General features: G+C 38.1%; 3 protein-coding genes across 3 annotated transcripts in view; all 3 read left to right on the forward strand.

Annotated features, from left to right (window-relative positions):
- The window catches only part of ltb4r (leukotriene B4 receptor), a 12,722-nt gene extending 9,622 nt beyond the window's left edge, over positions 1-3,100 (forward strand). The window contains exon 4 of the mRNA XM_055156202.1: positions 114-3,100. Within this exon, the coding sequence (XP_055012177.1) occupies positions 114-506 (393 nt within the window). The 3' untranslated portion in view covers positions 507-3,100. The remainder of the gene's footprint in view (positions 1-113) is intronic.
- Positions 3,101-17,239: 14,139 nt separating this feature from the next.
- Positions 17,240-54,620, forward strand: slc12a10.1 (solute carrier family 12 member 10, tandem duplicate 1). The gene is made up of 28 exons (XM_020917809.2): positions 17,240-17,256; positions 19,089-19,258; positions 25,731-25,890; positions 27,131-27,265; positions 28,445-28,520; positions 28,923-29,018; positions 30,354-30,493; positions 31,842-31,952; positions 33,657-33,768; positions 34,114-34,244; positions 35,209-35,293; positions 36,259-36,416; positions 37,841-37,948; positions 38,030-38,153; positions 39,503-39,604; positions 40,467-40,622; positions 43,552-43,651; positions 43,842-43,953; positions 44,109-44,243; positions 45,586-45,692; positions 45,764-45,846; positions 46,665-46,733; positions 47,072-47,176; positions 48,941-49,052; positions 51,277-51,363; positions 51,453-51,588; positions 51,740-51,807; positions 53,217-54,620. The coding sequence occupies exons 2-28, from the start codon at positions 19,098-19,100 to the stop codon at positions 53,353-53,355; spliced, it is 3,108 nt and encodes a 1,035-aa protein (XP_020773468.1). The 5' UTR covers positions 17,240-17,256; positions 19,089-19,097; the 3' UTR covers positions 53,356-54,620.
- Positions 54,621-66,651: 12,031 nt separating this feature from the next.
- LOC129409699 (macrophage mannose receptor 1-like) lies at positions 66,652-69,836 on the forward strand. Its single transcript, XM_055156203.1, has 3 exons — positions 66,652-66,787; positions 68,648-68,995; positions 69,487-69,836. Exons 1-3 carry the CDS (start codon positions 66,652-66,654, stop codon positions 69,834-69,836), a joined length of 834 nt encoding a protein of 277 aa, XP_055012178.1.
- The last annotated feature ends 2,253 nt before the right edge of the window (positions 69,837-72,089 follow it).

Here is a 72,089-nt window from a genome sequence, read left to right on the forward strand (position 1 = left end):
TCATCTGTATTAAATAATGTTGGCCTATAAAATGTAATGATGTCATCTGAAAAATGGGGATTGGATGTGTTTAGTGCAAGATTTCTGACACTGTCTCTTCTCTCTTTGTGCAGGTGGCGGGCGTGTTACAGGGCAGCCAGACCGTGATCAAAGCTGCCCTGACGGCTCGCCCGAACGTCACCGCCTTCGCCTTTTTCAGCAGCGCCGTGAACCCCATCCTGTACGTGTTCGCCGGGGGCTCCCACATCCGCCGGGCCGGACTCAGCTTCATGGGAAAACTATTCGAGGCCACAAACTCCGAGAGCCGCACCCACTCCACCTTCACTCGCAGCGGGCGGAGCAGCCGGAGCTCCACCCCCGACGAGAGCACCGTCTTGCAATCGCTGTCAATGAAACTGGGGCGGCCGTTCAAGGGGAAGAGCAAAGACAGGAGCGAGAGTGTGAGGGAGGACAGACAGAACCACGAGTCAGAGGTCAAAACACTGGCAACAGAACAGATGGACTGAAGGTTTTAAGACCCAGTTTATTCATTTGTGCTTTTTGTTTTTTAATTTTTTTTAAAGGACCCATCTTACTTCATTTTCTGATCTTTGTTTTAATGTAGTTTCCTCATCACAAACAGACCTGGACTTGTGTTTTGTTTCATTTACAGATGGTTTAACACACAAACCCTGCATATTTAGGCTGTTATTTTCTGAAACAAAAAACAACTCTGTTCCGCCAAGTTACAAGTCAGATTTGTGGAGAGGCGGCCCTGCTCACAGTCAGAATGTTTTTCTAGGTATTCTTGAGCTATAAAACCTTTACTATTTGGATCATTTCTAACCTGGAATTACCAATTTCTACAGAACTAAAGGTAAAAAGTAGCTGTTAACTTGAAAACTACCACTACATGACATCACAATGTAGAACTATTATGGAGCATTATGAGTAGGGGTGTAATGATATCTAAGTCTCACAAAACAGTATGAACCTCACGATACGATATTTATTTCGATATTGTCAAAAAACTCACGATATGGTGGGGAGGCTCACGATTAGGGATGTAACAATATCCAAATCTCATGGTACGATATTTTCACCATATACATCTCACGGTACGATATTTATTGCGATATTTTGTGGAGGCAAACAGCTAAAACTGTTAATATGATAGTTTTTTTCTCTTAAAATGCCTTAACAAGACTTAATCCAAAGAACTAAGACTTAAAAGTGCTTAGAAGTGTTATTTCTTCATGTAGTCTACAACGAAATGGAGCAAAGGGTCATGGTCTATGTAGTTCCCACTGTCTTTTTTTTAGCTACTGCTGCACCATATCTCTTAATTTAAGCAAAGAGATTTGTAATTTAATATATTGTGAGGGTCTTGAGAATTTTGAGAAACGATATCACGATATTTCGGTTATTGTTACATCCCTAATTATGAGCTTTCGAGATGTACAAGTAGGTAGACTAAGGTTACTCAAACATGTGTGAATGAAACAAAACACAACTCCAGGTCTGTTTTTGATGAGGTACCAATACAACAGCATAATTTAACGCTCACAAGAGTCAATTTTGCGCACTATAGGACATGTAAACTACTTTGGATATCTTGATATTGCTTTCTGTAGCATGAATATATTTAAACAATAGTACTTCAAAGACACCTATAAATAGATATTTTGGTAATAAGCAAAATACAACATCTATGTGTGCTAATGTGGTTAAATCAGACCTGGGAATTTCACAGCGTTTTGGTAATCATTACTATAGTGTAGTGGTTACAGTAGCCTATGTTTAACAGAAACAGATGTTTATAAGCATGTAATTTAACTCTATTTTTATATTTTATCACAAAGAAAAGTTCACGGAGACTTGAAGTTTACTTAAAACTTACTTAAAGGGACAGTTCAAAATGTTCAGGTTTCAAAGGTTTCATTTCCTAGTGAGCCAGAGTACTGTAGATATGTGGAGACACTTTTTGAAATAATCCATCCAGTCCTTGTATATGGAGAGGTTGTTGGTGCTAGGCTAGCGCAAGTCAATGGCCATAGTTAGCCTGCCACTCCACAGTGTACCCGAGCCAAATCTGTTATTACACCAGACTGTCCATGTAAATGTCTGTGTCAATAGAATAATTTTAGAAGTAAAGCCAACCTTGTATCACATGAATCATTGCACGTTGAGGGACTATTTTTTCAGCAGCAGCGGAATTTTACTCTGCTCTAGTTAGTTGTGACGATATGAATGTGGCCATAACTGGACATTTACATCGACAGTCTGGTGTAATAGCAGATTTGCTTCAGGTGTTTTGTGGAGTGGGTAAGAGTGGGTTTTTAGTGGCAGGCTAACTATGGCCATTGACATGCGCTAGCCTAGCATCAGCAACCTCTCCAAATACAAGGACTGGATGGATTATTTCAAAAGGTGTCTTCACACATCTACAGTACTCTGACTCACTAGGAAATGAGGCCCTATGTCCAAAATTCCAAACTGTCTCTTTAAAACTTTAAGGTGTGTTTCTTTCTTATATGTAAATAAGTTGTAGTATAATTTCAGTTTATACAATCAGCCACATTTTTTCATTTATGTTTCTTCTTTATTTCCATGATTATTTCCATTGTAGATTTGCACTAAAACATCAAAACTATTGTGAAAGAATTTCTGTGTTATTTTAAATATTATGAATCATTTAAAATCATAATCATTTGTGTGTGTGATTAAAGTCATCAACAATTGCGTTTTTGGGTTTTTCCATATGTATATCATATGTCCTAGTACAAGAACTCTTGACTCATTAAGCCAATCTACTGAGTCACCCATGAGAAGACAGCTAAGGGTTTTTCCCCTCATGTGGTTAGCATACGTTTTTGGGAGAAAACTGGCCAAATTGTTTATCACCTGGAGCCTGTAATCAAGTGTGAAATGGGAGGGCAGTTTAGACTAAAAGATTGTTAGTATGTGATCATGTAAACACTGTGTGATATGATGTCATGTATTGTACCTTATCTGTGTCATGATTTTGAATAAATGGGTGTTCGGAGAGTTGTGGGGCAGAGTAGGTCAGGGAGCTGACAGACAGTGTTCACGACTCTCCTTGCGCAAGTATAAATTGTAACCGTCTCATTCTGGTGTGTCTTTATTTAATGTATTTTTGATGTCTTTTGGGTAGAATTCCCTGACAACTATAAACGGACATATATGGAATGTAGCAAACAAAAAATAATCTCAAAATAATTCAAAACTTAAAAAATGGATCCTCATGAAAAAGCTATTCAGGAGAGAAGATATGAAAATAAAAATAAAAGGCTTTTCAATATTTTCTGTCCACGTGATTCTTCTTTTTCTCTCCATAACTAAAAATTTGTTAAAAGGTGCACTGTGTAACTTTTTGGTTGGGCATCCATCACCTGCTTGTTTCCATGGAGATGTCATTGCTCTGCCTGGAATGTTCCACAGTATGACATTAAACAGCTGTACATTACATTTATTCAGTTACAGGTGGTTTTATAGTTCAAAAATACCTAGAAAACAGGCGTTCTGACTGTGAGCGGGGTCGCCTCTCCACAGATCTGACCTGTAACTTGGTCTGGTTTGGTTTCCCTGAAGATAGAAAGGTTTAATGCCATACTCTGGAACATTCTAGATGATATTCTAGCAATATCATCTCCATAGAGAAAAGCGTTTGATGGATCTTCCACCGGAAAAGTTACACTGTGCATCTTTAAAAAAAATTATAAATAAAAAAATAAATAAAAGTAAATGAAAAAAGAATGAAGATTTGAATATAAAATTTAAAAAAAATTTTTTTTTTTACAGAGATTGAGAAACTTTATTGACCCAGATTTATTGATTCAAGGTTTTTTGGGGGGGTTTTTCAGTCTCAAGTCAAAAATCTCAGTTATTTCACATTTTTCCTTTGTTATATACATCCAGTTTCCATCTTACTTCATATATGTGATCTCTTCTGTGGGTATCTAAAATGTAAAATGTGGTAAATATGAAGAAAAAAAGCATTGCATTTGAGAGGGTGTGTCCAAAGTTTCGCTCGCGTACACAGAGAAACATTTTTGTAAACCCACTGAACTATTACAGTAATAAACGTGTACAAAAGACCTCCCCGTGTCGTCAGGTCGATCCGTTCCAGGACTCTTCGTACAGTTTTGCAGTTAAACATTGCATCAGTCTCATTTCTCAACCGTCCTTCCTCTCACAACGCTCAAGTTTGTGCAAAAACAACTGCATTTTTGAGGTCAACATTAAAGATTCAGGTAAAAGTAGGTCGCATAAAACGTCATTACTCACAGTGGGCTAGAACAGGATTTCACATGACATCATAGTGTTATTTTGAATGAGTTTTGAAAAATTAGGGACTCTCCATGGGATGTTTAGGAGTTATTATGGTAACACAATGCGCACAAAAGTTTTAAGATAGTCTGAAAACTCAAGAAAAAACTGCTAGGGATTTAAATAGCACATTTTCAGGAGTCTGTGATCAATATGAGTGTACATGGTCCTGTTTAGGTGTTTTATTTTCAACAAACATTTTAATTTGTATTTATTTACTCAATATTCTATCAGGTAAGTCAGTTGAGAACACCTTCTCATTTGCAACCCGGCCAAGAGGCAGAAAAAAAGAGCACGAGCAGAAACATGAAACAGTGAATAGAGACGTGAGACAGTGAAACATTTGCAGATTAAAGACATAAAAGTGTTAAAAGCATGTGCAATGATCTTATAAAATACTCTGGATGGAGTTTTTAAAAATCAACAGAGGTAAAAATGAACTACAGTATTTTTCGGACTATAAGGTGCACGTAAAATCCTTTAATTTTCTCAAAAATCGACAGTGCGCTTTATAATCCGGTGCGCCTTATGTATTAATTCTGGTTGTGCTTACTGACCTCGAACCGATTTTATGTGGTACATGATGCTCAAAAATCTGTCAAAATGGTTTAGTACGACTTTGGTAAGTTACGAAGCCGCACCGCTTGATGGATTGTCGGAGTGTTACAGCTACTGTAGTCAGGAGCCTCAAGGATTAGTGTCCGTTTAGTCCGACAGAAGCTGACGGTATCGGGGCACAAGGAGCGAGCTGTTTTTTTTTTGTTTTTTTTCAGAGCTTATAGTTTATGCAAATGAGCCATGTGATTTTAAGTTTTGTTTCTGTTAAACGTAAACAAATGTGCACAGAGCTGCATTAAACACATTATTACTCTTTTTATATTTTTGAGTCCTCCTCACTGGAAATAAAAAAAACAAACTTAAATGATCCACCCACATTCACATTCATAATACACGTTCACCAAAACAGGGAGGCAATGCCGGGCGAATTATGCCACGATCTGCCAATGGATCGTGGACGCCTGGGATAAGGATCAGTCTCAAGCGTCATCTGTTTGTTTCACTTAATGGGCCTTATAATCCGGTGCAATTTATGAATGAAAATAGACAAGAGAATTCAGCATTATTGATATTTCGCCTATTGCGGTGTGCAGAAAAAATATGGTCAAGTTTTAAAGTCTGCTGAAGTTTGTTCCAGTCATTTGCTGCAGAACTGAACTGAGAAGCAGCCCAAAGCTTCTTTAGGAGCGACCAGGGTCATGTCTCTGTGCGTCTGGAGCTGTGGATGTGCAGGAGTGAGCTGAGGTAGGACGGAGTTTTACCAGTGAAACATTTGTAAATGAACAATAACCAGTGGGTTTGTCTGCGGGTGTGGAGAGAGGGACACTTCACCAGAGAGTATGGTGTGCAATCATGGTCAACAGTGCACTTGTGACAGAGCGGATGGCTGCGTGATAAACCACATCGAGCTTATGGAGCAGTGTTTTTGATGCAGATCTGTAAACTAAGTCTCCATAGTCAATGATTGGCTATGGGAAATCACAAATGTGAGTAACTGAGAAACTGTTGGTTAATGCTCGATAGCTTCTGATTATAATTTTTAACTTGAGAGACGTGCTTAATCAGCTCATCTGTTGCAGTTCCAGCTAAGTCAGTTCTTTGTCAGATTGTGTTCAAATAAAGCTCAAACAAAAGTCTAATAAAACCTCAGACAAAGCATGCCTACACTTCAGATCGCATCACAGCTTTTCTTCTTTTTTTTTTGTGATTATTACCAGAGTCAATAACAATAATGGCCTAATAAGTAAAAAAAGAAAAAAGAAAACATATAAAATTCTATTCTCAATGATATGACCTACAACTTAACGTGACTATCTCCATGGTAGATGAGGTTAGATCTGTGGAGAGACAATCCAGCTCACGGCATGTTTTTTTTTTTTTTTTTTATGTCATTTTGAGCAATAAAGCCACAACAAACCAACAATATCTGCAGACCCATCAGAAACCGTTCCATAATGAAGCTTTCATGTAGGTGCTCATGCGGTTTAATTGACTTTGTGACACCGTAGATGGAAAATAACAACCAAACAGAATGTACTGTTTGGCTGACTGAGGCTGTGACAGATCTGATAAAAAAACCACAAAGCTGTTTAATGTGGGCTTTTGTTCTCAACTGAGTCATATTTGGGCCAGTGGTATTTTTGTGTGCAGAAGCTACAACTTTTCTAGTTAATATATAAAGCCTGGAATTGTTTAAATGTATTTGTTTTCACTTTAGTTGCATTTGGAAGAAGAAACCAAATTTGAAAGAATATTATAGGCAGGCTCAAACTGGTAATCTGTACTACTGGGCAAATACCCGGTGGGTCGGTTCACCTCAGACCACATTTGGGCCGGAACAACTGGACAATAAATATGAAAGGTAGTTACACAGATGTTGTTAGTGGGAGTTTTTTCACAAAGTTTGTTTCAAAGTTTGTTTCTGTGTGGAGTTTGCATGTTCTTATGTCTGGGCACTCTGGTTTCCCCCATCAACCCAAAACATGCACCATAGGTTAAATCCTCGAGCTTACCAAGACTAACAACAACACCAAGACCTGACCAAGACTAACGACAAGATCATGGAGGCGCCTCATGTGCTGCCCACTGCTCCTGAAGAATGGGTGAAATGCAGAGAATTTCCCTACAGAGCTAAAATAAATAAATAAATAAAGTTATGTGGTCAAACACTGATTTTACAGTGAAATGTATCAGAAAAAGTTTATTTTGACATAAAATATATATATATTTTTATATAAGAACTTAAATTTAAAGCGGGAAAGTGCTGGCATAAGGTTTACCCAGTGTTGAAGTGTTTTACTCTTTTTATGACTTAATTATTTGATGGTCTACAGGGTCCGGTCAAGCAGAAGTAAACAGCAAGGCCAAAAATTCAAGTTAATGCATCTGATATAAAAATGTATTCACCAGATACATATGTACTCTAGTTTATGAAACTGTTCAACTTTTTTCTGTACCATTTTTGGTTCTAAAGTTCCATACGTTTTAAACAGACCATGTATGAAACATGGAACAAAAATTATTTCCCAAATTGCAAATCATGTCATTTCATCATATCTTGTGTTATTCAACTGTTGATGTACATGATTTTTTTTTTTTTTATGTATTTAAAATGATAAAAATTTGCTTGGAAGGACTGACATATTTCATAGAAATAGTTTCCTTTCATTTTGAAGTAATATTAAAGTATTCGGAAGAAAAAAGCAACAAATGATGTAAAATCCATGCACCTTCTACTTGTTGCACAATTTTCCCTCCGTTACTTTTCCCTTTTACCATGACCTTTCTTAATAAAAAAAAATCTCATGAGTCAAAAAGTAAGAGGTTTGTCAACCTAATCTTGTACCATAAGGTAGAAAACTATATGAAGCAAATATTCAAACCAGTTTGTTAAGGATATGTAAGTGAGAACCAAGAGTTATCACTGTTTGGATTTATTGCTCAAAAAGTGCTGCATATTTCATTCCCTCCGTTACCGACATGAGTTTTTACATTTTTTGTCAACAACTTGAAAGAATATCACAGGTTTAACTTGACCCTGTTGGAGTGTAACTCTTTCCTACATTCTGATACTTTACTTATTTCAATAGTCCCTCTAGTTTCTGAATAAGAGACATTTGAATGTCAAAAATCTGCCTCTGTTTCCCTCCGTTACCACTTGACCGGACCCTATACTGTTTATTTGTAGATGTCAGTTTGTGTTTTTCATAATTTTCAAGAATATACGTTATTTTAAATGTAATTACATTTTAACAGTGTGTTAAATCAGAAGACAGTGTAGGCTTCCGGTTTCCTCCATCAACCCAAAACATGCACAAAAGGTCAAATTCATGGTGTAAGTGTAATAAGATCTGAAACCAAAGAGCCAATGAACCAAAGATGGTGTCGTGTTTTGACCTATGCTCATTTGGCACGAAATGCAAATTCTGCATTATTTCCTCACTACAGCAGATCCTCTTACCTGTGTGATATCAGACACACGCACCATGTGATCACTTCTGACCAATCAGAGCGCGGGCACAGCTTCATCTTACAAATCTAACTGTTCGACGCTTTGATGATTTAAAATGTTTTTAAAAGTTCATATTGTGAAAACACAGAATACAAATGCAGTATCTGGAGCGGCCACTAGTGTTTTGAGTGTTTTACCCACTTCTTATTACAGATCCATGTTAAAATCCTCCAGCTAAGACAGTCCTGACCAAGACTTGCTCAAGATGAGTCATTCAAACATGCTCATTCTTCACCGCTAAGAGTTTGTAAGAGTTTTTTTACAAGATTCTCTGGACAATAAAATGCTTAATAATAGATATAATCAGATGTGGACAGTACACAGCTGACATTTTGACTGTTTATACGATATATCTGTACTGGAACAAAACACAGTTTACTGAAATACATGGAAAATATCAGATACATGCCTGTTAGAATCTGTCCATATGTCACTATAATGTCACTAAATGTCAGGTTAAGGACTACCAGCAGAGACGCTATCTCCATTTCCTGGTCGAGTTTATTCCAGGAAATATAGTGCGGAGGAGGTTGTCTTTTTATGCTCCATGTGAAATCGCCCTTGGAACAGTAGAAAGTGTCAACAAATCAGGCTGCTGGCTGCAACAAGAGGGTAGAGAATTTAAAAGTGAAATTTTAAAGAGCCCATATTACACTACGTTCTGATCTACTTTATGGTTTAATGTTGGTTCTTCATCACAAAACAGCCCTGGGGTTGTGTTTTGTTTCATTCACACATGTTTAAACACACAAATCCTGCATATTTCGAGAACATTCTGTTCCACCAAACTTCATATACTTTTACTATACATTCTTGATCAGTTCAGCCCTGGAATTGGCAATTTGTAAGTTATAAAAGGTGAGAAGGAGTAGTACATGAAAACTTCGCTTCATGACATCACAAGTTGGAACAGAGCATTTTGAGCTTTGGAGATGTAGACAGACTAATAATAAAGGATTATTCAAACACGTGTGAATGAAACAAAGCACAACTCCACGTCTGTTTTTGAAAAGATAACAACATTATGACATGACTTAAAGCGCACCAGATTCTATTTTGTGTAATATGGGACCTTTAAAAGAGGCATATTGTGTAAACCTTTAAGAGTTTTTGACCATGTTAGACAGTGTTCTCTCATCGTTAGTTTCATTGCATTTTGATTCATGCATGTTTGAGTTATACTGTATAACCCTGTATTCAGTGTTGGGGAGTAACAGATTACATGTACAGGAGTTACATAATCAGAGTACAAATTATGAGTAACTGTATTCAGTTACAGTTACTATTTCAGTGAGTGGTAATTGGATTACAGTTACTTTGTTGAAATAAATGGGTGACACGGCAGGATTTTCCTGTGTTCACATTTTGGGCTATAATAATAATATATATATATTTTTTTTAATAATTCCACTTATTGCAAACTAAACCAGGTCTAAACCAGGACTAAACCAGGTCTAAACTCGATCTAAACCAGGACTAAACCAGGTCTAAACCAGGACTAAAACCAGGACTAAACCAGGTCTAAACTCGATCTAAAACCAGGACTAAACCAGGTCTAAACCAGGACTAAACCAGGTCTAAACTCGATCTAAACCAGGAATAAACCAGGTCTAAACCAGGACTAAAACCAGGACTAAACCAGGTCTAAACCAGGACTAAAACCAGAACTAAACCAGGTCTAAACTCGATCTAAACCAGGACTAAAACCAGGACTAAACCAGGTCTAAACCAGGACTAAAACCAGGACTAAACCAGGTCTAAACTTGATCTAAACCAGGACTAAAACCAGGACTAAACCAGGTCTAAACTCGATCTAAACCAGGACTAAACCAGGTCTAAATCAGGACTAAAACCAGGACTAAACCAGGTCTAAACTCGATCTAAACTAAACCAGGATCTAAACCAGGACTAAACCAGGTCTAAAACAGGCCTAAACTAGATCTAAACCAGGACCAAACCAGGGCTCATCCAGGTCTAAAACCAGGTCTAAACTAGATCTAAACCAGGTCTAAACTAGATCTAAACCAGGTCTAAACTAGATCTAAACCAGGACTAAACTAGATCTAAACCAGGTCTAAACTAGATCTAAACCAGGACTAAACTAGATCTAAACCAGGTCTAAACTAGATCTAAACCAGGACTAAACTAGATCTAAACCAGGTCTAAACTAGATCTAAAACAGGCCTAAACTAGGTCTAAACCAGGACCAAACCAGGTCTAAACCAGGGCTAAACCATGTCTAAAACCAGGTCTAAACTAGATCTAAACCAGGTCTAAACCAGGGCTAAATCAGATCTAAAACAGGATTTAACAGGACTAAATCATGCTGCGTGGACATGTCTCGTGTTCTATCAATAATATTTTAAATTTGGTTCAGTAAAGTCTGGATTTTTTATTTTCTTTTAGCAGATAAAACATCTTATGTTACAATATCCTTGTCTTTGTTACTCTACAGAAAATCAAGTAATCTAAAGTATTCAGATTACGTTACTCACTTTAAGTAATTTAATGGATTACGTTACAAACTACATTCTGGGTTATGTAATCTGTAATCTGTAGGGAAATACATTTTAAAATTAACCTTCCCAACACTTCCTGTGTTTGAGGCTTGAGTACTTAGGAAATGTCAGTTTTCACCCCCATGTTCAAAAATGTCACATAAACAATAGAATAAATAAACAATAGAAGCTCTTGAGTACCCTGAAGTTGGAAAAGTGCTATATAAAAAAAATGTGACTATTTACCATATGAAACACATTATTAAATTCTAAACTAAAATAAATCTAATTTTGCTAGTGAAATGGCGCCATGAAGTAATGTTATCACTGTACTAAGATTTCAAACTGGATCTCAGGACTGTAGAACATTGTTTCCCAAAGACTGGATCACAACCCTCAGGTGGGTCGCAAGAGATTTTTTTTTTTTTTTTTGGGTCGCGTTGTCACGATCTGCTATATACAGTTCTGACACATGAGAGAGCAAGTGAATATCCTGTCTTCAGTAGGGCCAGTATTTCTATGCTTATAAAATAAATTTTAAAAAATGCTCACAAAAATGCAGACAAAGCACAGAAACAGACTGAATGCAGCTCCTGATAAACATGTTGTCCTCTCCTCCTGCACTTGGACTGGAAAGTGCTACAAAAACACAGACAGACCCACCTATCTCATGAGAAAAATTGAAATGTTAAGACTTATTTTGTTCTCTTTTTGTAATTATTTTATTGACTATTTTGTTCCAAAATTGCTGGTTCAATTGGATGTTGAAAAGCAAAAGAAATGGGCTACATTTAATATCCAAATGACGACTTTTGGACTCTTTTATTGCTGCTTCATTTACCGTTTGTCATTGTTTAAAATCTGAGTAATACTAATTGTGTTAAGAAATGCTGGTTGGACCCAAATATGCAGAAAAAGGTATTTATTAACAAAAATAGACTTGGGGGGGATAAGTTCCAGGGGAGGCAGGCTGCAGACGGGAGGTACGTAGTGACGGAGACTGACCAGAGGCTTACGGAACAGGCGACAAACGATGAGGCTGGCTCCAAACACAAGAACTGGGGAATAGGCAAAAAGAAAATGGTACAATAGTACAGAAATCTTCAGTATTCACAAAAACACTCAAAAGGCTGCGTTAATGTCACCGCTTAGATGACGGAACGATCTGGCACTGGAGAGAAGGTCAGCAGGTCTTTTAGGGCAGGAGATGATTGAGGGATGAGGATCAGGAGTGGAGCTCAACAACAGCGTGATTGGGATCCGCCCAGGAAACGCCAAACAAGGTAAGGAGAGAAGGAGAGAGGGAGTAGGGAAAGGAGGGGTAGGAGGAGCAGGATGAAACCCTCACAAACTGTTCAGAGAGACACGTTCAATAATGGTCAATCCACCTTTATTTTGTGATTTATGAATCATGTCTATTGGCTTGGCTCGAGAAGGTTTGTGACTTTTAAAATATTGGTCTCCAGAAAAAAAAGTTTGGGAAACACTGGTGTAGAATAAACTCCAAACTCAATAGGCGAGTTTCAGCTGACGTCATTGTTATTAAAAGCATGCTGGGAAATATTTTGGTCGGAGGCAAGAAACACGGTAGCGTCAAACACAGTGCATAACCTCGCGTATTTATCCCCGATAATGGTAAATTCCTGCTGTATTATCGGATGCACAAATAGAAGCACGGAAGAAGGAAAATGTCTTTTTCATATTCTGAGTGAAAAGAACCGCTAACGGTGAATTAAACGGCTTTCAAACATCCGCAGAGCAAACGTAGAAGATCCTAACAAACCGTGGACTCCAACAAGTTCAACAACACATCGAGACTCTTAGAGGATTTCATCTTTTCTGCTGTAGTGAATATTTGTCCAGGTAGTTGGCGATTCTGACCAGAAGTTTGGTTTGGTCCACCTTTTGTCGGGGTTGAAAAGGGTGATTTGTCGTCCATCGATGCTTATGACCAATTTCTGGTCAAATGGTCTTGGGTCCTCTGCCGTTAGAGTGGATAAATAACCGGGATCAATACCCTTTACGTGCTTTCTCACTCCGTCCGTCATGTTGAATTAGTGTTTATTGCCGCCGACCAAAATAATTCCCAGCATGCAACGCGCTCTTTTGTCAACAGTGAAACTCACCTATACTGAATTTGATACCAGAATGATCATGAACAAATGAAACTGAATTAAATATGCTTTATTTAAATGCACTGATCGTAATTCAGTCTCCATGGATATTGATTAGTAATAATGCCATACTGTGGAACATTCCAGACAAGTTACGTAGTGCTGCTTTAATACCTGAATAGACTCTAGCGTTCAGTATTGCTTTAAGTTCTTTGCTATTGTTCAATTTGGTTGAAGCTTAAAGTGAGTGTGGGAGGAACAAAAGGGCCACACTGAGGATGGGAGCAGGTTAATTATAGCAGCCATTAAGTCAAACACAGAGAAGAGACTCAGAAGATGTAAGAAAGAAGGGATGGGTTAGATAAAACGGTTTAGTGAAAGAAAATATTCAGATTTTTTTGTCTATTTTTGTTCATTTGTTCATACTGTGCACCTTTGGAGGGTACGCCAGCTGTGGAGGTGTTAATACTTGTTAATACTTTGGAATGCTCCACAGGATTAAACCAGTTTTCATTTTGGACAAAAGCAAGCCGAGTTCAGGTCACTCCCAGCGGTGGTAAGGTTCTGTCACCTTTGTGTTGGTGGACAAGTGCTCTAACCACTGAGCCACTGTCCCCACTTTCTGTGCTCAGGGGTGCAGTACCTATGGTGTGTATCTTAAAGCTCTGTGTGCGACACCTAGAGCTGGGGTGGGCAATTCTTTTTTCCATGGAGTCACATGAAAAAAAAAAAAAAAAAAAAAGCAGTAAATATCATTGTTTTGATTGTTTTGGTCGGACTGGTAAGAGTTTATGTTATGACTCAGCAATGAAAAAGTGAGATTGTGTTAAAAAAAAAAACACCTCTAAAATAAAAGCAATGCAGCTTTAGTCCAGGCATGTAAAATTATAAAATATGTTTATTTTATAATTCCAAATGAGCTTAAACTGGCCGCTCAGAGTCAACCAAAGCACTGTATGTGGCAAGGGAGCTGGACAATTCCCAGTTCTATCCAAGCCTAAGAAGCAGGTTTGACTGACAGTTGGTAGAGCGTTTGTCCACTAATCCGAAAGCTGATGGTTCAAATCCCACTCTTGACATTAACATCACTGGTTGAGTGGTCAGATCCACTGACACATAGGTTGGTGGTGCAATCCCTGCTTCTACAGACGAATGCTGTCAATGTGTCATTGGGTAAGACATTTAAACCACCTTGCCCCTAGTGTCACACTTGTACACGAATGTGTGTGTGAACGGGTGATTGGCTGATTGGCTCTTTGGTTGCTATTATACCTGTGTTTGGAATTCCATATATGCAACTCTGCTCAATGCAGCCTCAATGAGCTTCATTTGACTGGAGCCAAACGCACACTCACATAGGCTACGTTCTGACTGCAGGGCTTAATGCTCAATTCCGATTTTTTTGTGAAATACAATGTTTTTGCGAGGTCGTTCACATTTCCAATTAAATGCGACTTGTCTGTGACTCCAGTGTGAAGGTAAACGGCCCGAAAGTGTCTCGCATGTGCACTGGAGACACGATGACGTCAACCCCATTCGTCAACCTCAGCGAGCGTGCTCTGTGTTTACGGAAGTTGTCCAAACATGGACGCGAGCATTGAGCACCTGGCGATTTTACAGTTCTGGTTTCTGCCTGCTTCAGAGCAAAATAGTGATGTTTGTGGCTTGTTGATGACGTGTAGGTCGAATGAATGCGCTTTGGCCGTTCAGACTGAAGTCGCATGTCAAAAGATCAGATATGTATCGGTTTCAGGAGCACATATCCAAGTGGCCTGGGTCGCATTTGAAAAAATCGGATCTGTGCCATTCAGACTGTCATTAAAAGATCGGATACAGGTCACATAGAAGCCAAAAAATCGGATTTGGGTCACTTCAGGCTGCAGTCTGAACGCAGCCTTAGTCCACTTCTTTATACAGTCCATGTGTGTTACCTGTGGAGCGGTGTCATTATCCCCTCTGTGTTCATCTTCAGGTTATATTCTAGTGGACCTGTGCTAACTGTTGATGCTAACTCTAAACACAAGACACTTCCTGGTCAGACGAGGTGATGATTATTTTATATCAAGATCTCAAGGTCCTACATTACACTAAATGGACTCTTGTGAGCTTTAAGTCATGTTATAATGTTGTTAGCTGCTCAAAAACACACCTGGAGTTGTGTTTTATTTCATTCACACATGTTTGAATAATCCTTTATTATTAGTCTGTCTACATCTCCAAAGCTTAAAATGCTCTGTTCCAACTTGTGATGTCATGAAGTGGTAGTTTTCAAGTTAACATTACATTTTACCTTTAGTTTAGTAGAGATTGTGAATTCCAGATCTGAAATTATCCACATAACTCTCATGAAGGCGTATGGAGTTTAAAAAGATTCAGTTTGAGAGAAGAACTCAGCCTGAATATGAAGGATTTGTGCGTTAAACATGTGTGAATGAAACAAAACACAACTCCAAGTCTATTTGTGATGAGGAAACAACATTAGAACAGAAGAATCAGATCAGAAAATAGTGTAATATGGGCCCTTTGAGAGATATTTAACCAGATCAAATCCCAAAAAAGATCTTCTCAGTCATATGACAACAAAACCAGAAACTGCACTTAAACACAAATATTGTCTTCTGAGAAATATTAATTAACTTTGCTGCGGTCAATGGGTCCTGCGCTTTGAACCTTGTACCTGAACCTCCTCCGCTCTTTATAATATTGTCTATAGTAAAAACACTACAAACCCTGTACAATACTGGGCCCCTATGAAGTCAAAAGTGAATCTGCAAACAGCGCAAATAGAACAAGGTTGCAACGGGAAACAGTACGGAGAAAAGGCCCATTCACAACAATTTTTATAATCGTCGTGACAACAAGCTCTTGTGTAAACGTGTGAAAGACATGACAAAGCATATACTGTCAGTGAATATTGCGCGTGCGAAACTTGAAAATGCAAAAATTACAAAATGAAAAATAATAATGCGTGAAATTAAATTGAAAAAAAAAAAAAAGAAAATTGTAAGAAAACAGAGGAACAAATAGAATTCAAGTCTGACTGCTTAAACTGGAAACTTTTGGAGGTTTTGTGTTTGGTATCTTAAAGGTACAGTATGGAACTTTCTGGACTTTACGCCTCACCTGCTTGATTCCACGGAAATACAGTTAAGTTAAAGCCATACTTCGGAGCATTTCCCGTGGAGATAGATTTATAATGCCATACTGCGGGAGATTATGGCCAAAGGAACAGCATTTCCGTGGAAACGAGCAGGAAGAGGCGCTCCTCCGGGCCGAGTACGAGGCAGGTTTGTGGAGACGCGAGCCTGCTCACAGTAAAAACAGAGGTCTAAAGATGCACTGCTTTTTCCGATGCCGATACCGATACTTTGGCTTTGGGATACCGAGGCAAAGATGAAAATATATAGAGATCTAGAGATTTCTTTTTAAACATAAACAGCAGAAGGTAAAAAATAAAATAAAATAAAAAATCAAGCCGTGTTTTGTAACTTTTTTTTTTTTTTTTTTTTTTAAAAATGCGCATTTAATATTATGAGCCGTTTTGGGCCAACATTAGTCAGTAAATCGTCTCATTACACCAGTTTATAGAACAAAATGGGATATCGTCTGGACCGATATCTTAGAAGTCGATGTCCCATTTTGCAATTCTATAAATCGCTGTAATAATTATGGTTTTAAGTTAATTGTATTCCATGGAATCTTGAGGCGTCAGTTCCAGAAAGTTCCATACTGTGTCTTTAAGATATCAAACACAAACTCAAATTTGAACTTTAATTTCAAACATTTTTTCCTCTTCTTTCTTAGAATTTTATTTATATTTATTTAATTTCACATTTTTGTCCAGTTGTTTTTCTATTTTCAAATTGCACTGCCTTTTATTTCTAATCAAAACAACACAAGCAAAATAGTTTATAGACCAAAACTGGGTGAACCGATACGTTAGAAACCAATATTAATCTGACAAAATTTCCAATATCGAGACCAGTATCGTATCATGTGTCCGTGTTTACATACAGAGGCTTTACAAAAATGGAAACGGAACCAAGATTTTTTTTTTATTTACATGATCTCCCAAAACGTCACATGATTTCAGTTATGAAAAAGCCACGGACAGTTCTTTTAAGTTCACGTTGGGAGTGTGGGGGAGTGAGCACAGGCTCTGGGAGGGAGGGGGTTAAACGAAGTATAAAAGTCCAAACAGAGTTCATGTGGGAGCATTTCCACCTGATCCCGAAGCACAGCTAAGGTAAGGACGCACTCACTATACAGCGCTTTAAAGATGCATTATGGAACTTTTTTTACGGAGCTGCTTTTGTCTGGAATATTCCACAGTATGGCATTAAGCGTATCAGTCTTGCATTTATTCAGTTACAGGCATTTTGACTGCTTAAAAGTGCACATATATGGATCATCTATCACCATCACCATCAAGATTAAGGAGTTTAAAGTCATATTTTGGAACATCTTTGCACAGACAAAGCAAAAATGTCTATATTTTAAGTTGATCTAAAACTACAACCAAATATTGTCTTTAATGCAACAAAATGGAAACAAATTAATAGTATTGACTTGATTTTAGACACTGGAAAAAAGCAATGTATTACAGTTAATTGAGTTGTAAAAAAAATTTTAAATTTAGAAAAAAATTTGTGTTCGCAAAGCTTAAATTTATTTAAATTTATTTTTATTTATTTTTGTTTTAAAAGAATAAAAATAATATCGAGATTGATCAATACGGAAAAAAAATTTTTCTTTTTTTTTTTTTTTTGCCGTATCGTTCAACCAGTGTTATTTACAACTTGAATTAAAAAAAAAAAACAACGTACACTCCTAATTTGGACTAGTTTGGACACACACTTTCATTTATGTTTTGTCTTTCTGATTATTTACACTATAGATTTTCACTGAAAGTATGGCACATGTGGAATGTAGTAAACAAAAAATAAACTCAAAATAACTCAGAACTGGATTTAGGACTCCCGATTTGAACTTTTCTCATGAGGCACAGCTGTGAAGTGAAAACTATTTCAGGAGACTTCACCAAGAAGCTCACTGAAAGAAGAAGAAGGAGGGTTTACAGAGCTGTTACAAAGCAAGCGGTGGATACTTTAAGGATCTGAATTCCACATATACATTAAAAATATTTAGTGGAGTTGTGTAACTTTCTTTTTGCAAACATATATCTTGCTTCATATATTTGATGTCGTCTGTGTGTATATAAAATGTAGAAAGTCAACATAAAGGAAAAGACACATTGAATGAGAGGGTGTGTCCAAACTTTTAACTGCTCATGTATCGTATAATAATATCATAGGGGTCCATTGGAGTGGGTTCAAAATAAGTCTTACTACCGTATTTTCCGCATCATAGGGCGCGCTCTAAAGCCTCCAACCCCTTAAAAAAAACGACTGCCCACAATCCAGAGCGCCCTGTACACGACTCCACTCAGGTGTCCCAGCACGACTTCAGTAAACTACAAAGCCGCACCACCCGCAGCGCACGCAAACACGCACGGAGCAGACAGCGACCGCACAGCGAAAAACACCCGCAGCCACACTCATCACTCCACCCCGACGAGGAACGGAACGGAGGAACGAACCGAAAAAGCGAGTGCAATGTGCCACTTCTAGACGCAACTGTACAACTGAGTCACTGCGAACACGCCGACAATCCGTTGGTCCCAGACAGCACCCTCCCTACACGCCACAACTGAACAAAGCCCAGAGTCACTGTGAACGCCACAAACAAAGTCCCACTGACCCATCTAACTGTTATGTTTCGTTTAAAGTGCGGTTTATTTGTGAAAAAAGTTCAAAAATAGACCGTTCTATGACAGTGCGCCTTATAATCCAGAGCACATAATAGTGTGGAAAATACGATACTTCTTACTCCATTTCGAGCATCAGTCTCCATTTATACGAGTCAATCTTACTGTAATAATGCTGATTGAATTCATCTCTGTACCGCTTTCAATTTATTCTCTTGTGACACACAGTAGCTCAAAATAAAAAAAAAAGATCTAGATAAAGTATTACAATGACAATACCTCTGAACATAAATGTCCTTGTTTTGGAGCAGAACTTCACGATGGGCCAGGTGACCTCCAGGTTGCGTCGCCCAGCCGGTGTCCCGCGGGTGCACTTCTCCACAGACGAGGGGCCGCCGCGTTACTCCTCCCACCACTTCGACGGGAGGAGCCCCAGACACGGAGACCCGCCCACCATCACCGTGTCTGAGATCGACGCGAGGTAAGTTACACAAACATGCCGCCATCTTGGAGCTCAGTTGCAAATGTAAACAACACATTTTTCTTTTTACGATATGGGAAAAAAACATCTAATTGCAAATTTTCTGACAAGCGAGAACTGACAAAAAGACAATGTCAACTGAATCTAATTTTAAAGAAGACGTTATGCTTATGTCTGTTATACAGTCATAATCTATAGCCCGCATGAGACATCTGGTAATTTGCAAATTACTGTCCCACCTCTGTGTTACTTGCAGCACATTCGTACGAGATAAGCAAAGTCTGTAAATGACTCTATTTTCGATTTATCTGTGTCAATGTCAGATTGACACAGAGACTGAAGCAGAAAAGGTGATACAAAAGGCAACACAACTACAACAACAAACACTGAGAAATTCACATGGAACTACAGTAGTATTATCACTGGACATCTGTGTTTGGCATAATATAGTAGGTCATTTGTGGTGGAATTTTTATTTTACAAATTACAGACATGGCACATTTGCACGGGATTAAGATCTCAGGCTTCCTCCGCAATTATTACAAATCACCAAAGGTCCACAATAAAACTTATCCACTGCAAAAAGGGCAGTGTTTCCCAATTTATTTTATTTTTTTTCTGGGGACCCATATTTTAAAAGTCACAAACCTTCGTGACACAAGTCAATAGACATTATACGTAACTCACAAAATAAAGTTGGGTTTGACCATTATTGAACACATATTTATGTTGTATTGAGTGATCAAGTTTTAAACAGTAAAACAGTAATTGAAACAGCAATAAAATAAGTCGCCTATTTGGACATTAAATATAAAACATTTCTTTTTCTTTTCAACATTCAATTGAGCCAGCAATAGTGGAACAAAATAGTCAATAAAAGGCATTACCTTGATCAAAATGTCCTTCATACATTCTACTGTTTATTAGTTCTCCCTTATTTCACACACTGTGTTGAAGTGTGGGGGAAAACTTACCATTGTACACTTCATCCACTGATTATATTACAGAAACGAGCTCTGCGAATTATCCATAAAGTTGTTTTTTTTTAGAACACACCCATAATCTTCTTATTAAGTCCAAGCTCCTAAAGATTCCTGATCTTGTCAAATATTATACACTGTTAATTTTATTCAGAGCATGCAACAATTTACTACCACGTAATACTCAAAGTTTGTTCAAAATGAGAGAGAGAACTTATCATTTAAGAGGGTATGGACATTTCAAATTGCCTAATGTACGAACTACCCGTAAATGTTTCTGTGTGTCTGTATGTGGTGTAAAACTCTGGAACAGTCTGGATACACGTCTTAAGCAACACATAAAATATCCATAAATTCAAGTTGTTATATAAACATAAAGTCTGGTCACAGTATATAGAGAGTGGGTCATAATATTAGAACAGTACTTCCTCCTGTAGCGCTGGTTTATGTTTGGTGTTTTCTTTGTTGTGCTGTCCTTTACATGACTTATATTTGTTGTTTCTTACCATTGTCTGTATCATTAACTTTACTATTGTTGGTATGATTATGTTACACTTCCAAACTATAACAATGACTCTTTGTCTGCACTTTTAAATAATTCATATAGTTTAATTCAAATGTCTGAAAAATGCAAAAGATAGCTCATTGTGTTAGATTATGAAGAGTGGGGGTGGGATTAAATAAGTTTTCTTCTTCCTACTCCTTTTTGCACAAAAACATTCTTTTTGTTGTGTTTATTTTCCTTTCTATTATGATTTCTCTTATGTTATATGTTCCGTTGTATAAGAATGTAAATCTTTATTTGCCCAAAATAAATACATAAAGAAAGAAGAATAAAATAATTACAAAAAGATTAGAAAAAATATAAAACAAGTCTTAACATTTCAATATTTCTAATGAGATAGGTGAGCCTGTCTGTATGTTATGTTATTAGGTTCTTTTTTCAGACCTAGAGTTTTGTTTCATACCTGACAGTTTGGACTGCTGACAGCTGACCAGACAAGTCACAGCAACATCACATGACCACTCTGAGGAAGACGCTAGTGAGCAGTCCAAACTGTCAGGTGTGAAACAAAACTCTGGGTCTGAAAAAAGAACCTAGTAACATAAAATATCGGAAGATCAAATGAATCTCATTGGACTATTGAGTCTGTGTTTTTGTAGCGTGCTCCAGTTCAAATGCAGGAGGACAGCACAACACACATCAGTGCCAGAAGTGTATATCACAGATCCACATGCAGATCATGACAAGGAGACCTCAAAAAAATCTCTTGTGACCCACCTAAGGGTCATGACCCAGTTTTGGGAAACAATGATATAGGGCATATGACACCCGTGGATCATTATGTTGTAATTTGCACATTTTAAATCAAAATATTGACAAAATGATATAATAAAAGAAACAAGTCCACTTATTCCTATGTTAGAAAATTGTGGTGCCCAGTGGGAGATGACGTAGCCGTAAATGTCATCACAACAAAGAGCCGGAACCTCCTAGGGATAGATGCACATCATGCTGCGATTTCCGATTTTTTTTACATTTGTACCAAAATCACTACACTGTAAATCCTACGTGTGTCACTGATTTTAAAAATGTAACTGGAGAATGAAGTAAGTACGTCACAGTAGGAATGTGCTGGTGGAAGTAAAAACAAGAGTTGGTCTGCAAAAGTATTGAAAATAAGGTATTAAAGATTGCACAAACAGTCATAAATCACTCCAGATGAAATTTTGTGTGAGTAAATGTGAGAGAAAACAACTAGAACGTGGTTAAAAGCTTTGAAAAGTCAATTTTGCAGGATAGATCAAAAAGACGTGCTTCTCTATAAAAAAACTTCCCCTCGACAGAACCTTTGAAGCAGATGTGAATGATGACGTGACTTCGGAGGTGGATCAAACAAAAGTATCACAAACACATCAGCAATATTTGTAAGATATTTGTCAAATCTGATCTGATGTGTTTCCATTGTATTATAGCAGGGCCTTACCACACCTCACTGCTGTATTGTAAGTGCAATGACTCTCTTATATCTCTCGTTGCATCAGAGCATGACCACAAACCACAAACGACAGTTCCTACACAGAGGCCAGTTATTCTTCTGTGTAAACAGGATATTAAAACCCAAGACAGGAAACAAATGAGATGGTATCATAGTTAAATTACTGAAAAATGCAAACCTTTCTCTTTTGAATGCATTGCAAATTTTAGCATTCTGAATAAAGAGACAAAAATATAAATATAAATGGTGATAATAAATTCAAAATAAGCAAAAACGACTGTAGTAAATAGACCTCACAGTAGAGCTTCTATCAGTGCAGGGGACTGTGGAGTGCAAAGTTTAAAGGTCCGTATTATGCTGTTTTATGATTTCTATTCTAATGTTGTCAGTGTTGGGGAGTAACAGATTACATGTACAGGAGTTACGTAATCAGAGTACAAATTATGAGTAACTGTATTCAGTTACAGTTACTGTTTTAATGAGTGGTAATTGGATTACAGTTACTTTGTTGGATTACACGGCAGTATTGTTTTCACATTTCGGGCTATATCCTGTTTTTTTTTTTTTTGTTTTTTTTTTTTGGTTTGTTTTGTTTTTTCCAGTAATTCCACTCATTGCTGGATATTAAACCAGGTCCAAACCAGATCTAAAACCAGATCTAAAACCAGGACTAAAACCAGGTCTAAACCAGGTCTAAACTAGGTCTAAACCAGGTCTAAAACCAGGTCTAAACTAGGTCTAAACCAGGTCCAAACCAGATCTAAACCAGGTCTAAACCAGGTCTAAACCAGGTCCAAACCAGGTCTAAAACCAGGTCTAAACTAGGTCTAATCCAGGTCCAAACCAGGTCCAAACCAGGTCCAAACCAGGTCTAAACTAGGTCTTAACCAGGTCTAAAACCAGGTCTAAACTAGGTCTAAACCAGGTCCAAACCAGATCTAAACCAGGTCTAAACCAGGTCTAAACCAGGTCCAAACCAGGTCTAAAACCAGGTCTAAACTAGGTCTAATCCAGGTCCAAACCAGGTCCAAACCAGGTCCAAACCAGGTCTAAACCAGGTCTAAACCAGGTCTAAAACCAGGTCTAAAACCAGGTCTAAACTAGGTCTAAACCAAGACTAAACCAGGACTAAACCAGGACTAAAACCAGGGCTAAACCAGGTCTAAACCAGGTCTAAACCAGGTCCAAACCAGATCTAAACCAGGTCTAAACCAGGTCCAAACCAGGTCTAAAACCAGGTCTAAACTAGGTCTAATCCAGGTCCAAACCAGGTCTAAAACCAGTTCTAAACTAGGTCTAAAACCAGGTCTAAAACCAGGTCTAAACTAGGTCTAAAACCAGGTCTAAAACCAGGTCTAAACTAGGTCTAAAACCAGGTCTAAACTAGGTCTAAACCAAGACTAAACCAGGACTAAACCAGGACTAAAACCAGGGCTAAACCAGGTCTAATCCAGGTCCAAATCAGGTCCAAACCAGGTCTAAACCAGGTCAAAACCAGGTCTAAACCAGGTCTAAACCAAGACTAAACCAGGACTAAAACCAGGGCTAAACCACATCTAATCCAGGTCCAAATCCAGGTCCAAACCAGGTCCAAACCAGGTCTAAACCAGGTCTAAACCAGGTCTAAACCAGGTCCAAACCAGGTCTAAACCAGGTCCAAACCAGGTCTAAATCAGGACTAAACCAGGACTAAACCAGAACTAAACCGGGACTGAACCAGGACTAAACCAGGTCTAAAACCAGGATTTAACAGGACTAAATCATGCTGCATGGACCGTGTCTCCTCCTCTTCTATCAATAATATTTTTAATACAGTTAAGTAAAGACTGGACTTTTCATTGTCTTTAAGCAGACAAAACATGTTACGTTAAGATATCGTAGTCTTTGCTTCTCTACAGCAAATCAAGTAATCCAAAGTATTCAGATTACGTTACTCACTTTAAGTAATTTAATGGATTACATTACAAACTACATTTTGGGGTATGTAATCTGTAATCTGTAGGGGAATATATTTTAAAAGTAACCTTCCCAACACTTAATGTTTTTCCTCATCACAAACATGTCTAGAGTTCTATTTTGTTTCATTCACACATACTCACAAATGAAACCGAAAACACACCCCAAAGTTCTTGTAGAGGTGCAGATGCAAGGAGCAAAAAGTGAAAAAAATAAAAAATAAAAATCTGAATTTGCGATACATTTTTTTTAACAAGACAAACAAAACACAAACTCTGCTTATTTCGGCTATATCCTGACACCAAATGACATCACAAGGTGGAACAGAATGTTTTCTGTTTGAGTGAAGAATTCAGCCTAAATATGCAGGATTTGTGTGTGTTTGAATCAAAAAATAGAGTAATATAGGCCCTTTAAAGTTGCATAGTGTAACTTTTCTGGTGGAGGGTCTGTCAAATGCTTTTCTTCGTGAAGATGTTGTTGCTTTGTCTGGAATGTTCCACAGTATGGTATTAAACCTTTCTATCTTCAGGGAGAACAAACCAGGCCAAGTTACAGGTCAGATCTGCGGAAAGGCGACCCCGCTCATAGTCACAATGCCCCTCTTGCCTTTCTCTGTGGAACATTCCAGACAGAGCAATGACATATCCATAGAAACAAGCAGGTGACAGAAAACCAGTGCATCTTTAAAATACCTATGACCTAAGATCATTATTTTTAAGATTTTGCATAAAAAATATACAATTCTTTTTCCGAATTTAGTCTTTTTTTTTTTTTTTAGGTTTAAATTTTACATCGTGGTTATAAAACATGAAATCGCACTAGGGAATTTGATAACTGTTACCTAGCAACCATCTAGTACTCTGGACAAAAACTCTTCAAACATACACAAAAATTATAATTTGACAAATAAAAATGTCAGAAAACACCATAGTTTTGTTGAAATAATGTTTCAACTATTAGAAAAAAATGGGTTTCTTGTGTGTTAAATTATGCCAAACCTTTGGATAGAATTCTTGCTCAATACAAGGAAACATTGTTTTTGTTTACATCTGTTTTTTCCGCACGTGCACAGTGGGGCTGCTCGTTTGTGTTGACAGTTGCATTGCGTATGTCTGTCATGAGATAACTCCTCTTATTTTGAAATAAGTTTTGCATTCAATTGTTTCAACATGAGTTCATCATCTTACTCTAGTCACTGAATGTTGAGGATCAAAAATGTTACTTTGAAAAGTTCAAATCTGCCAATAACTGTTGACGATGTTGTTGTTGTACTGTTGATGTTGACTTGTTGATACGGACGCTTTTTGCTTACCAAAATGGACGTGACATCATTGTGTTTTCTCATACTTGGGGCAATCTAAAATAAAACTCTCCACATATTTTTCAACTTTTCTTCAAAAACTGCTTCTTGATTTGTGTAAAACTATCATTTTACAATATTATCCCACCAAATGAAGTCAAAATTTACATTTTGACTTCATCAAAACCTGTCATACGCACTTCAGATGACTGACTCTTGTTGTTGTTTTGCAGTAGTCTGTCTGAGAGGAGAGGCTCGAGGATGGAGTTGAGGAGAGCTTCGTTCTACAGCACCATGGACCTGGCTCCTCAGCTGGAGCACTACGCCAGCTCCCTGCCCCGACAGCAGACACGCAGCCGGCCCAGTCTGGAGGCCCTGCGCAAGGCCTATGAGGTAATACACCAGCAGGGTTCAGCAAAGGTCCTATACTACCCCAAACGGACTATTGTGACATTTAAAGGGACAGTCCGGAATTTTGGACATAGGACCTCATTTCCTAGTGAGCCAGAGTGTTGGAAATGTGTGAAGACACTTTTTTAAATATTTGATCCAGTCCTTGTATTTGTAGAGGTCATTGGTGCTAGGCTAGTGCATGTCAATGGCCATAGTTAGCCTGCCACTAAAAACAGTCTTACCCACTCCACAAAAACCCAAAGTAAATCTATTATTACACCAGACTGTCCATGTAAATGTCTGCGTTGCATTTGAAGGATTTATGTCTGAGCAGCAGCAGTGAGTTGTACTTCCACAGCGGCGGACTGATATATGAAAAAATAGTCCCTCAACATGCGACGATTCATGAGATGCAAGGATAGTTTTATTTCAAACATTATTCTATCGATGCAGACATTTACATCGACAGTCTGGCGTAATAATAGATTTGCTTCGAGTGTTTTGTGGAGTGGGTAAGACTGTTTTTAGTGGCAGGCTAACTATGGCCATTGACATGCACTAGCCTAGCCCCACTGACCTCTGCAAATACAAGGACTGGATGAAACACTTCAAAAAGCATCTCCACAAGTCTCCAACACTCTGGCTCTGGGTTTGTTGTCTGTCATCTGCTTGTTTCTATGGATATGTCAGTGCTCTGCCTGGAATGTTCCACAGTATGACATTAGACAGTTGTACTTTACATCTAATCTAACAATTAGGTGGTTTTATAGCTCAAAACATCTATTTTGATGGATTCCACCAGAAAAGTTACACAATGCACTTTAAAGCCATGTTATAATGTTACTACTTCCTAAAAAAACATACCTGGAGCATTTTGTTTCATTCACACATGTTTGAGTAACTCTTTTTTATTAATCTGTTTACATCTCCAAAGCTCCAAATGCTCGGTTCCACCTTGTGATGTCATGAAGTGTTTTTCATGTCCTTTTAACTTTAGTTCAGTAGAAATTGGCGTTTCCAGAGCTGAAATTATCCAAATGATTCTAGTGAAAGTGTGTGAAAATTAAAAACACAGTAGAGCACTTCCTGTATTAACAAATGACATCACAACACAACTCCAGGTATGTTTTTGAGGAGGTAATAAGCGATTTACAAATAACAAAACTAGGAAAAAGGCGATCTACTTATGGCATAGTTTCAAAATAAATAACCAAAAAGCTGATTATTGTGTGTATTTCAGGATGGAGAGCTGGGCATAGAGGCTGCAGGGGCCCAGGCGGACGTGGACAGTTTACCCCCTCCTCCAGACGAAGAGGCAGCTGACGGCAGCAAAGAGAACGCCCCAGTGAGATTTGGGTGGATCATTGGAGTCATGGTGAGCAGATATATTTCACTGTTGTGAGTTTGCAGTAACATCTCGCTACATGTATTTATCTAGCAGGATGTTTAGCAGTTTCTACGGAGACACAGTGCACACATCAGCAAACTCCAACAAAAAGTCTTAAGATCATCTGAAAACTCAAGACAAAATACAAAAAGTAGATTTAAACAGCGCATTTTCAGGAGACAGTGATCAATACGAGAGGTCATAGTGCAGTTTAGGAGTTTGATTTTCTATTAGTGACTAGACCCAAGAACTCACTGTATTACAACACAAATCTGCATTTTATAAATATTAATTTTAAATATGAATATATGATGCAAGATAATTGGAATTTCAATCCAATTCCTAAAGTTTATTGTCAAATTTCCATATGAAAAATTGAAATTATGTTCTCACTCTCAATCGACTAAATTAAATAATAATAAAATAAAAGGAAAAGTCTAAAGTTCTTCTTTAGGGAGACACAGATTCCTAGCCTCCTGGCAGCCTGGTGGTTAGAGAGGGGAGAGTGTTCAGCATCCTAACAGCCTGGTGGTGATTATATGAATGAGTCTTGTGGTGCGGGAACAGAGGCAGGAGGCTGAACAGATTGTGCAGGTGGTGGCTGTGTTCACTATGTGCTGCAGGGCTCTGTGGAACTGGAAAGGATGCTCTCAATGGTTCCTCTGTAGAATGTGGTCATGATGGTGGTGAAGCACTTGCCTGCTTGAGTTTCCGCAGGAAGTAGAGGCACTGCTGGGCTTTTTTCACAACTGAATTATAGCAAAATAAAAAAAAGTTGAAATAACTAACAGAATATTATTGTATATTTTATATTCAAATCTTCAAAGTAGCCGCCCTTTGCTTTGTGGACAGTGCTGCAAACTTTTCTCTTAATGATCTTCAGGATGAATTCTCCAAAAATGGATTTCATTTAACAGCTGTGCCTCAAGGTCAAGAAATGCCTCAAGAGCAAAGCAGGGATCAAAGCAAAGGGTGGCTTTTTAAATATATATAGGCCTATCTTTTATCTAAAACAAGTCTTGGTGTATTTTGAGTTTATTTTTTGTCCGCTACATTCCATATATGTCCATTCATTGTGACAATCTACAATGTAAATGGTCATGAAAATAAAGAAAAAACATGAGAACGTGTGTCCAAACCTCTGACTGCTCGTGTCTCTTGGCTCAGGTCCGGTGCATGCTGAACATTTGGGGAGTGATCCTGTTTCTCCGCTTGTCTTGGATCACCTCTCAGGCAGGAATCGGTGAGGACCACACATTTAGGCTTTCATATTCTCATGAATGGACCCCGTTGTAATGCAGTTTACAGTCAAACCATGCCTCAAGTTGTATGAAGTTTAATTTACCGATACCTTCAGTCAGTGTGTGCGATTAAATCAGGAGCTTCACTTACAGACAGAGCGGCTGCAGTGGGGACGCATCACTTCCATCCATAAAACAATATAAAAGGACACGTTCATTAACACATATCCATAGTACAGGACATCTAGTGGTAAAACATAAAGCTCCTCCTTCATTTACTCCATAGTGTTCCATCTGCATAATTATAGAGAGTGTGATTTGACTGTGCCCGTGACCTTTCTGTGACTTATTCTGCAGTAAAGTCGTGTTCAGCATTTGTTAGACATAGTTCCTTGTTTTTCTAGTGTTGGTGTGGGTGATCATCCTGATGTCTTCTGCTGTAACCACGGTAACGGCGCTGTCTGTCTCTGCTATCGCCACCAACGGGCGGGTCATCTCCGGTGAGTTTTTTTAGATCATTTTAGATACATTTGGGCTAACGGTCAAAAAGTGTGTATTCTGACTGATGTGCTGAATGTGCATCGCTCTAAACCCGTCCGAAATGATAATGTTGCTCTTTCTTTAATTGAAAATAAATTGACTTAAAAAATTTTACGTTATATTACTGCTCTTAAAGATCCTATATTATGCCTAATCCTGTGAACTTTAAGCCATGTTAGAATGTTGTTACCTGAAGTTGTATTTTGTTTCATTCACACGTGAAAATTTGTTGAAAATCAAACTCGTAAACAGAACCATGAACGCTTGTATTGGTCACAGGTCCCAGAAAATGTGTTGTTTAAAGATACACAGTGTAACTTTCAGGTTGGGGGTCCACTACCATGGAGATGCTATTGCCTGTAATGTTCCACAATATGATATTAAACATGTAACGTGTTTTTCGGACTATAAGCCGCGCTTAAAATCCTTTAATTTTCTCAGAAATCAACAGTGTGCCTTATAATCCGGTTATGTTTACTGACCTCAAACCGATTTTATGTGGTACAGGGCGCTCAAAAATCTGACAAAATGTTTTAGTACGACCTTGGTGAGCTACAAAGCCGCACTGCTGGCTGGTTTGTCGGAGCATTACGGTTACTGTAGTCAGGAGCCTCAAGGAGTAAATTAGTGTGACAAAAGCTGACTGCATCAGGGCACAAGGAGTGAGCTGTTTTCTCAGTGCTTAGAGTTTATGCAAATTAGCCATGTGGTTTTAAGTTTCTGTAAAATGTAAACAAATCTGTGCAAAGCTGCGTCAAACGCATTATTACTCAATGTATATTTGAGTCCTCCTATTAGGAAATAAAAACCCAAACTTTTACATTATATATATATATATATATATTATGTATGAAAATAGACGAAAGAATTCAAAATTATTGATATTGCGCCTTATAGTCCGAAAAATACAGTATTACATGCATTTATTCAATTATGGGTGTTTTTATTGTTCAAATACCTTTAAAACATGCATTCTTACTGTGAGTGGGGTTGCCTTGATCTCAGCTTTAAATTGGCCAGGTGCCGTGTTCTGCTTGTTTCTGTGGAGATTGAAAAGTTTAATGACCTGGCGAACCGAACTGGCGGGCCCTCTACCAGAAAAGTTACACAGTTCACTTTAAATCCGTTTTGTTATCTTAAAACTTTTTTGTCAGTGTTTGCTAAAGAGTGCATTGTGTCACCATAGTAGCTACTGACAATCCACTATAGAACATACATGTAGAACACCCCCAGTGTGATGCTACTACAAAGTATCAAGTCTGATGATTATGATTCATATTTTTGTTTTGTTTTAGGCGGGGCGTACTTCATGATCTCGCGCTCCTTGGGCCCTGAGATCGGAGGACCCATCGGGATGGTCTTCTCCTTTGCCAACGCTTTGGCCTGTGCCCTCAACACTGTGGGGTTTGCAGAGGTAGTCCGAGATCTGCTCAAGGTAACACCACCCTACTGTATTGTACTACTACTGTCACAGAAGGATCTGCAGTTACCATGCCAACATAATGCACACATTAGTAAACACTGTCAAAAAACTTTTAAGATTGTCTGAAAACTCAAGAAAGGATTCCAAATGGATTTAAAGAACACATTTTCACGATCCTGTGATCAGTGTGAGTGCTCATGGTCCGTCCTGTTCAGAAGACATAAGGAACAGTGTGATTGATATTTAGTTTCACTTTAAAGGCCATGTAATACACAAAATTGACTCTTGTCAGCTTTAAGCCACATTATAATCTTGTAACCTTCTCAAGAACAGACCTGCAATTGTGTTTTGTTTCATTCACACATGTTTCAGTAATCCCTAGTCTGTCTACATCTCCAAACCTTGAGATGGTCTGTCCCACCTTGTGTCATGAAGCTGTAGTTTTCAAGTTAACAGCTCCCTTTACCTTTAGTCCTTTCTTCTTCTTCTTCTTTTTCTTCTTCTTCTTCTTCTTCTTCTTTTTATTGAGTAACAATAATAAAGCATAAGAAAATAACATAAGATTAGGCACAGGGCTGGGTATCATTCAGAAGTTGCCAATACGATACATACCTCGATACACAAGCCACGATACGATACATCTCAATACAGTGAGCTTTCGATTCGATTCGATTCAATACAATTTATTTCAAATCGATTCGATAACGGTTCAATAAAAAATAAAGGCTAAGTCATGGCTGTGATACTAAAAGTCTTTATTAAACCACTTCCTGTGCAAAGTTAATGCAAACACACCCATTTTAATCATCAAACTGTGAAATGTGAAATGTGTCAAATGTGTTGCATAAATGAGTTTCCTTCCTCTTAACAAGCAACAAAACTGTAGCTCTGTCAAAATCAGCAGTCTATGATAATAATACTGTATTATCACATTAAATGACACGATATATCGATATTTCAATATTTTTGCACACCTCTAATTAGGCAATTCCATCATTCCATTAAAAAAGGCTAAAACAACCAACAAAACAGAAACGTTTCCTCCTCATTGCATTCTGTATTTCTGGGCTATCTAAAGTTTTGGTTGATTTTTTTGTTTGATATGTTTTCTAGAATGCTAAAGTATCTGTTTATTTCAATTGCATGTCCAGTATCACCACATGACATCACAAGGTGGAACAGAGTATTTTCCATTTAGGAGAAGAGCTCAGCCTAAATATGCAGGATTTGTGTGTTAAACATGTGTGAATGAAACAAAACACAACTGCAGGTCTGTTTGTGATGAGGAAAGTACATTATAACAGAGTAATTTAGGCCCTTTAAAAGCCCTTGATGACTTTGTGTTTTTGTGTTTGTGCAGGACTTTGACGCACAGATGGTGGACGATGTGAATGACGTGCGCATCATTGGAGTCATCACAGTGACGGTTCTTCTGCTCATCTCTCTGGCAGGAATGGAGTGGGAGTCTAAGGCAAGTCCCCCATGTTCACTTTCAAATACTCAACTACCACTGAAAGGTTTGGACACACCTTTATATTTATTTTTCTTCCTTATAACTCAAATTATTTACACTGTAGACTCTCAGTTAAGGCATCAAAACTATGAATGACACATATGGATCGTCGTAAACAAAATAAATAAACTCATAATAACCCTTTGCTTTGAAACCTGTGCACTTCTGTAATTTCTTAACCCTGACATGGCACAGCTGTGAAGTCAAAACCATTTCAGGAGACTTCATTAAAAAAGTTAATTTCGAAAAGGCGAAGGATTTGCAGCTCTGGATACTGTGATGATTTGAATTTAAAATATAAAAAATATTTAGTTGGGCTATTACTTTTTTTCTTTACTACTTAAAATATCTTGCTTCATATATTTGACGTTTTCGGTGTGTATGTAAAATTAAAAAGTAGTAAGCATAAAGAAGAAAAAACGTTGAATGAGAGGGTGTGTCCAAATGTTTGACTACACTGCAAAAAGTAATATCTAGGTAAATTTAAATTACTCAAATTAAGAATATTTATCTCAATTTGAGTAGACTTAAGTTAAATGAGCTGCCAATGGGATAAGTATTTCTGTCTTGATTCAAATGACATAAGATTTACTTCCTTATTTTAAGTGCAAAGAGTTGTTGTTTGTCTCATCTTTAATGTAACAAGATTTGTTTTTGTGGTTTAAGTACAAAAAGGCATCGTTAACACTTGATTTAATCCATTATAACCTGGAAAGATTTTGCTTTTTGCAGAGTGGTAGTACACATATAACCCTTAAAGTGTGTATGGGTTTGATGATTCTTAAATTTTTACTTACTATAATTTGGTGGGATAATACTGGCCTGATTCATCAGCCGGTTTTACTTTTTTCATTTAACCAATCGCTTCTATTTGGTCGTGACGTATGTAATGCGCCAAATCCTGTAGGAAGAAGGGCAATAACATCTTTCCCCTTGATAAACTTCACCAAACATTCTCCTGTTCCAACTTTAAATCCTCGGGAATCGTTGCCAACACAGAATTTGTCTACATCCATCTAGACCACTTTGTTTACTGTTGTGCTGTTCCACAAAAACGACCCAGACAGGAGCTTGAGTTTGACGTCATGGCTTCACAGCTTTTCACTGATTGATCGGTGCGCAGTCTACAACTTCTGGGGTTCTTGTAAACCGTCTAGTGTATTCTGATTCCTGACCTAGTCGCTGGAGAGAAATGAAATTGAGCAGAGGCACTAGGTGGTGCCAGCCGGGCTAGGATAATACCTGTGTTGTGAAGAATTTGTGAGGAAATGTTGAAAAGTATATTTAAAATTACAAGAAATATAGAGTTCTATTTTAGACATCACGGTAGGAAGAATTCTGTCCAAAAGATCAGAATAATTTACTCACAAGAAACATTTTTTTTTTCTGATACCTTAAAAATGATGCTGTTTTCTTACATTTTTATTTGTCAAATCATAATTTCTGTGTACGCTAGAGAGTGATTTGGCCCAAAGTACAAGATGGTGGTCAGGTTATGGAATTCCTTAGCATGATGTCATGATTTACAACCAAGAAGTCAAATTTAAAAATAAAAAATGGCCAAATTCAGAAAAAGAAATTTATTTTTATTTTTGTAAAATCTTAAATATAATGAAGTAAAATGAATAGTCCAACCTGTTCTCTTTCTCTTTTTTATCACAGGCCCAGATTTTGTTCTTCATTGTTTTGTTAGTGTCTTTTGCAAACTACTTCGTGGGCACATTCATCCCTGCGCCCAAAGAGAAACAAGCTGTGGGAATCTTCAGTTATCAAGGTTTGTAATTAACATGTACTTATGTTAGGGATGCACCATTCTGATACTGGTATCGGATATTGGCGCCGATACTGAAAAATTGCAGAGTTTGAGTTCAGCCGATATTCTGATTGAACATATAATTTGATGTAATGTAATATACAAAGTTGTTCTGTAGTTACTTGAGAGATAAATCAGTTTTGTTTGATTTTAGTTTAGTTTAAAGGAAATAAATGCTGTTTTCAGTCTCTGCACTGGTATTGGTTAAAATCGGCAGAAGCCATAGTGTTCGAATCGGTATTGGAACTGTAAAAGCTGGATAGGTGCATCCATCACTAACACAGAGTTCTTTTCTTTTTATTACAGCGGACATCTTTGTGACAAACCTAATGCCAGATTGGAGAGGACCAGACGGCAACTTCTTCCAAATGTTTGCCATTTTTTTCCCATCAGCCACTGGGATTCTGTCTGGAGTCAACATCTGTGGAGATCTTAAGGTAAAACTTATCTAGGTCCAGAAACCCCTATTCTAGTATTGACACTTTATTTAAAGGTGTAACTTTTTGGTTGGGAGTCCATCACCTGCTTGGTGCTGGCAAAAAATGTATGTCTGTAGGAGGAGCTCTGTCGCTGAAAGTTACTTAGTTTTGCTTTAATCTTAGGCTGTATTTAGACCAGAAAAGTGCTAAAGTCCGCTTATTTGAGAAGTATGTTTGTTTTTTTTTTAAATTCATATAGCACCAGCTATAGCTGCCAATCTGCGCCATGGGTCCCTCTGACCACCACTGACACTCACGCACACTCCACTTTCATACTAGGCAATGTGGGTGAAGTGCCTTGCCTAACGACACAAGGACAGTTTTTTTTTTGTTTTTTTTTTTGTGACTGGTGCCCCACTGTTGCACCTGATTTTCCCAGTGGTCTCCCATCCCCGTACTAACCAGGCCCGGCCCTGTTTAGCTGCTGAGATATGACGGGATCAGGCTTTAACAAGCTGGTATGGCTTGTCAGCAGCATCACACCCAGTGCATCTCTGTGTCCTTACTGTGGCTCATCAAGCCCCAAAAGGTGCATGTTTTCTGTGTTTGTTTCAGATCAAGGCCATTTGTATTCAAACCGTAACACCAGAGTCCCTTTGATAGTGGACTGAGACCCACGTCTTCAGACGGGTCTCAGTCTGCTTGTTTGGTCCACATCAGAGTTCACTTGTCTTTTTTCATACCTGAAATAAAGTTCAGATTTCCAGGGGAACCGAACTCTTGTTCATTTTAATCAGACTAATACAGACCCTTAGGAATGAATACAGCCTTAATAAAGTAAGGTTTGACTATTGGTGCAATAGATATGGTTTTTTCAGGATATTTTAGAAACATATTGTTGTATTTATGTAAATTATATATAATGTTTATTTAAAGAACTCATACTACGGCATTTTCTGATATGTTTTCCTTTCATGTGTAGGATCCTATGTCTGCTATTCCCAAAGGCACTCTGATGGCCATCTTCTGGACTACGTTGAGCTATCTGGCCATTGCACTGACTTCAGGTAAGAAACAATTACTTCAGCCATATTTACATAAATTATTGATATTATTATCAATTATTATATCAAATATGTTGGGGCAAACATGTATAGGTTTAAAAAAAAAAAAAAAAACTTTTAATGAACATCTGAGAATCCATTTTATTGGACCCAATTTTATTTTTAAGACAATTGTTTTATGATCAATGAACAATATGCAAAATAATAACTTATGTAGTATATTACAGTACATTACAATGTACCAGACAAAAAGTATATTATATCATACAGAATGTCTCACAGTATGGCATTAACTGTATCTATTTCCATGGAGACAAGCCCACAATACCACCAGACCAAGTTACAGGTCAGATCTGTGGAGATGTAAACTCACTCACTGTAGGAATCCATATTTTTCAATGTATTTTGAGCACTAAAACACTTGGCAGACCCTCTCCCAGGAAGGTTACATAGTGCAGTTTAAAAAAAATAACGCTAAGGGGAAGGTGGAAAGCTCCAGAAAGCCACAAGTGCTTTTGCCAGAGGCTGAGTGGGATAATCACAGGTTGTACATTAAAACCCAAAGACATGTGTTATAAGAGCGCCTCATTGAATAAAACAGGACTAAAGGAGGGGCCACGAGGCTGTACTCGTAACACAGGGTTGAACAGTCTCCCAAAAATATTACTTAAAGAGCCCATATTAAACGACTTTCTGATCTATGTTTCTAACAATGTTGTTTTCTCATCACAAACAGACCTGGACTTGTGTTTTGTTTCATTCACACATGTTGAACACACAAACCCTGCAGATTTATCTTTGGAGATGTAGACAGACTAATAAAGTGTTACTCAAACATGTGTGAATGAAACAAAACACAATTTTGGGTATGTTTTTGAGGAGGTAACAACATTATATATATAGAGAGAGAGAGTCAATTTTGCATAATATAACACCTTTAAACCAAAGTTGTTTTTCATCTCTTGCAGCTGCCACCACAGTGCGCGATGCCTCTGGGAACTTGACTGATTTCATGACTGGAAACAGCACAGAGGGGTGTGTGGGTCTGGCCTGTAAATACGGCTGGAACTTCACTGAGTGCATAGTGTCCCAGACCTGTGAATACGGACTGGCCAACAGCGTCAAGGTACAGTACACGTTAGGGGAGGAAGTCAAAATCGATGCAGTAATATATTGCGATACTTCACTGAGCGATTCTTGTGTACATTCAACATGTGTCTGAATAGATTTTTAAAAAGTCATTCATTTTCTATGCTCACGATTCTTTCATCCAATTTTGTTCTTCTAAGGTGTACTCGACCATAATATTATACATAATTACAGATGAATCACAATATATTGTCCTTCAATAAATGAATTTCGGACTTCCAGTCATTGCACAATGCATACTGGGAAGGATTTTCTGAAAAAGTGAGCATCAAACCACCATGTTGCTTTTCTCAGTGGGATGTGTCTATTGACAAAGCCATATCACTTTTGTTTCTGGTTCTGATATTGTCATATTTTAGTTTTGGGATTCAGACATCGTAATTGTGTGGTTGTTGGATGTTCTAACACCGGAAAACGTCTCAAGAAATTTGTTTGCGAACTCCATAAATGCAAAAGGGAATCAGATGTGTGTGACTGCAAACCTCTGTTCAAACTGTTTCCCTTCTCAACAGAATTGTAAAATAGTGAAAGGTGAAGGCGATGAGCAGTATTGATACTCAGGAAGGACCAAAAAGGAAACCTTTGACTGCCTAAATCATCCTGAGTTTGCAGCGAACATTTTGTATGTGGAGCACCATCAAAGTCATCAAAATCTCAATCCCTCGCTCCACCTTGGTTAGGAATTTAAAAAGTCAACGCCAAAGCGAAAGGCACCAACTGTTCACCAAGAAACACCTTCCACTGTAGAGTGACCAAGACGTGATGTTGCTGTAAAACCACAAGAACAAGAAAGTACAAGCTCAGTCTGTTTGTCTTCTGCACCTCTCACTTAACAAACGGGATCCCGCTTTGATGACGCTCCACATACACAATGTTCTCCCAGTCCTTCCCAGTATGCATTGCGCAATGACCGGAAGTCTGAGATTCTTGATGCATCTATTAGTTAACTAGTAAGTTAATATAAACCACACATTTTAATCATCAAAATAGTAAAAAACAAAACTGTAGCTGTAACAAAATAATTTAGTAAGATATACCAAAAAATACTCTTGGTGATATATCGATACAGCAGCCCTTGATATCGATACTATATCATCACATTAAATGATACAATATATCGATACTTCAATATTTCTGCACACCCCTACAACTCACCCATATCCCTTTTTTTTTTTTTACCACAAACCTGTAAGAGATCTGAGTAGTAGCAGTTATCTTTTCGCACTAAAGCGTTAAAATAAAGCTTTGTGTGTGCGTTGTAGGCAGCAAACCTACCAAATCAAAAGATCTGCCTGTACTGGACATTTATGGAAGATAACCGATATGTTAAAAAGTCCAAATATCGTCTTTAGATGGGTCACAAGATATGTTTGAACTGTGTATTTGTGTTTTTCATTATAGTTACTGGGGCAGCTTTCCGGATTCTATTACCTGATCACCGCTGGAGTCTTTGCCGCCAGTCTCTCCTCTGCTCTCGGCTTTCTGGTCTCTGCTCCCAAAGTGTTTCAGGTATGAACATGTACTTATCATTAGTTCACACAAATATAACTGTAGACATGTAAAAATAATGAGTTTATGTTGTTTTAACAGTGTCTCTGCAAGGACAACATTTACCCGTACATTGGATTTTTTGCTAAAGGATACGGCAAAAACAACGAGCCCCTTAGAGCCTATTTACTCTGTTTCATCATTTCTATTGCATTCATTTTAATCGGTAAGTACGTAATCTTCAAGTACTCATCCATGTTATTGACACCTTACCTATTTACCGGTAAATATTGTAAACATACCAAGGTGTTGCCTGTAAACACGAACATTAATTGATGCTGGAAGCTGCATTAAACATGTGTAACATTTCATCGGCTGTGATGTCTGTAACCAGGACAGTTTGATAGTGTTTGGTGTAAACTGGGACATTTCAGCGTCCCGAGGAACTATTGGTGGCATTTCATGTGAGAAATGCAGCTGAGATGAAGGTTAAGACTGACTGATGCTCGCTGTGGCTGTAGCCGTGAATGTTTTAATCTAAACATGCAGAGAACCTGATATTTGCTAATTAGCCCTGGGATAACTTTACGTCTGATGTTGCCAACTGGCTCCACTATGTTATCTAACATATCGGTGCAATTTCCCGTTCAGAGGAGGTGTTTCTACACAATATGACACAGCAGCGTTCAGTTCCCGAATTCAATGTGGCAAGACAAGACATTTTTACAATAAATTTTAATTATCCCACTTGTTGGTCGCTGTTGTAGGTCCTTGTTGTGCTGTTACTCTGTTTTTACCCTCCGCTACAAAGTTAAACATGCACAGTCTTGATCTTGATCGATGTTTCTTCTGCTCGATAAATAATGTCTGTGAAGTGATGATGTATTTTTGACAGTAAAGTCCTGTCTGTGAATTCGCATTCGTACTGATGAAAGCGTAATCATAAATTTTCATTTCGTGATTGTAATTCTTGACGTCGTAAATTTTCATTTCGTATTGTGATGGATAAAATACACACAATCTATTTTATGTACGACTGGACTCATTTGAGAGTTTACAAATATTTATTTTATGCCCAACTACAGCCAAATATGCATGAATTTCCCAAATATGCACGGATTTCTATTCTATGCACACAAATATTTTTGAAAGCTTTCTTACTCCACAGAGTCACCGTGAACACGCCAAACAAAGTCCCACTGACCCACCCAACTGTTGTGTTTCGTTTAATCCGCCATATAGTCCGGTGCGGTTTATATGTGAAAAAAGTTTGAAAATAATTCAATGTGCGCCTTATAATCCAGAGCGGAAAATACGGACATCTGATTTGTGCTGTTAAACAAGTCCCTCTAAAATAAAATTGCAGTGACAAGTAGGGATGCAATGATACAGTTTTACCACGATTTGATATGTATCTCAATAAACACGGACACAATATTGATTCGATTTCAATATATATATATATAAATGCTTATTGTTTTCATTTTTAATATAGTGCAGTGCCATACAGTATCATTTATCATCTACCTCTTTTCCTCTTCTTCTACCTCTTTTAACTACTCTCTTCTTCTACAGCTGAGCTCAACATCATCGCTGCTCTGATCTCAAACTTCTTCCTCTGCTCCTACGGCCTCATCAACTTCAGTTGTTTCCACGCGTCAATCACAAACTCCCCAGGTTAGTCACCATCTTATAAAGCTGATGTTTAATGTGTATTTATTGTATTTATTATATTATAAACAAGAAGCAGAGGTGGTAGACTGGCCATATATTTTACTCAAATAAGATCAACGTTTCTTCAAAATAATATTACTCAAGTAGAAGTACAAAGTAGTGGTACAAGAAATGTCTCAAGTAAGAGTAACTTCAAGAGTAACTGGGAGTGATTTATAATTTAAAGTTAATGTAATTGGAAAAACAAAACATTAAAAACATCAAATTCTTTTCTCCATGGAGATGTTATTGCTTTTTCTGGAATGTTTCGCAGTATGGTCTTAAACATTTCTATATTCATGGAGACCCAAGTGACCAAGTTACAAGTCAGATCTGTGGAGAGGCGACCCCGCTCACAGTCAGAATGTCTGTTTTTGTAGGTTTTTTAAGCTTTAAAACCAGCTGTAACTGAATAAATGTAAGGCAGAGCTGTTTAATGTCATAGTGTGGAACATTCCAGGCAGGGCAATGACATATCCATAGAAACAAGCAGGTGGTGGACCAAAAAGTTACACTGTGCACCTTTAAATAAAGCACAAAAGCCTCACTTTTTTTGTATTTATATAGATGCAAAAATTAGAAAAACTAAATCATATATGAAAGAAAATCAAATGTTCAAATAATTTCATATTGTCAACATAAAGCTTTTAGACTCACAGTGGGAATGTGAAAATTTTTACTCAAGTAAGAGTACTGTTACTTTAAAAAAAAAATAAAACTCAAGTAGGAAATTACTTAGGTTAAAAAATAAGATTAAAAAGTACTAAAATGTAACATGACTCTAATACACGATGATAATAATCCTGTTATGTGCTGCCCCCTGCAGGTTGGCGGCCGGCGTTTCATTACTACAGTAAATGGACTGCGTTGTTTGGAGCAGTGATCTCCATCGTGCTCATGTTTCTGTTCACCTGGTGGGCTGCCCTCGTCACATTTGGGATCATCTTTTTCCTCTTTGGTTACGTCAACTACACCAAGCCCAGTGAGTCCAGCTTCTGTTTTCATGTGCACCTTTCTTAAAATGTCCTATATTATGCGAAATTCACTCTTGGGAGATTAAACCACATTAGAATCTTGTTACCTCTTCAAAAACATATACTGAGTTGTGTTTTGTTTCATTCACACATGTTTAAGTAATCCTTTTTTATTAGTCTGTCTACATCTCTAAAGCTCAAATTGCTCTGTTGCATCTTGTGATGTCATGAAGTTGTAGTTTTCAAGTTAACAGCTACAACTTTTTACCTTTTGTGAAGTAGAGATTGGCAATTCTAAGGTTCAAATTATCCCGATTATTCTAGTTAAGCTGTCTGGAGTTTAAAAATGCAGTTGAGAACTTTCTGTATTAGCACATGACATCACAAAGTAGAACAGAGTGTTTTCAGTTTAAGAGAAGCCTAAATCTGCAGGTTTGAGTGTTAAAAATGTGTGAATGAAACAAAACACAACTCCAGGTCTGTTTGTGATAAGGAAATACAGTAACATTAAAACATAGATGAGAAAATAGCCTGTGACTGTATTTATTTATTTATTTATTTATTTTTTAAGTAAGTCCTTTATAGTCACACTCGGCTAAAAAAAAATAAATAAATAAACTCAGATCAAAGTCTAACTTCAGTAAGCAAACAGTGCCTCGAGTTAGCATCACAACTCCAAGGAACATTGACGAAATCAGCTGCAAAGTATCAATAGATGCATCAAGAATTTTGGACGTCCGGTCATTGCACAATTCATACTGGGAAGGATTTTCCAAAAAAGTGAGCATCAAACCTCCATGTTTGTTTTCCCAGTGGGCTGCATCTATTGACAAAGTCAGTCTTTTCTAGTCTTTTGAACCATATCGCTTTTGTTTCTGGTTCTGATATTGTCATATTTTAGTTTTGGGATTTATATGGAGTAAGAAAGCTGTCAAAATATTTGTGCGCATAAAATAGAAATCCGTGCGTATTTGGGAAATCCGTGCATATTTGGCTGTAGTTGCGCATAAAATAAATATTTGTAAACTCTCAAATGAGTCCAGTCGTACATAAAATATATTGTGTGTATTTTATCCATCAGAATACGAATTGAAAAATTACGACGTCATGAATTACAATCACGAAATGAAAATTTACGATTACGCTTTCATCAGTACGAATACGAATTCACAGACGGAACTTTACTGTCAAAAATACGTCATCACTTCACAGACATTATCCATCGAGCAGAAGAAACATCGATCAAGATCAAGACTGTGCAGCTCAAGTTTGTAGCAGAGGGTAAAAACAGAGTAATAGCACAAGGAGCTACAACAGCGACCAACAAGTGGGTTAATTAAAATCTATTGTAAAAATGTCTTGAATTCGGGAACCGAACGCTGCTGTATAATATTGTGTAGAAACACCTCCTCTGAACGGGAAATTGCACCTATATGTTAGATAACATAGTGGAGCCAGTTGGCAACATCCGACGTAACGTCATCCCAGGGCTAATTAGCAAATATCAGGTTCTCTGTATGTTTTAGATTAAAACATTCACGGCTACAGCCACAGCGAGCATCATCAGTCTTCTTCACTTCAGCTGCATTTCTCGCATGAAATGCCACCAAAAGTTCCTCGGGACGCTGAAAATGTCCCAGTTTACACCAAACACTACCAAGACGTCACAGCTAATGAAATGTTACACATTACAGTTTAATGCAGCTTCCAGCATCAATTAATGTTCGTGTTTACAGGCAACACCTTGGTATATATATATATATATATATATATATATATATATATATATATATATATACAGTATTTACTGGTAAGTATAACGTCACAGTGACGTGGATGGATTTGCTAATTATAACCCATTATAACTCATGTATAACCCATTGTCTGAAATGCAGCACTGAAAAGTGAAGACTGACTGATGCTCGCTGTGGCTGTAGCCGTGAATGTTTTTAATCTAAACATACAGAGAACCTGATATTTGCTAATTAGCCCTGGGATAACGTTACGTCGGATGTTGCCAACTGGCTCCACTATGTTATCTAACATATAGGTGCAATTTCCCGTTCAAAGGAGGTGTTTCTACACAATATTATACAGCAGCGTTCGGTTCCCGAATTCAAGACATTTTTACAATAGATTTTAATTAACCCACTTGTTGGTCGCTGTTGTAGCTTCTTGTGCTATTACTCTGTTTTTACCCTCTGCTACAAACTTGAGCTGCACAGTCTTGATCTTGATCGATGTTTCTTCTGCTCGATGGATAATGTCTGTGAAGTGATGATGTATTTTTGACAGTAAAGTTCCGTCTGTGAATTCGTATTCGTACTGATGAAAGCGTAATCGTAAATTTTCATTTCGTGATTGTAATTCATGACGTCGTAATTTTTCAATTCGTATTCTGATGGATAAAATAAACACAATCTATTTTATGTACGACTGGACTCATTTGAGACAGTTTACAAATATTTATTTTATGCGCAACTACCAAGCCAAATATGCACGGATTTCCCAAATACGCACGGATTTCTATTTTATGCGCAAACGGATATTTTTGACAGCTTTCTTACTCCATATAAATCCCAAAACTAAAATATGACAATATCAGAACCAGAAACAAAAGTGATATGGTTCAAAAGACTAGAAAAGATCGGCTTTGTCAATAGACGCATCCCACTGGGAAAACAAACATGGCGGTTTGATGCTCACTTTTTTGGAAAATCCTTCCCAGTATGCAATGCGCAGTGACCGGAACTCCAAAATTATTGATGCATCTATTGGAAAATATGATACGTTATAATAAGTATGATGTAATAAAAGTAAGAAATTTTTGACCTTTTGGATCTGGTACATGATTTACAGTTGGATGTCTTTTTTTTTAACTCTTGTAACCATAGAAACAATCATAGAGTACTTATCAATTTTATTTGTCATACGCAGAGGTAAACTGGGGCTCGTCAGTTCAGGCCGGTACATACAACATGGCTCTCTCGTACTCGGTCTCTTTATCTGGTGTAGAAGACCACGTCAAGAACTTCAGGTAAGAAACTAGACCTTTACAGTAAAACTACACACATTATTCATAGTACGGCTTTTGCGTTTTTTGTTTTTGTTTTTTTTATTATTGTTGTAAGGTGTCCTTGAGTGTCTATAAATGTGCTTAATAAATACAAATGTAAAAACTATTATTAAATGTAACTATTGATATTATTATTTTGAATGCTCTCTAGGCCTCAGTGCATGGTGCTAACTGGACCTCCAAACCAGAGACCTGCTCTTGTGGACTTTGTTGGTTCATTTACAAAGCACGTCAGCCTTATGATCTGTGGAGATATCATTATGGTAAGTCACTGAAGTACTCTGACAATAAAGAGGGAGAGATACTTTATTCATTTCATTGAGCTGAAGGAGCGTGTTGCTATATAACTGCTGCATATACACATATACACATTTGGAGTTTAAAGATAGTCATTGCCGTTTATTGCTTTCTCTTGTAGGAGCAGGACAGAAAGCATCGCGCCCCTAATGCCACAGACTGGTTGGTTAAGTGGATGAACCAGAGGAAAGTGCGCTCGTTTTACACACCTTTCAGCAGTGACAGTCTCAGAGCGGGGGCTAGATACTTGTTGCAGGTAAAGCACGAAATTAGATACTGAAATTGAAATAAAGATGCACTGTGTAACTTTTTAACAGGGGTCTGCTATCTGTTTGTCTTTTGCTAGATGTTGTTGTTTTGCCTGGACTGTTCCACTGTAGAGTATTGAACTTATCTTTCTTGAATTTGTTCATGTATACATTTTTTAGTGTGCAAAAGTACTTTGAAAACGGGTCGCCTCTCCACAAATCTGACCTCTAATTCCTCCAACTGTTTCCATGGATACAGATTAGTAATAATGCCATACTGTGGAACATTCCAGGTACAGCCCCATAGACTGTATAAAGAAGTGGATTAAGTGAGTGACGTCACCCATAGCATTCAGCTCCAGTCAAATGAAGCTCATCGAGACTCGCAGTTACAAAAACAAATTTGGCACCAAACCCCATATCAGCCGGTTTCACTTTGTGGAAACCATCTGACCTCGCAGCATTAGAATTTGTTCTCTCAACGGTAGGCGGGTATTTTATTTTTTTTTTTACCAGTCAAATGCGCCAAATCCTGTAGGAAGAAGGGCAAAAACGTCTTTCCCCTTGATAAAATTCACCAAACATTTACTTTGTTCTGACTTTAAATCCTCAATCTCGGGAATCGTTGTCTTCGTCTACATCCATCAAAAGGGACCCAGACAGGCACTTGAGTTTGACGTCATGGTTTCACTCCTCTTTGCTGATTGGCCGGTGTGCGGTCTACAACTTCCGGGGTTCCTGTAAACCGTCTAGTGTATTCCAATTCCTGACCCAGTCGCTGGAGAGAAATAAAATTGAGCGGAGGCACTAGGTGGCTCCTGCCTAGCTAATATTTGGAATTCCGACCACAAGTATCATAGCAACTAAAGACTCAATACGGAGCACGGCTGTTGAAGGTAATGCCACTTCCTGCCAGCACCGCTCGTTTAGCAGGGAGCAGGCTTTTAGCAACACTGTCAATCAAACCTGTTGCTAAAACTAGCTGGAGAGACTTCGACAAAAGAAGGCGCCTGATTTGTCTGTAATGTTCACATCTTGATTTACTTATGAAAATGAAACAGCAGGTTAATAAAAACATTTTCAGACTAAAATTACGAGGCTCACGGCAACAGTTACAGAGAGAGGGGCGACGATTTTTCAATGTAAAGTCAACTGGAGCCAGAGTCGATGGAGCCAGAAGTGCGCCCATGCTCACTTCCTATTTGCTAGAGCATTACCTATGTCCATTTATATACACAGTCTAAGCAAAGCACCAACATTTTCATGAAACAAACAGATGAGAGATCCAACACCAGAAAAGTTGCATAGTGTTGTAATACATAACTCATAATGTGCACTTTTATTTTGAAGGCGTCTGGACTTGGAAAGCTAAAGCCGAACACTCTAGTACTCGGATTCAAAGCCAACTGGAGGGAAAGTTCTCCAGAAAGTATTGAAGATTATATCACCACAATTTAGTAAGTACAACAAAGAAAATTATGTTTATCCTTCTGAAATATTTTCAAACTCATTTTTCATTTTTGTTTAGTGATACTTTTGACTCCAATTATTGTCTGTGCATCTTAAGAATGATGGATGGGCAGGATGTCTTGGACCAGTTTGACTCTGAAGGTAAAGGATTTTATATTTTTAAAGACGTATTAGTAAAGTATTATGCAAGATCAACTTTTTGAAGCTTTGTACCATGTTATAACCAGTGATGAGATGTAACAAAGTAAAAGTATTCAAGTGCTGTACTTAACTGAAAAATGTAGGTATCTGTACTTTACTTAAGTACATTTTAAAGTGGTAGTAGTACTTTTTACTTTTACTTTACTACATTTGAGAGCAGTTATCTGTTCTTTCTACTCCACTATGTTTTTGAAGAGGACTGAAAAGTGAAAGTATTTTCTTAATATAGTTTGATACCTGCAGAAAAGGCTGAAGCTTTATTTTTTACACGTTCATACAAATACAAATATACAAATAAAAATAACTAAGAAAAATAAATCATTGATTCAGTTGTTTCTGTTGAACAAAATGCAGCACAAATCTGTATCAAAATCACTACACTGAAAGCTTTATTAGACCTTAAAATCGGTGTGAAGTGCTTTTAATTTTTACTCCTACTCCAGTACATTTTTAAACAGATACTTATACTTTTACTTAGTACATTTTTTCTTGTGATACTTTTACTTTTACCTGAGTAGTTGCCTGAGTAGTAGCTCCAATATTTGTACTTTTACTTAAGTAACAACATCAAGTACCTCCATTGTTCCCTCATCAAAAACGAAACAAAACTGAAGAGGTTTTAGATGTCATTTATACATGTTTCAGTAATTTAGCGATCTCTCCTTGGCCCTAATATAATAATAATTTTTGTATCAAAGTGTGGTATGATTTTGTAGATATTCATTTAGTTTATTTGCAATTTATTTTATTATTTACAGTGAATTCGGGCTTTGAACCTGATGAACCCACTGAAAACGACGACCAACAATCTCCAGAAAGAGATTCAGGTAAAAAGAAATAATAAAGATATTTGATGTAATATTTTGATTATTTTTTTTACATTTCCTTGATATCCACATAATCATTTGAAGCACAGTTGGCGCCAGGTTAGGTTTGTAGCCAAATTAAATGTTTAGTAAAAAGGTTTAGTCACAAAACCAAGCAGGCAATGACAAACAATATTGAAAATCGGGTTTAAAGGCCTCTTACCTGATTCTTTTTACCATATATCTTAGCAAGTGATGGACCCTAACCAAAAAGTACATAATGCAAGTTTAAGACAGTAAAAATCAAGTACAGCGAACAGAGAACGTGTAAGCAAATTTGTATCTGTTTTGTCTTACAGCGGACGACGTCTCTGATAAAGGCAGCAGAGATCAGGTCAAAACCGTGTTCCAGAACGACCAGGGGAAGAAGACCATAGACGTGTACTGGATCGCTGACGATGGAGGTCAGTTTGAATTATTTTTGGGTTTCACTTTCCAGTTATATGCGCCATTTTGAGGATGCTTTTTCACGTTCAAAAGCCACTAAAAATAAAATAAGTACTTTATTATGGCTAGAGGAACATGCCCTCTCATTTCAACCACAGAGTTAAGGAGTGCGTATTATGACACTTTATTTTTTTTAGCTGTCTACCATGTTATAGCATTGTTTCCTCATTAAAAACATGTCTGAGGAGGTTTTAGATGTTATCCATGCATGTTTGAGTAATTTAGCGATCTCTCCTGGGCCTTATTCAAACCCTTCTTAGACATAGACTTTATTGATCCACAAGGGAAATTATTTAGACACAGTAGCTCACACATCACAATAATATAATAACAAAGAGCAAAAATATAAATGGTAAAATAAATCCTTACGGGTAGCTGTAAGATTCTGTGCAATGCTCCGCCCACAAGTCTACATCACCTACGCTCCCACATGACAATTCTCCAGATATATACAAAAACATGATACATGAATCTTTGGTTAGATGCAGCCAGTCTCTTCTTTACCTGCAAAGCAACCAGGAGAGGAGGGGGGAGTCGTGTCTTTTCTCTCATTCCTCAGATCCGAATCTAGGCTCAAATCTACGGAAGCCGAGAGGGGTCCCAACAAACGCAGACGCTGCAACAAATACAAATGCGACAACACAACAAAAAGCCACAACACACCAAAAAAAGCCACAACGGAAATGACCGCGCGACTCTATTTTAATGCAAACGCCGCAACAAATACAAAGGCCACAACACAAATGCAAATGCCGCAACACATTAAAAAGCCGCAACACATTAAAAAGCTGCAACACATTAAAAAGCCACAACGGAAGTGACTGCGGGACTCTATTTCCCGACAGACTGATCAAGCAGCAAGTGAAGAAGAAGAACTACAACGTGAAACGAATAATGATAAAACAATAAATTACTTTTACTTACGTTTCCAACTTCTCCGTTCCTTTACTTTTCACGTTGTAGTTCTTCTTCATTTGCTGCTTGATCGTTCCGTCGGAAAGTAGAGTCCCGCGGTCACTTCCGTTGTGGCTTTTTAATGTGTTGCGACATTTGCATTTGTGTTGTGGCGTTTGTATTTGTTGCGGCATTTGCATTAAAATAGAGTCCCGCAGTAATTTTCGTTGTGGCTTTTTTTGGCGTGTTGTGGCTTTTTGTTGTGTTGTCGCGTTTGTATTTGTTGCGGCATTTGCGTTTGTTGTGAGGATTAAACAGGAGATGGAGATAGATTCAGCTCAGGATTGTAGGATAAGCCTGGATTTGTTAAGCGACTTCGATGAAATACCCCCTAGTATTGAATGTACATTAACAGAGTAGTTATGTTTATACACAACACTAGGACCAATTTAGTAAAACACAACTGTATGCCTTATATATATTAGGGTGTCCTTGCTCCAACTCTCCATCAGTTTGGGGGTCCCTGGTCTGAAAAACATTGAAGACCCCTGATCTAGTATTTATTCAATCATAGGTGTTTTTATCCTTCAAAACATTGCATTGCTACTGAGAGTGGGCTCGCCTGTCCACAGATCTGACCTGTTACTTGACCTGGTGCGTCCGCTTCTTGACTCCATGAAGACAGATTTAAGTTTCAAGCCGTACTGTGGAATATTGCAGGCAAAGCAATGACATAACCACGGAGACAACTAGATAGCAGACCCTCCACGAGAAATGTTCCTCAGTCCAGCTTTAAAGATGGTAAACATGTGACTGAATGGTCCTAGGTCTGACTCTCCTGGTGCCGTATCTGCTGACGAGGAGGAAGAGATGGCGTCGCAGTAAAGTCAGAGTCTTCATCGTGGGAGACGAACAGAACATGGAGGACGGACGTAATGAGTAGGTTTTCCCTGTTTGCTTTTTTTAAGTACTTGATGGCATAGCTGTAACCATGCTCTGTCTGAAGGTCTGTTACTCAAATTAGACCTTAATCTGATCTTTGATGTTTTAACACAATCTGGAGCTAAAGAACTGACATAACTAAAGCTACAATATTTTAGTCACTCTCACCTTTTTGATAAAGTCAAACTCCTAAACAGGACCATGAATGATCATATCGATCACAGGCTCCTGAAAATGTGCTGTTTAAATCCATTTTGTATTTTATCTTGAGTTTTCAGACTTTTTGCCAGCGATTGCTAATGCGTGCACTGTGTCCCACAATAACTGCTGAACAATCCACCATAGAAATACATGTAGAAAGCACCTAACGTGATGTCAGTGCAAAGTATCTATTGCACTATTTTCTCATCAAAAATATACAAACCCTGCAAATGTAGATTGAGTACTTCTCTCAAACTGAAAACACCCGCCCATCAAAACTAGATAGCTACTGATTTGAACACGTATCTATAGACGCATCAAGAATCTCAGACTTCCAGTCATTGCGCAATGCATACTGGGAAGGATTTTCCAAAAAAGTGAGCATCAAACCACCAAGTTTGATTTCCCAGTGGGATGTGTCTATTGACAAAGTTGATCTTTTCTAGTCTTTTGAACCATATCACTTTTGTTTCTGGTTCTGATATTGTCATATTTTAGTTTTGGGATTTGGACATCATTAATTGTGTGGTTGTTGGATGTTCTAACAGTGGAAAACGGCTTGAGAAATTTGTTTGCGAACTCCATAAATGCAAAAGGGAATCAGATCTGTGTGACTGCAAACCTCTGTTCAAACTGTTTCCCTTCCCAACGGAATTGAAAAATACTGCAAGATGAAGGCGATGGGCAGGATTGATTCACAGGAAAGACAAAAAAGGAAACTTTCACGGCCTAAATCATCCCGAGTTTGTAGTGAACATTTTGTATGTGGAGTGCCATCAAAGCAAAATCCCGATCCCTCGCTCCACCTTGGTTACGAATTTAAAAAGTCAGCTCCAAAGCAAAAGGTACCAGCTGTTCACCATGAAACACCTTCCACTGCAAAGCGACCAAGATGTGATGTTGCTGTAAAACCACAAGAACAAGAAAGTGCAGCTCAGCCTGTTTGTCTTCTGCACCTCTCACTTAACAAACAGGATCCCACTTTGATGGAGCTCCACATACAAAATGTTTGCTGCAAACTCGGGATGATTTAGACAGTCAAAGGTTTCCTTTTTCGTCTTTCCTGTGTATCAATCCTGCCCATGGCCTTCACCTTTCACTATTTTTCAATTCCGTTGGGAAGGGAAACAGTTTGAACAGAGGTTTGCAGTCACACACATCTGATTCCCTTTTGCATTTATGGAGTTCGCAAAGACATTTCTCGAGCCGTTTTCCGGTGCTAACACATCCAGCAACCACACAATTAACGATGTCCTGAATCCCAAAACTAAAATATGACAATATCAGAACTAGAAACAAAAGCGACATGGTTCAAAAGACTAGAAAAGACTGGCTTTGTCAATAGACGCATCCCACTGGGAAAACAAACATGGAGGTTTGATGCTCACTTTTTCGGAGAATCCTTCCCAGTATGCATTGCACAATGACCAGAAGTCCGAGATTCTTGATGTGTCTATTAGGAGTGTAAGGGTAAACAAAAATCACAGTTTAGTATGTGCCTCAGTTCTGAGGTCACGGTTCGGTTCATTTTCGGCACAGTATGGGAACAAAATTCAAAACCATTTGCTTGTTATTTAAACAGTTTGTTTTAACAACATTTATACAAATGGGAAAATAAAATAAATGCAAAGTGCTGCTTGGTAATACTAAGTTAAATAAAATATTCTCAAATAAGCAACAAATATATTAAATATTATAAAAAATAAATGCCTTGTAAACAGTAAAGAAAGCTATTCAAAACGTACATGGGAATACAAAAGAAAGTACTATGATTTAATGTTGAAAATCACATTCTATTATCTAAAGAAATTGTGTTTTTATTAGTAGTAGTTTTTTATTAGCATCATGTTATTGGAATCAGTATTGAGTATCGAGTCTATCCCTTTGTACTGAAATTGAGTTTGAAATTTTGACAAATGGCAAGACTAAATGTTGCTATAATTTTTACTCTGCAAGTAAAATGTATAGGAAAACTGAAAATATAATGTGATAATCTAAACATACACTGCTTTGTTTGTAGGATGTTGGCTCTGTTGAAGCGGTTTCGTCTGGATTTCAATGATGTTATAGTCATGACGGACAGCGAGAAGCGCCCGCAAACAAAAAAGTTGGTGTAAAAATCTAAATGCATATGAAACTCTATCTGGCCATATATTTGACTTTACTTACCTTGTGTGTCTCTTTGATGGTTAACAGTCTGAACAGGTTTGTGGAGTCCGTCGCCCCCTTCAGGTTGTATGATGAACAGCAGGATGGTGTGTCTCTGCAGGGCCTGAGGCAAGACTACCCATGGAAAATATCAGACAAGGAGTTTGAGGCTTTCAAACTTAAGGTCTGTCACTATTTTTTTTCTTTTTTTGGTATTCTTTTAATAAGTTTAATTCTGTAACTAAACTGTAATCTAATTGAACAGTCACATTAATAGATACGTCACACCATTCTATACTATACTGCCCCATAATAATTATTTGTTGCCTCCACAGTCTGAAAGAAAAGTTCGATTGAATGAAATCATCAGGAAGAATTCTCAGCACGCCTCCCTTGTTCTTGTGTGAGTATTACGTACCCAATAAGTAGTTACTGCAATCAAACACAAATATTTGTAGCTCTTAACGCTCATTTATGATCCACTTTTCACGTAAACAGATCAGTGTGTTCCAAGTGTAGTAACTGTCACTGCATTATATTTCCAAATGTCTCCAATTTTAAAGCTGTGTTCTTTTAAATAACCACAAGAGGGCAATAAAAATCTGTTTGAGAATTGACCGAAACAATAAAATAGAGCAACACATAAACAAACATGGTGGCGCTCATGGCAGAGTCAAGAACTATGAAGTGAGAGAAGGCTTTATTTGTTGTTGCAGCTGGTTCTAGTCACGTTTTTAAAAAGTTTAGTTTCTGCTGTCGAGCTCTGTCCACTACTGCCCCCGGTGGTCAGCTCATGTATAGCTGCAGCGATAAGATTCCACATGTTCTGAGGAGACGACCAGATAAAAGACAGAACAACGCAGGAGATGGACAGAGGTCTCTATGTGTATCTGTATGCATTTGGAATGTAGAACATAAATGAGCCTTTTGACACAAGTGCATGCTGATGTTGTGTCCTTAGGCAAGACACTTCACTCATTTGCCTAGTATTTAGAGAGAGAGAGAGAGAGCTACTTTATTGATCCCCAGGGAAATTTTGCTGCAGCAACATTAACATTGCGCTTCTTAGTCACTCAGTCAAGGATCTCAGTATATGAATGTGTAAGTGTGGTGGTTGGAGCTGATGATGCAGATTAGCAGTCTCACTTCTGTCAGTCAGTCTTACCACTGTGAGTGTGGAGAGAATGAATAAATAATGCAATGTAAAGCACTTTGGGTGTCCTATACAGTAGTCTTAGTACAATTTCACCATGAACTGAACTGCACTAGCTAACATATATTTCGAGGATATTAAATAATTTGATTTCAGCTTCATAATATAGACCAGTGATTCTTAACCATAGGTGCCCAGAGTAGGGCCGGGACCACCTCCTTGGGGGCCGCACAATCAGTACAATATAATGCATTTAATTTAAGATAGGGTCACAGGTTACTTTGTTCAGAAAAAGTCAGGCCCCAAGATTGAAAAGGTTAAGAACCCCCGATGACATTTTGAGGATTATGTAAAATGTTTTATTATCAGAATTGCCAGTACTACCACATTAGATTCGATTTTTTCCTCCCAATCCATCCATCTTATTTATATAGCACATTTCATGAACAATAACATTATTAATACTTTTAAATATTTAACTTAAGGTGGGTTCAAACTTGTCCTAGTTTGAGCCCAGTTTAGTCCAGGTGTAGGCCCAATTTGGTCCTGTTTGATTCCTGGTTTAGACCTGTCAACAGGAAAAACTGGCTCTTGCCCCGCATCTGGAAGTATGACATCATCACATTTTAGAATCTGAAAACTACTGACTGTGTTTTCAGGAGCCTGCCCGTCCCTCAGATCGACTGTCCTAGTGCTCTGTACATGGCCTGGCTCGACACTCTGACCTGTGGCCTGCACTGCCCCGCCGTGCTCATCAGAGGAAACCAGCAGAATGTGCTCACCTTCTACTGCCAGTGATCCAGACTCAAGTGATCCAGACCCCAGTGATGCAGATAAAGTAAACCAGACCCCAGTAATCGAAAATCAAGTGACCCAGACTCCAGTGAACCAGGCTCAAGTGATCCAGACCCCAGTGAACCAGACTCCACTGATCCAAATAAAGTCAACCAGACCCCAGTGATCAAAACTCAAGTGATTGAGACTCCTGTGATCCAGACTCAAGTGAACCCGGCTCAAGTGATCCAGGCTCAAGTGATACAGATCCCAGCGACCCAGAATCAAGTGATCCAGACCCCAGTGAACCTGGCTTAAGTGAACCAAACCCCAGTGAACTAGGCTCAAGTGATCCAGATACAGTGAACCAGACTCCAGTAAACCAGTCTCAAATGACTCAGAATCCAGTGAACCAGACTATAGTAAAACAGATTCTGGTGATCTAGACTCCATCGATCCAGATACAGTGAACCAACCTCAAGTGATCCTGACTCCAGAGAACCTGCCCCAAGAAATCCAGACTCAAGTAAATCAGACTATAGTGATCCAAACAATAGAGAATCAGCCTCAAGTGATCCAGAATCAAGTGATCCAAGCTCATGTGATCCAGACTCAAGTGAACCAGACTATAATGATACAGTGAACCAGGCTCCAGTGAACCCAGCTTAAATGAACTTGACATAAGCCTAAATCTCGAGTCTAGCTGGAACCGCTGTATGAGGAGCTCCACTACATAGAGTCCAGAGTCAAAAAGTAAAATATATTTTTTTAATCTGGAAAAAATTACTATTGTACTGCTGTAATGCTAAATGGTTAGGTTTAGTTTGGGTTAGATGTTGATTATCGAACCACACTCATGTGAACTCGATTTATGTAATCTAACTAAATCTAATTGTGAATGTCCTGATACGTATCACATTGCATTAAGATTAGTATTATGATATTTAAAGAAAAAGAAAACCTATTAAGAGAGGTGAAAGACTGCACTATGAACTGCTGATTGTGGGATCTTTATTTATTTTTATTATTTGTGTTTGGTCTTGTTTTGTGTTGAGTAATATTTGTTTTTGCACTTTATTAGGTTGTTATATATCTCTGTGTCACATATGAGACAGATACAGAAATAGGAAATTATGAGATACAGAAATAGGAAATTCTACAATGTACAGAATTTAAAAAGTTCAAAGGATTAATTGTTGAAAATGTTTTGTGTATAACACTAGAGAACTTGTTAATACCTGTCATGACATGTACTGTAAATATTGTATACAAATAAAACTGAATTATTGAAAACCTCATGCAGCTCAAATATCACGTATATTTTTATTAGAAGTAATGAGAAAACGCAGCTAATAATAATTAAGTTGAATTATTCCGTAGTTAGCGTTGATGTGTACTTGGGCAAGACACACTTTTTTAGTTGACTGTACACTAGCCTGGACAAAACATGTAGAGATGACTTGCACAAAAATAATAAGAGCAATCGCAATGATTAAAAGGCATAGTAAAAGTTTAGCAGAAAAATAAACTAAAAAGATAACAGATCATACAAAACCAAGCAGTTAAACAGTCTATATATGGAACTAAAACCTAGGCCTGTCACAATAACACATTTTGAAGTACAATATAGCAGTGAAGAATAAGATGATAAACAATAATACTGAATACCATTATGCCAATGACACGATAACACTGAAGCAGGATTTCATCCATAAAACAATTCTAAATGTAAAGTATCAGTAATGCACACAAGCTGCAATAAATAAATAGAACACTTGAGTCATAGAAGTTATTTATTCAACCTTCCACAGTTCAAATTTTCAAAATGTATTGTTCCATCTTGTCATGTATTGAACAATAAGTCACCAAACTCAGGCAGTAAAGTGGTTATCAGTGTTAGGCACCACAAGTGGACCACAAAAAATGACTCAAACAGGGACAAAAATACAAAAGTAACAAGGGTTTATTAACCAGGAAGGATAGGCGGTGGAGAGATGAGGAGCCAGCAGCCAGGATGCAGGAGTCTTCAATGGCGGGAACTAGGAATATAAAAATGCAGGTAAGTATACAGAAAGCAAGGGGAAAAAAACAAAAACTGAGCCGACAGAAAAATCACCATCAGGTAGATGAAACAATCTGGCAGAGTCTGGCAGGAGAGCTGGGCCTTTGAAGCAGACTTGATTGCAGATGGTGTGCAGGTGCTCCCAGCAGACTACCGCCCATGTCCACACACAGAAAGACTCAGGACAGGCAGGGGCGTGACAATCAGTGCAAGATTATCCTTTGTGAAAAATATCCTGGCAAATTCTTCATCAAAGCCTTTCATTTAGTTGAAAAACACATTTACACCTCTAGACATACTACAGAAAATTTCTTCTCCCAAAAGTAAAATGAATGTCATTAAGAGAACATTCACATACAGAGCGATGTATGCATGAAATGTACTTCCAGATTTCAACTCTAGTCTAACCTAGTTATATGTACTACCTACTTGCCTAATGAGCTGTATTCTGTTCAAATCCAGAAGGGTCTGGAATCAGACCACAGAGCATGAAAAATACCATCCAGACTTGAGATGGTCTAACCACAGCTGCTAATTTGTAGCACATGTCTCTCAAATGTGAAAGACATCTCTTAAGATTCACAACAAAATATATAACTTCTTTTACCTGAGATAAGTAATAATCTGGTGCTTTTATTGTTGATTCTGTGAAAATACATGCTGTTTCTTAGTCCTTTATGCATTTTTTTTTTTTTTTTTTTCAACTTTTATGTGCTAACAGCCATGTTTGTTTTTGACGTGAAAAGGACCATGTGTCTCTCTGGTTAGTTAAACCACCTGTCAATCACACCCTCTGAAATAGTCTTTGTTAAGTTTTGTCAGCGTGTGCTTCTAGCTGGACAGGTAAACTATGTACTATAAAAAAATGACATCTGATCGAAATGGGAGAGGATTCTTCTCTGGTTAGTTGGATTACAGATTTCCTCACTGGGAGACCTCAGAGCCGACTGGGGGACTGCACCTCTGACACTGTTGTCTGTACACATCAGACTTTAGATACAACTCAGAGCTGTGTCGCATTCAGAAGTACTCTGATGACATTGTGGGGTGTCTCAGGAACGGTGATGAACAGTACAATGTGTGTGTGTGTGTGTGTCTGTGTGTGAGTGTGCTTATGTTGGGCCTTGATAGAGGGTGGAAGGGGCTAAGAGCGTATGTGCTTGTCTGTGTGGTGCATGTTGTTTTTCAAATAGTATTTAAACAATGTGACAATATGCGATATCTGTTTTAATGCATTTTTGGTCAGTTTATCTATATCTGTACTCTCAGTAATTCCACCAACCTGCTCAGGGACTACAGGTGCCATCAGCATCTTTCCTATGACTTCTGTCTCGGTTAATGTATTGTTGTGCATTGTCCCTGTATAAATAAAAAGCATACCATACCATACTATACCAAGAACGTCAATGTGTGTTTGGATAAGCTGGTGAGGAAGGCAGGCTCCGTAATGGGTGCAGAGCCTGACCATTCACGTCTATGCCTGAGAAGAGGGCCCTCAACAAACTTCTGTCCAGTACTGACAACCTCCAGCACCCCTGCACAGGTCAGGAGAGCACCTTTGGGGGACAGGCTGTTGTCCCTGTCCTACTCAACAGACAGACTCTGCTTTGATAGCGGCATTCAGATCATCTGCATTGTTGGCTCTGGTGTCTCTCATCTTCCTCTTGACAATACCCATAGATTCTCTAGAGGGTTCAGGTCAGGTGAGTTTAAAGGCCAATCAAGCATAATAACATAAGTCACTGAACCAGCTTTTAGTACCTTTTGGCTGTGTGTTAAGGTGCCAAGACCTGCTGAAAAATTAAATCAGCATCTCGACAAACTTGTCAGCAGAAGGAAGCATTAAGAGTTGTAAAATATCTTTGTAGATGGCTGCGCTGACTGCAGACTTCAGGAAACACAGTGGACAAACACCAGCTGATGACATGGCAGCCCAAATCATCACTGACTGTGGAAACTTCACCCTGGACTTCAGGTAACGTGGATTCTGTCGCTCTCCACTGATCCTCTGGGATGACTTAGACAAACTTTATTCATCCACAAGAGAAATTACTTCATTTCTTGAGTGGATTTTGCTTGAGAAACCTCTCAGTGCTGCGGTCATCCCTCTTTGCTGGTGCACCCTTTTTGTTTTCTGTTTAAGTTTCTATGAATATGCTTGAATACAGCGCTCTGTGGAAAAGCAGCTTTTGTAGCTTTGGCCTTTTGTGGCCTTTTGTGTAGCCCGCTGACCCAGACTGAGGAGCATTTACAGACTCAGGAAACATTTGAAGGTGTTTTGAGTTCATAAGCTGATTATGATGTGACCATGACTTTCCAATATTGAACTTTTTCATAATATTCAAAATTTCTGAGATTGACTAGTATGTTTACCACAGATACTACCCCAGCAAGTCATAATTAGAAAAACAGGCCTACCTGTCATGTCCATAAACAAATGTAATAAACAAATGAAAAAAAATCAAATTTGTTTATTACGTACTAGTTATGAAGTTCAACATATAGTTCTGTAGAAAATATCTGCATGGTGATCAAACAAGCTCATTGTACAAGGTTTGGATGGCATGACACCAAATGCAAATTGTGAGTAAAAATAAACCAGATAACTGTGAAGTGAAGACAGACAAACATTTGGTATTATGCTTCATTTCATTTCTGGGTTAAACACATTTTCATATTTTTTCATATTTAAATTCAAACTAACTTAGAATATCTACTGTAGAAGAGCGCAGAGCAGCAGAGCGCAAGAGGGGAGCAACTCAACAACAAGCAATCAACTACTGCAGGAGGTGCTGTACTCCACAGCAGCAAACTGGACCCAAGATGATTCTGATACTGATTGGTTTGCTCAGTGAGTATTTCTATTCTTATCCACCTCATTTTATTTTATTAACATTTTTTCTAAAGCTTTTGACGTCATCTTCGGTGTTACCTAATAGTACTTATTTACTTAAAATATATTCTGAAAACAATGATTTGCTTTGTATCAATTTAAAAAGGTGACATACTTACAATCAGATAATCCTGAGTATCTTTTATGGTGTTGTGGAGTTAACTCGCTCCTACATAAAATACTAGGCAAGTTAAGATGATTTAAATTAAGAATGTATTATATTAATTGTGGCCATACCGGCTGGACAAAGCCTGATCCCATCAGATCTCTGAAGCGAAGCAGGGCCAGGCCTGGTTAGTAGTTGGATGGGAGACCACTTAGGCAAGGCACTTCACCCTCATGGCCTAGTATGAAAGTGGTGTGTGTGTGTGTGAGTGATGGTGGTGGTCGGAGGGGCCAATGGTGCAGATTGGCAGCCTTGCTTCCATCAGACTGCCCCAGGGCAGCTGTGGCTACAATAGTAGCTTCCCACCCCCGGGTATGGAGTAAATGTATCATGGTCTTTAAAGCGTCTTTGAGTGTCCAAAAAAAGAGCTATATAAAACTGATGCATTATTATTAATTTGAGTCTTTTTTACTGAACCATTCTGGACTATTTTTTTCTCTATTTTCAATGTTTCTATGGAGCGCAAACAAATGTGTGAAGTCTGTGATACTGAGGCTTTGTTTGACCTCTGCTGTCTGATCCACTCTCATTTTAAGAGTCTGATTACACAGAGGAAAGTCAGGTTTCTGCCTGAATCTTTTGGAGTAAATTAAGAAAAGGTCTAGTCGGTGCCCTGGGAGTGGCCTGAGAGACAGTAGACTGAGCATTTGTCAAAGCTGAAGCAGATCTCTCTAACACATGAGATTTAGAGACTTGTGATTAGGCAAAAAGAGTCCAGACGGAATTCAGATAAAAGTCCTATTACATTTTTGTGTATTTTGGGGTTATTTTTGTATTTGTAGATTTGGAGTACAAACTGGTCCAGATTCTTCTCAGAATGGTTGATCTGACTGAAAATAAGCGAGTGACAGATTTCCTTTACTGTTTTACATAACAGTAATTCCCTTTTATCAGAAGGTGGACAAACTATTATTAATGAATAAGAGAAAAGTGCATGGGCCCTCAGAATGGGAAAGAGCTTTAAAGTACAATTATTTACCAATAAAAGCCTACAAAAGGTTATTAAGACTTAATTCATAATGAACAAATACTTAATTAGTCATTCACTCAGAGTCATTAAGGCTTAATAACTACGTCATTACTACTTTAATTAACACTTAACTTCTACTTAATTAGCCTGTGCTGTAAATAGTTATTGATAATTATTTCATACTTAGTTACTCATGAACCAACCATTTGTGTGTGTATTTGTAAACACATATTTAAATACACATTTGAGCATTTTTTCATGATTAGTGTTATGAGAGAATGATGCTACAATGTAATGATAATTCAGGCATATATCTGTAAGTTCAGTCTTTTTGAGAGCTTTTCTAATTAGTTAAGACTAATTATGCTTTATTAAGTATTTCTTAAGACTGGCCTAATTCCAGAGTAATCATTATGGAATATTCACATTATTTTGTCATGTGATAATGATTAAGAAAAATCTGAATTCCACCCTGAGTTCATGATTAATTCAACCAGTAGCTAATACTTTTTTTGTAAACACTTCTGAAGTGAAAACTATTTGTACTCAGCGAAGTATTTCTTAAAGTACTAAAGGATCCATTATATAAGCCTCGAGTGTAATAACTGACTTTTCAGATCAACAGAGGTGACAACCAGCTCTACATAAAAAAAAGCCAAAAAACATAGATACAAATTATCTGGGTGTGTATTCATTTTTTCAGATCTGTGGAGAGGCGACGCCACTCACAGTCAGAATGCCTGTTTTTTCTTTTCTTTTTGAGCTATAAAACCACGTGTATTTGAACAAATGTGAGGTAGAGCTGTTTCATGTCACACAGTGGAACATTTTAAGTCGAGCAATAACATTTCCATAGAAACAAGCAGGTGATGGACCCCAACCAAAAAGTGACACAGTGCCGCTTTAAGATAAGAAAAACACAACTCTTTGCATTTAAAATAAGAAAATCTAATAATGCTTGAAATCAGAAAAACACATCAGATCATTTTTGTCAAATTGAATCTAGTCAAATAAAGTCAAATGTTCTTAATTTAAGTCACTTTGACTTCATTGCTCTTTATTGTTCTTTATTATTATTTATTATTATCTACTGTATTTATTGGAGATTTCTAGGAGGACTGCACTTGTGTACTGGGACACTTCTTCCAGAACATTACTCCAATTAGAGAGTAGAAACAGACACAGGAACGTATTTTTGGAGCTTTAATGTCCTTCAATCTTTTTAGCTACATCTGTCAGAGATGCAGACACAAACCGGACAAACCAAAGCCACCAGCAGTTGGGACAAAAGCAGGGCCCAGAGTGTGAAACAAAAGTAGTGGCTTATAGTCCGGAAATTACGGTAAACAGCTTATGTTCTGCAGAAGCTGAATATGAAAATCATTATACTCTTAAAGTGCGTTCTCTTTCCATACTCAAAGTTCATTCATTCATTGCTCAGAGTTGCCTGTTTCATTTGCTTTACACTGGATGCCCTTCCTGGTTCATCAGCACTCTTCATTTGTCCAGGTTTGGGACTAGCTCAAAGAAACATATTGTGTTTGTGTCTGCTATATCACAATATTCATCTAATGCAACTAAACGTCATCACAAACATCACTGTCATCATAACAAAGAGCCGTGCAGCTGTCAAAACCTCAGATGGAAAACTGTAGAGCACACGAGCAAGACGATGATTTAAAAAAAATTAATGCCAAAAAAACTACACAAACGGTGCAATTTCGAGTATTTTATAGCATTTTAGAGGTGTACAATGCCACAACTCAATAATATCAGCCAGTATAGCCTATACAGTGTTGGGGAGTAACAGATTACATGTACCGGCGTTACGTAATCAGAGTACAAATTATGAGTAATTGTATATATGTATATATATATATATATATATATATATATATATATATATATATATATATATATATATATATATATATATATATATATATATATATATATATATATATATATATATATAAGTTAAATGTCAAGCTACTGGCGCTGGTAAAAACAACCTGCATAGGCTCATGATGTCTGCACTACTGTCCTGTAGTGACCTGCCACACAAGGGGACACGAACACAAACACACACAAACACAAACACAACACACACACACAACACACACAAACACAAACACAAACACAAACACAAACACACAAACACACACAAACACAAACACAACACACACACAAACACAAACACAAACACAAACACACACAAAACACACAAAACACACACAAACACAAACACACACAACAACACACACAACACAACAAACACAAACACAAACACAAACACAAACACACACACACAAACACAAACACAAACACACACACCTTCATCATCGTCATCAACCTGAGAACGCGCGGGTCACGTCTCCTTCCATAGTTACTGCGCGAACACCGCTGTCCTCCCGTGCGCCGCGTGTGGACTGTTTTCTCTCGTACGCTGCGTAGATCGCGCTCCCTCCTGTGAGCCTCTAAAACCAGGACTAAACCAGTCCAGGACTAAACTAGGACTAAACCAGGACTGAACCAGGTCTAAACTAGGACTAAACCAGTCCAGGACTAAACTAGGACTAAACCAGGACTGAACCAGGTCTAAACTAGGACTAAAACAGGTCTAAACCAGGACTAAACCAGAACTAACCAGGTCTAAAATCAGGACTAGACTAAACCAGAACTAAACCAGGACTAAAATCAGGACTAGACTAAACCAGAACTAAACCAGAACTAACCAGGTCTAAAATCAGGACTAGACTAAACCAGGACTAAACCAGGTCTAAAATCAGGACTAAACCAGGTCTAAATTCAGGACTAAACCAGGTCTAAAATCAGGACTAAACCAGGACTAAAACCAGGACTAAACCAGGTCTAAAATCAGGACTAAACCAGGACTAAATCCAGGACTAAACCAGGTCTAAATTCAGGACTAAACCAGGACTAAATCCAGGACTAAACCAGGTCTAAAATCAGGACTAAACCAGGACTAAATTCAGGACTAAACCAGGACTAAAACGAGGACTAAACCAGGTCTAATATCAGGACTAAACCAGGACTAAAACCAGGACTAAACCAGGACTAAAACCAGGACTAAACCAGGTCTAAATTCAGGACAAAACCAGGACTAAATCCAGGACTAAACCAGGTCTAAAATCAGGACTAAACCAGGTCTAAAATCAGGACTAAACCAGGACTAAATCCAGGACTAAACCAGGTCTAAAATCAGGACTAAACCAGGACTAAAACCAGGACTAAACCAGGACTAAACCAGAACTAACCAGGTCTAAAATCAGGACTAGACTAAACCAGAACTAAACCAGGACTAAAATCAGGACTAGACTAAACCAGAACTAAACCAGAACTAACCAGGTCTAAAATCAGGACTAGACTAAACAGGACTAAACCAGGTCTAAAATCAGGACTAAACCAGGTCTAAATTCAGGACTAAACCAGGTCTAAAATCAGGACTAAACCAGGACTAAAACCAGGACTAAACCAGGTCTAAAATCAGGACTAAACCAGGACTAAATCCAGGACTAAACCAGGTCTAAATTCAGGACTAAACCAGGACTAAATCCAGGACTAAACCAGGTCTAAAATCAGGACTAAACCAGGACTAAATTCAGGACTAAACCAGGACTAAAACAGGACTAAACCAGGTCTAATATCAGGACTAAACCAGGACTAAAACCAGGACTAAACCAGGACTAAAACCAGGACTAAACCAGGTCTAAATTCAGGACTAAACCAGGACTAAATCCAGGACTAAACCAGGTCTAAAATCAGGACTAAACCAGGACTAAAACCAGGACTAAACCAGGACTAAACCAGAACTAACCAGGTCTAAAATCAGGACTAGACTAAACCAGAACTAAACCAGGACTAAAATCAGGACTAGACTAAACCAGAACTAAACCAGAACTAACCAGGTCTAAAATCAGGACTAGACTAAACCAGGACTAAACCAGGTCTAAAATCAGGACTAAACCAGGTCTAAATTCAGGACTAAACCAGGTCTAAAATCAGGACTAAACCAGGACTAAAACCAGGACTAAACCAGGTCTAAAATCAGGACTAAACCAGGACTAAATCCAGGACTAAACCAGGTCTAAATTCAGGACTAAACCAGGACTAAATCCAGGACTAAACCAGGTCTAAAATCAGGACTAAACCAGGACTAAATTCAGGACTAAACCAGGACTAAAACGAGGACTAAACCAGGTCTAATATCAGGACTAAACCAGGACTAAAACCAGGACTAAACCAGGACTAAAACCAGGACTAAACCAGGTCTAAATTCAGGACTAAACCAGGACTAAATCCAGGACTAAACCAGGTCTAAAATCAGGACTAAACCAGGACTAAAACAGGACTAAACCAGGACTAAATTCAGGACTAAACCAGGACTAAAACCAGGACTAAAACTAGGACTAAACCAGGTCTAAAATCAGGACTAAACCAGGACTAAATTCAGGACTAAACCAGGTCTAAAATCAGGACTAAACCAGGACTAAATCCAGGACTAAACCAGGTCTAAAATCAGGACTAAACCAGGTCTAAAATCAGGACTAAACCAGGACTAAATCAGGACTAAACCAGGACTAAAATCAGGACTAAACCAGGACTAAAACGAGGACTAAACCAGGTCTAAAATCAGGACTAAACCAGGACTAAATCCAGGACTAAACCAGGTCTAAAATCAGGACTAAACCAGGTCTAAAATCAGGACTAAACCAGGACTAAATCCAGGACTAAACCAGGTCTAAAATCAGGACTAAACCAGGACTAAAACCAGGACTAAACCAGGTCTAAATTCAGGACTAAACCAGGACTAAATCCAGGACTAAACCAGGTCTAAAATCAGGACTAAACCAGGGCTAAATCCAGGACTAAACCAGGTCTAAAATCAGGACTAAACCAGGTCTAAAATCAGGACTAAACCAGGACTAAATCCAGGACTAAACCAGGTCTAAAATCAGGACTAAACCAGGACTAAAACCAGGACTAAACCAGGTCTAAAATTCAGGACTAAACCAGGACTAAATCAGGACTAAAACTAAATCAGGACTACTAAACCAGGTCTAAAACCAGGACTAAACCAGACTAAATCCAGGACTAAACCAGGTCTAAAATCAGGACTAAACAGGTCTAAATTCAGGACTAAACCAGGACTAAACCAGGACTAAACCAGGTCTAAATTCAGGACTAAACCAGGACTAAACCAGGACTAAACCAGGACTAAACCAGGTCTAAAATCAGGACTAAACCAGGACTAAATCCAGGACTAAACCAGGTCTAAAATCAGGACTAAACCAGGTCTAAAATCAGGACTAAACCAGGACTAAATCCAGGAGTAAACCAGGTCTAAAATCAGGACTAAACCAGGACTAAATTCAGGACTAAACCAGGACTAAAACCAGGACTAAACCAGGTCTAAATTCAGGACTAAACCAGGACTAAATCCAGGACTAAACCAGGTCTAAAATCAGGACTAAACCAGGACTAAATCCAGGACTAAACCAGGTCTAAAATCAGGACTAAACCAGGTCTAAAATCAGGACTAAACCAGGACTAAATCCAGGACTAAACCAGGTCTAAAATCAGGACTAAACCAGGACTAAAACCAGGACTAAACCAGGTCTAAATTCAGGACTAAACCAGGACTAAATCCAGGACTAAACCAGGTCTAAAATCAGGACTAAACCAGGTCTAAAATCAGGACTAAACCAGGACTAAATCCAGGACTAAACCAGGTCTAAAATCAGGACTAAACCAGGACTAAATTCAGGACTAAACCAGGACTAAATCCAGGACTAAACCAGGTCTAAATTCAGGACTAAACCAGGACTAAAACCAGGACTAAACCAGGTCTAAAATCAGGACTAAACCAGGTCTAAATTCAGGACTAAACCAGGACTAAAACCAGGACTAAACCAGGACTAAAACCAGGACTAAACCAGGTCTAAATTCAGGACTAAACCAGGACTAAATTCAGGACTAAACCAGGTCTAAAATCAGGACTAAACCAGGACTAAATCCAGGACTAAACCAGGTCTAAAATCAGGACTAAACCAGGTCTAAAATCAGGACTAAACCAGGACTAAATCCAGGACTAAACCAGGTCTAAAATCAGGACTAAACCAGGACTAAAATCAGGACTAAACCAGGACTAAATTCAGGACTAAACCAGGTCTAAAATCAGGACTAAACCAGGACTAAATCCAGGACTAAACCAGGTCTAAAATCAGGACTAAACCAGGTCTAAAATCAGGACTAAACCAGGACTAAAATCCAGGACTAAACCAGGTCTAAAATCAGGACTAAACCAGGACTAAAACCAGGACTAAACCAGGACTAAAACCAGGACTAAACCAGGTCTAAATTCAGGACTAAACCAGGACTAAAACCAGGACTAAACCAGGTCTAAATCAGGACTAAACCAGGACTAAATCCAGGACTAAACCAGGTCTAAAATCAGGACTAAACCAGGTCTAAAATCAGGACTAAACCAGGACTAAATCCAGGACTAAACCAGGTCTAAATTCAGGACTAAACCAGGACTAAAACCAGGACTAAACCAGGACTAAAACCAGGACTAAACCAGGTCTAAAATCAGGACTAAACCAGGACTAAATTCAGGACTAATCCAGGTCTAAAATCAGGACTAAACCAGGACTAAATCCAGGACTAAACCAGGTCTAAAATCAGGACTAAACCAGGTCTAAAATCAGGACTAAACCAGGACTAAATCCAGGACTAAACCAGGTCTAAAATCAGGACTAAACCAGGACTAAATCCAGGACTAAACCAGGTCTAAAATCAGGACTAAACCAGGTCTAAAATCAGGACTAAACCAGGACTAAAACCAGGACTAAACCAGATCTAAACAATATGACACCTAACAGTAGGTTAGACGTCTGTTTTGATGAATTATACTCAAAGGAATTCAATCTGTTATCTTTTTTTTTTTTTTTTTTGTTTTTAGGTCTGTGTAGTTTGTCGGTGTCTCAAAACTACGTGTACCACTTCATAAATGAGGCTAAATCGTGGGAAGACGCTCAGTGCTTCTGCAGAGAAAACTACACAGACCTGGCCACAGTGAAGAGCATGACTGACATGGAGACACTCTCAAAACTAGAGTTGAAGCCTGGATCGGACTCTACAACAGAACAACTGGGGTCAAGAGAGAATGGCACTGGTCTCTGCCTGGAGTAGTTTTCCTCTTTAACATGGAAGACTGGAAGAGCGGTGAACCAAATGACCATGGTGGACTAGAGAACTGTGTGTTTGTTGACAGTTCAAAGAAGTGGTCCGATGCTGGCTGTCAGTATGATCGCTGTTTTATCTGCTACAACACCACCAGTGGTAAGAAGTGGGCTCTGGGCTGTAGAAATAAGGGCAGTCATTAAAAATAAGGTCATTAAAATATATATATTGACTGAATACAAAATAATAAGAACAAAATATATGGGCAGAACTTACATAAACTATCTGTGTAAGTAGATAAACTGACAGAAGTGAGGCTGCCAGTCTGCACCATGGGCCCCTCACACCAACACCAACACATGCACATACATCTTTCATATTTTCATACGCAGCAAAGTGGATGAAGTGTCTTGCCTAAGGACACAATGAGTTTTTGTCACTAGCGCCTCACTGTGGCACCTGGTGTTTCCAGTACTAACCAGACCAGACTCGGCTTAACTGAATATTATATTTTTTTTTTCAAAAAGATAATATTCAGTTTTAAATGGTTAATTAATGGAGTATAAAAAGATGAAAAGGATACTGGTGGAGCAGAGAACTGTGTGTTTGTGACAAAGATTCAAAGAAGTGTTATGATGAGACGAAGAGCAGATTTATTTGCTATAACAGTAAGAAATATAGTTACAGAGTTCATGACTAAAAATGTTATTTATTGATTTGAAACAAGGAGAGTGGACAGAAAACAATGACATCAGAGAGAAAAGATGCTCTGTGCCAGATTTAGACACAAGCTCCTTTCATCTGTAGTCCTTGGACACGTACAGAAGACATTAAAGAGCCTGTTTACTTTAAATCACCTCTAATAACATCAACAACAGTGACTCTTTAAAGGTGCACTATGCACTATGTCATTTTTTTGGTTGGGGCTCCATCACCTGCTTGCTTGTTTCTGTGGAGATGTCATTGCTCTGCCTGGAATGTCCCACAGTGTGACATTAAACAGTTCTACCTTACATTTATTCAGTTATTATTTTCAATTATTCAGGTGGCATAACTTGGTCTGGTTTGGTCCCGTTGGAGCCTCCACCAGAGAAGTTACACAGTGCACCTTTAAATAACCACAATCATTAAACATTTGAAACCATCAAAATAAATGAAGACTCAGTCTCATAAAGACAAAGTTTCAAATTCATCATAATGTTTTTAAAAATACAAACTTTTACTGTCATCAAAATCCTCTAAAATGTACAATTGTCCAATTCATCACAATTATTATCCTCTAAAATACAATCATCATCAACATTACCATCAAGACAAATGTCATGAGTGAAATACAACTCTTCAAGTACACAACACATGTACATGTACACAACACATGTACACAACACATCCACATGTACACAACACATGTACACAACACATCCACATGTACAGCACAATCAGTCAGAATGTTTCAACATTTAAAGAAGTCTGATGTTGACTGTCTGCTCAGAAGCCACAGTTTTCATGACAAAGTTTTTAAAAATCTGCAGTTGAAGCATGTTCCAGTTTTTTGCTGCTGTGTAAAGAAAGTCGACTGTGCCATTATAAAACCTTTAAAGGGGATGGTCCGATCAGAACTTACACATGAGTGAGATGTTCTAGTCATCTGCTCTGATCTTAACTGAAAGAAGGAATAAGAGAAGCATTGTGAAGAATTGTATGCAGCATCTCAGTTTATCTTTTTAAGGTCTTCTCTGCCTGGGACCAATAACGTAAACAACAAAAAAAACATTGCATGAAGAAAAGCCTTTAATGTCTGAGTGTCTGGGGAGTCTTGAATATGTCTACAGTTTGTAAGATTATTTTCATAACTTTATTTAGATGTTTCATTTGTTTATCAAAGGACAGAACCAAATCCAAACAACACAGCAGAAATTGGAAAGACACACACATTTTATTTCATTTTAAACTCTAAAATAAAGCAATTTGCTGTACTTTTGATCTTTAATCTTTGAATTGTTTTGATTAAAAATACAGGTTCATTCATAACATACAATGATTGTAAAAACTGGACTGCGGCTCAGCACTTCTGCAGAGATCAGCACACAGACCTGATCAGTGGACCGGACCAGTTAAATCAAATGGAAATAGGGACTGAAAGCTGCACATGTAATGAAACAAAAGACAATTGGTGGATCGGTCTGTCCAGAGACACCTGGGGCTGGTCTGATGGAAGCAACTCCTCATTCAGAAACTGGAGCATCAGTGATCCAGTTTTGAATAAAAGCTTCACCGATGACAACAAGGACTGTGTGAAAGTGGGACCTCAGGGAACATTTATCCGAGATTATTGTAACCAGACCAGACCCTTCATCTGCTACGACAGTAAGTTTACTTAAAGTGCATGTGACAGTTTTATGTTTTTTCTAATATGACTTTATTTTGTGTGAGTCAAGCAGCAGTTTGTGAAGAAAAGGTGAAACAAAAAGGTTGAATTACAGGATGTAGGCAGTGATCTATGCCATCCATTTTAAAGGTGCACTATGGAGGTTTTCTGGTGGAGGGTCTTGAACCTTCTTGTCCCTAAAGATATTGTTTTGCCTGGAATGTTCCACAGTATGGCATTAAACTTATCTCCATGGAGACAAAGCAGGTGATGCCACTAAACTCAGTATTTTACAGCAATAAAAACACTTGGATATAGAATTATCCAACACAGACGTGGAACATTCCAGACGAAGCAATAACATCTCCACGAGGCAAGAGAATGGCAAACCCTGCTCCAGAAAAGTTCCACAATGCCCCTTTAATTACAGTGTTTCTATTTCATGTGATTGTTTATTTTATCTTGGAAACACGGCCTGTTGTCTGTCCAGACCTTTTCATCCTGGTGAAAGAGAAAAAAACCTGGGAGGAGGCTCTGTACTACTGCAGACGAAATCACCGTGACCTGGCCTGGTTCATCGACCACACTCACCTGAAGAACATGGCCCAGCAGAGAGCCAAGGTGGCCGACAGCGACGCCGTGTGGGTGGGGCTGCACTACACCTGCTTTCTGGAGGCTTGGATCTGGGTGAACGGTCACTACGTCTCTGACACCAATGAGAACTGGAAGGTTCCAGGAGAGAGTCAGTGTGGAGTGGCTGGAGCCATGGAGAGAGACGGAGACAACAAGTGGGTCAAGAGGAATTCCAAGGAAACACTCAACTTCATCTGTGTGCGCTAACGGACTGTAGTATTCTGCACAAGTCACCGTGTTATGAAGTGATCCAGATTAAAGGTGCAGTGTGTGACTTTTCTGATGAAGAATACGCCACATGCTCTTCTCCATGAAGATGTTCGTGTTTCTCCTGGAATGTTCCACAGTATGGCATTAAAACTATCAATCATGCGTCGATGTGACTTCTGATCTAAAATATAACATGTGTCGCCTCTCCACAGATCTGACCTGTAACTTGGCCTGGTGACACTACATGTTGGTCTAAGGATAAGTTTAATGACATACTGTGGAGCATTCTAGGCAAAGTCATAACATCACCATAGAGACGAGCAGGAGGCACATCCTCCATCAGACAAGTTACACAGTGTATCTTTAAAGCGTATAGAGTTAAGTTTGGTTTTATTTATGCAGGTTTTAATAATCCTTCATATTTAGGCTTCTTTGTTTCTCTTTACAGTTTTAACAAAGTCTTACATCGAAATGTTGTGTCTGTGATGATTAGACATAGACCGATATCTCAGTTGGCCGATATATTGGCCCGATGTTTGGACATTCTAGCACATCAGCTATCGGCCAGAATCATCAGCCATCAGTTACTCAGGATTTTAAACAATCGTTGAAAACTACGATGGAGTATCAGGCTCAGATAAAAAAATAAAAAAAAGATGCTGACGCTACGATAATAAAGTTGTAACATTTCGACATTAAAATCGTAATATTATGAGAATAAAGTCAAAGCCAGAAAAAGTCATAATTTTACGAGAATAAAGTCATAATTTTACGAGAATAAAGTCATAATTTTACGAGAATAAAGTCCAGAACCAAACCAGAACTAAGACCAGGACTGAGACCAGGACCAGACTGGAAGCAGACCAGGACTGAGGCTAGGCCCAGACCGGGACTGAGACCGGGACCAGACCAAGACTGAAAACGGTTTAGTCCTGGTTTAGTCCTGGTTTAGGTCATGGAAATGGGAAATGGCGTTTCCGTGACTTAAAATGCGATGCGGGACAATTGCACTGCATATGGACTGAACCAGGACTGAACCAGGACTGAACCAGGACTGAACCAGGACTGAACCGTTTTCAGTCCCAGTCTGGTCCTGATCTCAGCCCCGGTCTGGTCCAGGTATCACGGTCTGGTCCTGGTCTGGTCCCGGCTTCAGTCCCGGTCTCAGTCTTGGTCTCAGTCTCTGTCTCAGTCCTGGTCTTGGTCTTGGTCTGGTCCCGGTCTCAGTCCCGGTCTCAGTCCCGATCTCAGTCCCGGTCTCAGTCCCGGTCTGGTCCTGGACCTGGTTTAGTCCTGGTTCAGTCCGGAGATGCAAATAATGAAGAAAATACTTGTTTTTTCGTTTTCTTATTTTTAGTTTTATATTGAAAAACGAATGAAGGAATGATACACAGATTGAGTTCTTCTTCTGCCACATTTTTCACTTTGACTTTGACTGAGTTTATTACGACTTTATTCTCATAATATTATAACTTTATTCTCATAATATTATGACTTTATTTTGACTTCATCTTTATTCTAGGAAAATTGCGACTTTATTCTTGTAAAATTATGACTTTATTCTCATAATATTATGACTTTTTCTGGATTCGACAGGTTAGACTCCTCATTTCACTAAAATATACTTAACATCATAAGATTTAAGATGTTACATTTAAAAAAAAACTGCCATGTTTCTTGTAGTTTTTAAAGTTAAAAGTTAAGTTTAAAATTGTACTTCGTGGTTGGACACTGGCAGCAGGATATGACACACTAGAGACAGTTCCATAACTGTTACCTAGCAACCATAATGTTACTGTACTTATGATTAGAAAAATAAATTACAACACCTTTATTTTGTTAAATGAAAGTTTAAATTGTCAGAAAAATATGTCTGTTGTGTGTAAATTGCCTTTTCATTTTAGATGGAGTTTTCGTGTTGTTGACTTATTAACTGTATTTTTGAACTTTTTTTTTTTCAACATTTTCCCACAAACTGAGACTTAACTGATGTAAAACTATGATAAATGCTACTACCCACTAAACTAAGTACAGTAAAACAAAACAACATCTGAAAACCCGTCATATACACTTTGAACAACAACTCTGCAGCTCAAACCAGCAAATCTGATTCTGTGTCAGCTGTTTATGGTCAATCTCAAAGCTCATGTTTCTTTTACAAACTACTTCCTTCTTTATAATTTTTCATACATCTTGTGGTGACAGTACTGTAAATGTGACTTGTATTTTTGTTTGTGGTGAGATTACATT

This window comes from Boleophthalmus pectinirostris, unplaced genomic scaffold, assembly GCF_026225935.1.
Source record: "Boleophthalmus pectinirostris isolate CB_2022bp ecotype Guang Dong unplaced genomic scaffold, ASM2622593v1 HiC_scaffold_20, whole genome shotgun sequence".
In the NCBI taxonomy this organism is placed as follows: Eukaryota; Metazoa; Chordata; class Actinopteri; order Gobiiformes; family Gobiidae; genus Boleophthalmus; species Boleophthalmus pectinirostris.

What these genes read in the sequence shown, in the direction of transcription:
- LOC129409699 (XM_055156203.1), top strand. Translation starts at nt 66,652, where the DNA reads ATGGAAGACTGGAAGAGCGGTGAACCAAATGACCATGGTGGACTAGAG. An exon ending in CTGCTACAACACCACCAGTG is followed by an intron (nt 66,788 to 68,647) that starts GTAAGAAGTGGG and finishes TTAAAAATACAG; the next exon opens with GTTCATTCATAACATACAAT. An exon ending in ACCCTTCATCTGCTACGACA is followed by an intron (nt 68,996 to 69,486) that starts GTAAGTTTACTT and finishes TTGTCTGTCCAG; the next exon opens with ACCTTTTCATCCTGGTGAAA.
- slc12a10.1 (XM_020917809.2), top strand. Translation starts at nt 19,098, where the DNA reads ATGGGCCAGGTGACCTCCAGGTTGCGTCGCCCAGCCGGTGTCCCGCGG. An exon ending in GTGTCTGAGATCGACGCGAG is followed by an intron (nt 19,259 to 25,730) that starts GTAAGTTACACA and finishes GTTGTTTTGCAG; the next exon opens with TAGTCTGTCTGAGAGGAGAG. An exon ending in ATGGAGGACGGACGTAATGA is followed by an intron (nt 49,053 to 51,276) that starts GTAGGTTTTCCC and finishes CTTTGTTTGTAG; the next exon opens with GATGTTGGCTCTGTTGAAGC.